A 72,089-nucleotide genomic window follows, 5' to 3' on the forward strand; every position below is an offset into this window, starting at 1 on the left:
TTCCAAAAATGAAAACAAAGATTTTCCTCAAGATTGAAACTATGGTAACCATATAACAAATGATTTTTGTTTAAGAAAATTTGAGAAGTTTTTGAATTGCAAAAAATTAGTAAGGAAGGAAATAAACAAAAGCTTAATTATATAAAAAGAGAGGATTCAAATATGATCATGCCTAATTACAAGAAGATGTAGTCTAACATGCAATTGTAAATCTCAGCTCAAATTCAATACATATAGTGAATCAGATTCAACACCTATTCAACCTTCTTTAAAATATTTTTAAGAGTTTAAATCATTAAACCTATATTTCCATGGCTAATGATTAAACCTATATTTCTATGGCTAATGTAAGCTTAGATAATTGAAATTTCAATCTATTAATTCTAAAGGTTTTCCTGATGTCTAGGGTCTAAAGCAAGGTTTTATGTCTAAATTCCTTTCCTACGTCGTTTTTATGAAATCCAAATCTTATGTAACTCTTTTAGTATTAGATTCGATGTCAATATATTAACTTAGGTGATCAATCCAAACTAATAATAGGAATTTTAATCAATAAAAAAAACCATGTATTAAGATTGAGCCAAGAAACTAAATTTACATATTAAGCTTCTTTAGTTTTATGGCTTGAGCAATGCTCTCACTTCATACCACCTTGACTTATGCATTTCTTTTTTTGAGTTAAAGATAGTATTGTTAATTAGCCCAACCATTTAATTTAGCAATCAAGTGGAGTCTTAATCCTAAGAAAGTTAGGATATAAACGGATATCACAAAGAGATATGGGACTAAAAGTCTAGAAATAAGACAATCACGACGCCTTAAAAATAAGAGACACCATAGGATAAAGAAATTGCACGTGTATTAATCTAAGATCCAATTAACTATAAAAAGATAGGCATTAGCTCCTTAGAATCCTAAAGAAACTTAACAAGACCGAATAGGACAATCACGTCAACTTGGAAGTTTTTTTTTGTCTATGATTCAATCACTGTCCAAGTATGATGCAGTTGCATTTCTAAGGCACACTGCCCAACCAGTTGATACATTGTTGCTCCCCTGTTCTTTTATTATTATTTACTGTTTTTAAGTCGATCTTTTGCCTACACATTATCTACTCACAACTTGGTTACTCTTGGTCATGTTGGGGTTAATACCCTAAATCTCATAGTCTTGTAGTTTGTAAATGTATTTGTACAAACATTTTAGTACAGGTGGATCATGTTTCTATGATAAGGTGAATAGTCTGTAGTAGATGAATAAGGCTGGGTACCTTATCCTAGTGACACTACGGATACGACCCCACTTTATAGTTGTTACAATTGTTGTAAAGTGCTATAAATGATCTGATCTTGGTCACTCATGTGGAGACATGTGAGCGGAGGTATCCTATACAAAGAGTTTGTATAAGACCGAACCATGAAATGTTCAGTCTCTCTATAACACTGTTACTAGAAGAGACTTACATTTCACTAAGATGACCATAGGTAACTTGACTTGAATCCTGAGTGAGTTGTGGACTCCTGCCTATGGAAGTGATCCTTTGATTGGGTGAGAGCGGCCAGATTCACCAACTTAATATGCCTTCCATTTTGGAGATTCGTGTGATTAGGAAGCTGGGAACGTAACTATACAAAAAGAAATTCACTTCTGCCCTTCTGTTAGGGTAAGTAGAGAAATTGCTCCCTTCAGGGCTGATTTTGGGGCTTGAACAATGTGGTGTCGCATCCTCTCGTGGCCCGAGAGAGGTTCGATTATAGTTGGATTATAACTAATTGTTCATTAGAGGGATCGATGGTACTTAAAGAGTTAGATGTAACTACAAGGAAAAAATGATAATTTCGGCCCGACTGTACTTACAAGTATTTTGTGAAAGGTCAATGCATTGTTGATTGGTTATATTTAATGGACACAGAAATATATCTGTAGTGCGAATAGTGCATCTGTCAGTCTTCAGTGGAGTGACAGGTAGTTATGAAAGTTGATTAATTTAATTAAAAAGTTTGATTAATTAATCAGGTATCATTGGAGCTTTAATCTATAAGTCTATAAGGTCCCCTCGTTAGCTCTATTAGAATTATTGAGAATCGAATTAGTTTTGAACTAATTTGAATTGTTCAAATTAATTAAAGGGTATTAATTATATAAAATATAATTAATATAATATATACGATACATTGTAAAATAAAGTTTTAATAAGAGAAATAAATATTTGATCAAATATTAATTATGTGAATGTGATTCATATAAAAACTATAGGTTAAAATTAATATGAATGTGATTCATATTAATTGAGAGATTAATAAACTATAGGTCGTAATATATGTGATATAATATAAACTATTGGTTATATGTTATATATGATATACAATATGGTTGGTTGGTTATTTATATATAATAAAGTTAGTTATTATATATAAATGATTTAAAATTCAAAATTAATTTTATTTATTTAATATTTGAATTTTAAATAAATTTTGAGAGAGCAAGTTAGTTTTATAACTTCCCTTCCCCCCTTGAATCTCTCAACTTCTTATTGTGAAAAATACCACAGAGAAGTTGTTAGTCTTCATCTTGATCATCCCATCACGTTGCTCTATGTGAAACTCTATGTGGAAAAGAAAAATTCTCCCGACAAATACCTGCTCCAAAATTGATCAAAAAACGAGCCCACAACTTCGCTTCAATTCTCAACCTTAAGAATAACGAAGAAGGCCTCGTGATGACGTCCAATACTTGGAGCATTGTGGTGTTTGTGAAATCAAAGGAAGAGTTTGAAGATCTATTCATGTTCGTGCAATAGATCGGAGAGGATTCCTGAAGACGTTTATTCTACAAGGGTAAGTTTTTTAATTCTCTTCATCTTCTCTTTAAGCATGTTGCATTATGAATGTTTATCCTGTAAATTATAAGTTCATTGTTCTTCTGTGTTTTCTATTTTAAAATCAAATTGAAAATTGAATCGTATGGTGTTTTATACGCTTCCGAATGGGATTCAATTTCTTTCATGGTCTTAATAACATTAGAATTGATTCTAGTCTCATGGGATTCAACTCTTGGAATACTCCAAGTTTTATTACTTCATCGATAGTGTATGATTCTGCTTAAACCTTATTTTTATTACTCATTCACGTTTGGCTGATCAACCACAACTAGAAATATATATATATATATAAGCTTGTAAAATGGAGCCTATAGGCCTAACAAAAGCACAAGTTTGGGGGGATTAACCTTATATTTAGGTATAAAGCTTTAGCTGTAAATCATTAAGGATCTCACTAGATTCCATGACTGGTAGCTTGGTTAGTTTGACATGTTTGTTAGATAATTGATGGAAGTTAAGCCAGTTTTCAAATTAAACTCTTGTGAGGACTCTTTGTAAATTGAACAAGTAAGGCACCAAGGTTTGAGACGTCCCCTGAAAGATGTCTACTCTGCATTATTTCTGACTAAACATGTAAATTCACTTCTAGTATCTATTCTATATTTTGTTTGCTTAAGGACAAACAAAGATTCAAGTTTGGGGGTGTGATAGATGTCAAAAAGTATATATTTTCACTATCTAATTTACTACTTTTTTCTAGTAAAAAGACACGAATTAATATGATGTTTTGACCCTAAAATGGCCTAAAAGAGCCAAATGAGTAAATACATATCCTTAATTAGCTTTAAGCAAGTTTAAAGTGATTTTGACCAGTTTTATGAGTATTTACAGTCTATTTTGGTGTTTTTGCAAAAACAATATCTGATGTTGACGTGTTGTCGACTCGATGTGGCCACATCATTTGCCCTAAACCCAGAAAATGGGATTTTCATAGGCAGCTTGTGTTTTGCTAATTTTCACTCCTAAAGCCATTTTTTTTATCCTAAAATCAACTAGAATTTTCATGGAGCATGAATTTCGGACATTACCCAACCATATAGACTTTATTATTAGGCACTCTGAATCGTTAAAAAATAGAAAGAAAAAAAAAGATCCTTGAAGAAAATCCATGAAACTATTCAAAATCTCTTCAAGAACGAAAGTTTCTCTGAAGAGTAGGCTTCTTTAGGCCAACCCTACCCGTGAGAACACGTTGTAGAGTGGGATTCACCTTAAGAAAGGATCCAATCCATCCTAGAGGACACCTTAGCTCATTGCCTTAATTCAAAGGCCTTGTTTATTGTTTTTCAGATTTTATTATTTAAGTTTTTTGTTGTTTTTCTTATTCAATTTTCATCATTATCTTAGTTTGCTACATTGTGGTCATGACATTTTACTTAATGAAGTTTGTTGATATTTTTTTACTTATGAGCTAATTTTTTTAAAGGGTTCGATCATGTGGACACCTTAAGGATAATATGGCTTGAACTAATTTGACAACATCGCTCTCATTCTCTATTTCTCTTGTTGAAACTTATGTTACTCTTTTTAATTAGAACCGGTCACTTAAAGTATCATGTTAGTTGAGTCTTTAATACTGCGAATGTTAAGATATAAATGGATCTCACAAAAGAATATGGGACTAAGAACCTAGTATAGGACGTCACATGACCTTAGACATAAGACACACCATAAAACCAAGAGATTATATGAACTTATCAGATCTAATTAGCTATAGAAACAAGGTTGAATAGAAGTCGTCCTTGATTCATAAAAAATTGGACGATGTTGACACGATGCGATTGCATCGCTTAAGACAGTTTATCCATAGGTTGAAACTCGACTTGAATTCCTTATTTCTTATTACCATTTATCTTTATTATTTGCAAACAACCTTGAACCCCATTCATTTTATTGACTACCAATTGTTTCACATCGAAAAGCTCTTTCTTAGAAAAATTGAATTGCATAAATAGTCTCAAGGGGTTACGATACTTGGAATACTTTCCAAATTATTACTTGTTGAAGTGATACTTGCACTAGACCACACTTATCCACACACACAGTTTTGAGCTTAGGGATTTTCTAAACCTTAACCTTAATATACTGTGATCACACAGTTTTGAACTTAGAAATTGTCTAAACCTTAACCTTAACATATTGTGATTAAAAAGCTTTATCTTTTATGATTAGGGGTTCTGTTCCAACCACCAATTAGGCTTAGTTGAATTGTTATTATTATAGAGTTTTTCTATATTGTATTGAGGAGAGCTTAATCAAAGCTTAGGAAAATCTTGCTTATGAAGGTAAGGAGATCTCACACTTAGGGAGAGTCTAAGTACATTGTATTGAGGGATCTCATACAAAACTTGAAGAAGTGTTATTGTGGAAGTGAAGGAAGCTCAAACTTGGAGGGACCATAAGTTGAAACTAAAGTGCAAACTGTATGTGAGTTACTGAAAAGGGTGTTTATTAGATATGTACTTCTCTGTAATTGCTAAACTCTTTGTATAGTGAAGTTTCTTTCCACCGAACATGCGAACGCCAAAAGGTGATATTACACTAAACTGTATTATCAATCATTGTATCTCACTATCTCTACTTTAATTTTTTGATATTTAGTTATTTTGTTTTACATTACAACATCCTGTGTGTATGTGACATTTGTTTTATGTGTTAGATCCACTAACTGTTGGGGTTTGTGCCCTAAATCTCGTAGTTTGTAATATATAAGCAAAGTTCATTTATTTAATAAAATAAGAAGTTATTTTATTTGACATTTAAACTTGTGTAACTCAATCCAATAAACTAAAATCCAAGATTATTTCATGTATATTGAATAGTATGTGGTTGACATACAGGTGGATCGTGTTCAAGTGATAATCTAAATGGTCTATAATATATGGATAAAGTTGGGTACCTTATCCTAGTAACACTATAGATATGACCCATTTTATATTTGTTACAAACGGTTTGATCCAATTTGTTCATGTTGAGACATGTAAGTGAGGATATCCTATACAAAAAGTTTGTATAAGACTGAATCGCGATATAATTAATCTCTCTTTATAACATCGTTGAATGAAGAGATCAATATTTCATAGGATGACCATATGTAACTCGATCTCAATCTTAAGTGAGTTATAGATCTCTAGTTATGAGGGCTTGTCCTTTGATTTATATAGATGAGAATGGTTAGTGTTGCCAACTCAATAAGTCTACCATTTTAAGGACATAACTGAGTGGGGAGTTGAGAATATAGCTACACAAGAATGAATTCACTCTTTCTTGACTTTTGGGGTAAGTACATGAGTTGGGGAAGGAGATGAGTTATTCTCTTAAGTGTCAACTTCAGGTCTTGAACAATAAGACTCCTCCCTCTCATTGGTTCGAGAGGGATTTATGATAAGACCATAAACAGGTTGTTCATTAGAGGATCAAAGGAAGTTGAGAAAGAAGAGGTAATTATAGAGGTAAAACGGTAATTTGACCCAACTATAATTATGAACGACTCATGAAGGATCGACTTATTGGTAATAGTTACATTCATGGACACAGAAATATTTTATCGTGCGAAGAGTGAACTATGGGTCTTTAGTGGAGTGGCTCATAGTTAATGTATATTGATTAATTTAATAAAGATTTTAATTGATTAATCTCGAATCGCTTCTAATTTATAGGTCCATTAGGTCCCCTACTAGCTCGCTAAGAGTAAAACAAGGACTAATTAGTTTTTAGAAGAATTTGAATTGTTCAAATTATAAAAGAATATATGTTAATTATATGTGATATAATTAATATAATGTATATAAATACATTATATTATAAAGTTAATGAATTAAACAATATAATGTGAGAGAATAATGTATTTGAATCAGATTCAAATATTAAATAATATGAATGATAAGTTAAATTTAATGTGAATGGGTTAAATTTAATGTGAATGATAATATGAATGATAAGTTAAATTTAATGTGAGAGAATAATGTATTTGAATTATAGGTTAATTATATGTGATATAATTAATATAATGTATATAAATACATTATATTATAAAGTTAATGAATTAAACAATATAATGCGAGAGAATAATGTATTTGAATCAGATTCAAATATTAAATAATATGAATGATAAGTTAAATTTAATGTGAATGGGATACACATTAAAATTATAGGTTATGAGAGGAAAATACGATTGAATATGATTCAAATGTATATTAATTAAAGGGACATTTTTAAATATTTAAAAAAATATTTTTAAATATTTTAAAATATTTAAAAAAAAATTAAAAAATTAAAAAATTAAAAAATATTTACATTTCTTTTGAAGCTTTTTGCTATAAAGTGTAAATATTTTTTGAATTTTTCTTTTTATAAGAATTTCTCATTCTTATATATAATATTTAATTAACTAAGATTAATTAATTAGATTAATTATTATTTGATTTAATTTAAAATTAAACTAAATAAAACTCCATTGAAATTACAGGGGAGTTGAAGAGAGTGGGGTGAGGGGGAGTTAACTTCTCTCTCTCATGCTATGCAGAAATTACTCTGCATTTTGAAGAAGTATGAAAAATTCTCTTGATCTTTCTCTCTAAACTCTCTCACTCTTTTAATACTCCTATACAAGGGAGAAAGTGTTTCTATGCAAACATAATTTATTCCCTTAGTCTTCCAGAACTTGTCCTTATCGGAGAATAGCGGGAAAATCCTTGTGGCGATGTCCTATTCGAGATCCAAAAAGAGAATAAGAGATCGTGTTGTTTCGTAGAATTGGAGAAGATTTGAAGAGTTGTATTCAAAGGTAACCTCTTTTCCTTGTTGTTCTCCTCTATAAAAAGCATGTTTAAGTTTTATGTTTATCTTCTCTGTATTTCAAAATTCCCCCCCAAATTCTTATACTTTAAATTGTATAATTTTAGTCTTGTACTTTCCATAAATCTTAAACTTAGTTCTCACTAATTGTTTATTATTGATTTTTTAAAAAAACTTTTTATTATCAATTAGCATTTTTACTATATTTTTATAAACATTTTCTTCACAATTTCATATATTGTATTTCCTTGTAATTGTTATTTTGATAAAAATTAACTTTAAATTTAAGATTTATGTCTTTTTTTCACATGATATGTGGCATGGTGGGATTGACCTCGAGGTTAATAGTAAATTAAGGGGTCGTTCGGCCCATCAACTTTTTAAGTTAATGTAAACAATCAAAATATTGAACTCTACATATTTATGGAGTAACTTCATCTTTCAATATTTTCTACTTTTCACATGTATCTAAAAACTTTATGCAATTCTACATCCAAACACAAATTTACAAATTCTAACATAAATCTACTTCACCCAGTGGGCCAAACAACCCCTCCAACATTTATGTCTAATAACAAAAGGGATTAAGTATAAAAACATGGCCATTTGAAAAAATATTTGCAAAAGAAACGTGTACCAATAGTTTTGAATCTTTGTCCGTGTTCATTTCAGTCTCAAAAAACTTAAAAAAGACTAACTCCACAAACTACTTTTGACATTTTCAAAAGGGAAAGGGAAATTATAAGAAATGTTCACTTAAAATATCCAATGTTGAGATATGCCTAAATTGTCGATAATATTATAAAAATGCCTACCAAATTATTAGAGGGGAGAGTGGAAATTTCTTTTTCCAGTTATACCCTTGTATATCTAGTTATTTGCAGATACACCATAACAACAAAAATACGATTTTTTCTATTAGAAGTAAGATATTTTCACGAAGATTTGTATGATATATATTCTCTTAACCCAAAACCAACTTAATACTACAAATATTTATAAATATATTATTATTTATATTGTCCATATTTAGGGCTGAGGTTTTTCATTTTAAATTTTCTGTTTATAATATGTTCATCTTCTTATTATACCACAAGATTTTTTCATCAACAACAACAAAAACATAAACAAAGGTAGTCGATCAAGGTGAAGGAATGAGAGAGAAAAGTGCGGTATCCATTGGTGAAGTTGCCTTCTCTACTTGTTTTCGATCCTACCAACTGTGCCTTCTAATGGACCAAAGCAAACAAAATTTATGCAGATTTTCAAGCATGGCGTTGTGCACCGTTCATCATCTCTTATGTGCAAATTATTAACAAAATCGAGTAGAAGTTCTACATTTTATTTGCAATCATAGTCATGGAAATAAAATAAAGGGTTAGATGAGTTTCTCTTTTAGGGTTTGAGGTTAGAGAGTAAGGTGGGTTTTGAATTTTAAATGGAGGAGTGCATTCCACGAAGCCATTGAGGTCAATTAATTTTAATTTTGGCGTGCAATCATTACTAAAAATCTCATTTATATATACTATTGTAACCCAATATTGGTCCTATAAGTTGTCCTATATATACTATTGTAATCTTACTTTTATTAAAAATTATTATAAGTTTATATATATACTCTATGTTATTTATAATGTAACTCACTGTATTGATGCATATATACTTCATGGAATTCATCCATAACACATGTTTTTCCAAATATTTATTTACCCCTTAGTCGGTTCTAAGTTGTTTGTGAGAGATTGGGGATAATTAAGGTGTAATGACCCGACCACCTAGGACTTAAGTTAGGTCGTTACTAAATACATGCATGCATGGAACTCAAAACGACATTTTGTTATGGCAAATTAAATGCTAATTAAATAAGGTAAGTTCAAAAGACTTTCATTAAATTCAAATATTAAAACAATAGTAGGGTACCCATAAATCATAAAGGATAATAAATAAGTCTGAAAACGATTCTTAAAAATAAGTTTTAAACATCAAAACTAAAAGTTGAGAGAAACATGAAAAGAACTCTAAATCTCATGAGTGAAAGTGTAAAAACTAGTCCCAGTGACTCGATCACGAATTCCGCTTGTCCACCGTCGGTGTATCTCTACCCTTACCTAAAACAACAACATGAGAAAGAATGAGTATAAAATACTCAATAAGTAACCTCACTACTGGGGTCGGCTGGGCATCTATGTCCTCTAGATACCCACCTCTGGTGAAACATATAAACTGCTCTAGTCATTATGGGATATATATGCACATGAAACAAGAAGGAGACTGAGTCTTATCCTACTGTAATTAAGTATGCCCACTACCTTTGGTGAATCCCGAAGGAGACACAAACTGGTGAATCCCGAAGAAAACACAAACAGGTGAATCTCGAAGGAAACACAAACTGGTGAATCTCGAAGGAAACATAAAATCTAATAGGCATCTAACTAATCAGTAAGGACATTTGCATAGTCTCAACATCATAATCATCACTGTACGAATTTATGACATACATATAACCCTTAACATCATGGCTCTACAACATACACATATACTTCAACATCATGGTTCTACAACATACATGTATACCTCAACATCATCAGATCAAATAAACCATGGAAGCACATACCATCTCATACTAGCATTCAAGTGTCTATGTGGGTAAAATAAATAATTCGGATCTCGTAACAAAACATACTTTAATCATGTTATACTATCAATCTTTCATGTTGTCATTCTGTCATAACCTTCATTTAACATGCTAGCATACATCTAATGTCTGGCCCGTGGACAGTTCCAGTAGTAAGATTATTTACCTTGATATTAGGTCGAACCAAAAAGTAAATTAATAGTTAAGGCCAAAATCCAAACACCCAAATATTACAAAATATTTTCAGATAACCTTACCTAAAGTGTGGTCCAATTCGAATTCACCTTCCAAACCTCTAATTTTAAGCCGAAATAATTAGCAAACCAAACTCTTCTTCATCTTGAATGAAATTCTTGAATCAACCCCCTAATCATAATTTGAAATTAGGCTTACATGATTAAAGCTTGAATCAAATACATACTTTACTACCAATGTCTCAAATAAATTATCCATATGTAGCTTCGTCAAAAAAATCACTTCCAAATGACTTTACCAAAATTTCTCAACAACCAAAATTAATCCACAAGAGAGTCATCAAAACATAAAACTTACCAAAACTCGCTAAAACAATCTCCAACTTCACTGAACAACACCTCAATACCTTCACAAACTTGAATCCAAAGTTGAAACACAATGGGTATCAACCAATTGATGCCAAAAGTAAATGAATATTCAGGAATCAACCAAGAAATCTACTTTGGACTGCAGCTAGGGTCTCAACTGGAGGAAGAAGAAATTGAGGGGGGGGGGGGAGTGCTGGCAGATGCGTGAGGAAGAAAGGGAAATGTGGGTTTGACTTTTTATAAAAAAAATAATAATAATAATAATAAAATAAAAAATGAAATAAATATAATTACATTTAATTCCTTTTCGTTTTATACTATTAAATTCCTTTCCGTTTCAAAAGGAAATAAATTCCTGCCATTAATTTTTAATTTGAATAATTTCATGCCAACAATTAAATTCTCGCACTTTCCAAAATTAAAAAAATTTCCTCCAACTAATAACAATTACTTAAAATCCAAATAATAAAGTTACTGAAATTACATTATTACTAAAAAAAATGTGCAGAGTGTTACATAAGGGGCTGCAATTTTTGACTATTTATTAACCACTCAATAGTTGATTTTTTTTTTTGTTAGTTGTACTTGGATATAGATGTATTTATGTAAATACACATTTTTTATTTTTCATTTTTTTTACGCATATATATAACATGCATGTATATATCTATGAGGTTGAAGACAAGACAGAGGTACCAAATTGAGCATAGCTTAATTGGTATATGATTGTGCTAGAAACTATGAAGTTTATGGTTCAATTTTCCCTATCTCCAACTAACTAACATTTTGTAAAACTACTACAATAACATTTATTTTTACATGTGGATATATCTATAGACTAAAAGGACTATTTACGAGGATTTTAATAAACCCATAAGGGCTAAATTTTAATTATAAATCGTAAAAATTAAATTATAACATTTTTCAAATCATAAGGATTAGAGATGTCCATGAGGCAGGGTGGGGCCAGACCAGGGATGTAATTCCCTATCCCGTCTCTGTTTCTCATTTCATTAGATGGATATAATCTAAATTAGAATATTCAATTTAAACATATTCATTATTTTTTCCAATAAATAATTAAATTTGAAAATTAAAAGTAATATTTATATAATAATAATAATAACAACATAACATTAGATAACTATACTAAATAAATATGTAGAAGCTAATCGGGCGGGGACGAGAAACGGGGCGGGGAATGTATTCCCCGTCTTTGTCTCCGTTTAGCACACGATAAATTTTTCTCTCCACTCCCTCCTCATTCCTCGCCCTGTTTCCATGGAAAAATTGGACATCTCTAATAAGGACCAAATTTGTGACTTAACCTTAAAATATCCATTGACGTGTTGATATATTCATAAATCGAAGAGTTAATTGCAAACTTGTATTTATTAGCCTGTCTCATCAAAACTTAATCCTCAATTAAACAAACATTGACACGTATGTATAATAAATTTTATTAAATCTTAACTATCCAAATTTTAACGATCAAGACTCAATTATTACAAATTATAAAGTAAAAAACTATATGAATACTTATTAAAGTTTATAGACTAAATTGTTACCATTGATAAGTTCATAGCCTAAATCATTACAAATTAAAGTTTGGAGACTACAATATACAAATTTTAGAGACCAAATTTAATTTTTAACTAAAATTTAAATTTATCAAACACCTAATATTCGACACATATTTAGAAAATATTTTTAGAAGTAACCTCAACCATGAACCAAACTTACAATTTAACTGACATGAGATAATAAATGAACTTATTATTAACTTTTCAATTTGTAGATATATCAACGTGTCAATAAATACTCGTAAATAGTCTTTTCAATTTATAGATATATTTATGTAAGAAAATTTTAGTTCTTGTAATTTATAATTAAAATTTACTTCATATAGTTTAATAAAATCCTTGTAAAAGTTAAAATTTATATTTGAAATTTTATCAAACAATAAGAAAATTTTGTGAGGTTTTATGAAATCATAAAGATTAAAATTCTAATTTTTAAAATTTTAAGAACTATTTCTAATAAAATCATTGGACCAAATTTGTAATCAAATCATATCTTAACGATTAGCTACAATCAACTAAACCTAAAGAAAAAGAAAAATAGATGTTGTTTGAAAAATATTAGTCACCCAACTCAATCCACGAAGATCCGTAGAATGGGACCAAATGGTATTTTAACTAATTTTAATTTAGAGTAAAACTCGAGGAAGGCGATGGTGTGACGCCCCAAAGATTTATGCATATTTATGTTTATAAAAAAAATGGGGGTTGATAGTTAAATTAAGGAAGAGAAGGGGAATTAGGGTTATAAATGAGGGTAGAGGACCTCGGGCTGCATGTCAGAAAAAAAAAATCTTTTTTTTTTCTTTTCCTCTTCCTCCTTCCAGACTCGTGAAAACGCTCCCCTTCACCGTGCTCTTCCGCCACCGCCTCCTCGCGCCTCACCTTCATCCGTCGTCCGCCTCCAGCTGCGCCGAGTTTCTTCAATTTTTCTTTTCTCTCTTTCGTTTTCATTCTGTGTCCGTCAGTCACCGACCATTTTGGTTCTGCCAAGAACGTGGTTTTGGTGAGATTTAAGTTTTTTTTTTTTGTTTCTAGTTAATGGGTTTTGAATGGCTACCGATTTTTGGTTTGATTTAAGTTAATTCAGGGTGCGTTGTTGCTCAATTCAGGATTTCAAGACATTTTATTGGTACTGTCCAACAGCATCAAGTTTCGCTTGGGCGCTTTTTGGGTAAGCTATATTAGTTGTTCTGATTTAAATCTCGTTTCCCCATTTGGTTTGGTGAATGTTGGTGTTTATTGAATTTTTTAATTTAGTTTTGAAACATTTCAGCTTGGCTTAGGACTGTTTTGGATTTCGTCCTTGGAGCTCAGTGTAGTTCTGGTTACGTATGCTTTCTTTTAGGTGAGTGGTTTGGAGTTTTTGGTGCAATTTGGGGGAATAGGTTGTGTTTATAAGGTTTAACATTAAATTGGTTTATTCTAGGGCAATTCGAGCGTCTGACTCGAGTCAAAGAGTGATTTGGTTAATAAGTGGAGTGGTTGCTAATTGTTCGACATAATTTCGAGGTAAGTGGTTTACTGCCGGTATTCCCCTAAGATTTTGTAAGTATGAGTTAACTCTGCTGAAGTTTGATGTATGGGTAACTGTGATAAAGTTTGATGCTGATTCATGGCCTTGATTGCATGCCTATGTCTGTCTGAGATTTTTATGACTATTAATTCATTGCCTTGATTGCATGCTTATGTCCATTAAGATTTTAGTGACGGTTAGTGTTGCCATTGGGCTATGCACATCGCATGTTGTGAGCCTCGGGGCCCACACCCTATGCTTATTTTAGTGACGGTTAGTGTTGCCATTGGGCTATGCACATCGCATGTTGTGAGCCTCGGGGCCCACACCCTATGCTTATGTCCTGTGTCCTTTTTGGGATCATCACTTATGTTTATGTCTGTGACCTTAGGTGTCACTACTTATGAAAGTGTGTCTTCGGGTTCGCCCCTTATGCCTATGCCTATGCCTATGATGCGTTATGCAATTTGGCTCAATGGAAAGACTAATCGATCACTGAGTGGGCCCAGTAGTAAGTCGCTTACTCTTTTATACTCACCCTTTTCTTTTCCTATGTTTTAAGGGTAATGATAGACCGATGCATGACAAGAGAGATCCGTGACCTGGTCATTAGGACGACTTTAGGAGTTAGGCGTTTTAAACTCTCATGCAATATTCATTAATTTTATTATTTGATTGTTTAATTTTTTTTTTTTTTAAAGTTGGGTTTAGGGTACTCGAACGATAAATTTTATTTTATTTTTGTTTTAGTTTATTTATTATTATTTATTTATGTTTTCTTATATTTACTCATCTTAGTATTATTAAATAAAATTTGCTCTTTTATTTATTTGTTTAGACAATCATTCTAAGTTCACAATTGCATGCATGAAGTAGGTCCTAGAAATATGGGAAAGTAGTCGTTACGGAGGGAGTCTCCATGGAATGGCCTACTTCAACCTTCTGTTACAGAAATGTTCTTCCTTCTCGCAAATCAAGCAACTCCAAGCGAATCTCATCATCAATGGCGATTTTCAATTCTCTTCCTCTCGTACTAAGCTTCTCGAGCTCTGCGCCATCTCCTCCTTCGGCGACCTTTCTTATGCCATTCATATTTTCCGCTATATCCGGTACCCTTCGACCAACGATTGGAACGCCGTCATTCGCGGCACCGCCCTGAGCTCCGATCCCGCAAATGCCGTTTTCTGTTACAGGGCAATGGCTGCGTCAAATGGGCCTCACAGAATTGACGCTCTCACATGCTCGTTTGCCCTTAAAGCCTGTGCCCGCGCCTTGGCTCGTTCTGAAGCGATGCAATTACATTCGCAGCTTTTACGATTTGGGTTCAATGCTGATGTTCTCCTGCAGACTACATTGCTTGATGCGTATGCGAAAGTTGGGGATCTCGATCTTGCCCAGAAGCTGTTCGACGAAATGCCACAGCCAGATATCGCTTCGTGGAACGCGTTGATTGCTGGGTTTGCTCAGGGGAGTCGGCCAGGCGATGCTATAATGCTGTTTAAGAGAATGAAGGAGAATGGAAATTTGAGACCTAATGAAGTAACCGTTCAAGGTGCTCTGTTGGCGTGTTCACAATTGGGTGCTTTGAAAGAAGGGGAAAATGTTCATAAATATATAGTAGAGGAGAAGCTAGATATGAATGTGCAGGTTTGTAATGTCGTTATTGATATGTATGCTAAATGTGGATCTGTGGATAAAGCTTATTGGGTGTTTGAGAATATGAGGTGTGAGAAAAGTTTGATCACATGGAATACAATGATAATGGCATTTGCAATGCATGGTGATGGATACAAAGCGTCGGATCTTTTTGAAAAGATGGTTCGATCTGGAATGTCCCCCGATGCAGTATCATATCTATCCGTGTTATGCGCCTGCAACCATGCAGGGCTCGTAGAGGATGGGCTTAAGCTGTTCGATTCGATGGTGCAAAGGGGGTTGGCACCAAATATAAAGCATTACGGAGCCATGGTTGATTTGTTAGGTCGAGCGGGGCGTCTCAAAGAAGCTTATGAAATTGTAAATTCAATGCCTTTCCCTAATATGGTACTCTGGCAAACATTGCTTGGTGCTTGCAGGACATATGGAAATGTAGAAATGGCAGAACTGGCATCAAGGAAGCTAGTAGAGATGGGATTTATTAGCTGTGGTGATTTTGTTTTGTTATCGAATGTGTATGCCACCCGTCAGAGATGGGATGATGTTGGGAGAGTAAGGGACGCCATGAGAAGAAGGGATGTGAAGAAGACACCAGGATTTAGTTACATAGAAGTAAAAGGTAAGATGCACAAATTTGTTTATGGTGACCAAAGCCACTTGAGTCACCGTGAGATCTATGCCAAGCTTGATGAGATCAAGTTCAGGATCAAAGCCTATGGATATGCAGCTGAAACAGGCAATGTATTGCATGATATTGGAGATGAGGACAAGGAGAATGCACTGTGTTATCACAGTGAGAAGCTTGCGGTGGCTTTTGGATTGACTTGTACTGAAGAGGGGACCCCAATTCAAGTGATTAAGAATTTAAGGATTTGTGGGGATTGTCATGTTGTTATTAAACTAATATCTCAGATCTATAATCGAGAAATTGTTGTAAGAGACAGAACTCGATTTCATCGATTTAAAGAAGGTTTGTGTTCTTGTAAAGATTATTGGTGATACTTAATGGCTCAATACCTCTAAAATCGAGATGAAGCTGTCTTCGGTGTAGGAATGTATTCTTTCATTGAGTCAAGGGGCAGCTAAAGTTTCGACTTATCAAGTGTTCGATTTAGAGGTTTGAACTCAGAATCATGGATGTATCTCCAAACATCCCAAAACATGAGATTCTCTTGGAGGTTAGAACAACAGCTATCTTTTTAAAAAATGAAATTCCATTTTTGGGAGGAGAGAGTGAGATCTTTTCTGAAATGTCTTTGCCTTCTATGATGCATCTTGCCTCTTGGTTATATGTTCATTAGATTAGCTGGATGTAATACGACCATTTCTGGCTGCAAGATAATTTAGGCATGAAGTGAATGTGCTTCAAAATGGTAGTAGGCACGTCTTATTCTATCTTTAATGTTTCCAGAGCTCCAAATTTCTGGTTCAAAAAGTATATATGTTAACCTTACACTTGCAGGACTTTATTGTTGTTGCTTTACCTCTTTGATGATGATAGCCAAAGTGAAAATTTTGAAGAGGTGGGCAACATTTCCCGAAATGTAACTCCAATGCCAAAGGTAATAATTGTAACATTACTTGAGATTCATCAATCCTTAATGAGAAGAACACTAACTACATTTCTGTTGGAATCTCTGCTCACTTTGTTGTATGGATTGGATTGGATGGATCACTGTAAAAATGCTATGTCATTTGCTGAAGCTTATAGGAGTGAGCCGTGATGCTGTGAAACCTAATTAATGTAAATATTTTGACTTTGCAGAAGGCGCAAGTTGAGACCGAGGAAGAAGGCAGCTGAGAATAATGGAATATCAAATTCGAACTGGGATCAAGCTCTTTCAGTAGACTCTCATACAGAAAAATGGAAATGGACAACTACAATGTGTAGTGAATCTGGTAAGTCCTTATTCATTGCCTGAAGTTAATAGCTTTGGTACATGCTGGGGTTATAATAAGTAAGAACCCTGTTGCGAGAATGATTATATATATATGTTATAACTTTTAAAATTCTTGATGCTTATGATACCGGTAAAAAAAAATTGAAAATCAACTAGGTCATGTTCTTAAGGGCTATAGAACTTCAAGAACTGTCAATCTAAAGATGAAATTGAGGGTTAGTTGATTTTGTAGGACTGTGAACCCTTTAATTTTTAATAGTTAAGCTTACAAAATCCACTTTTATATATGATTAGCTTTCCAGTTCTGATTTTTCTAGCTAATAGACAACAAAGAAAAAGTTTTTGATTTTTTTAAAAGACCTGAAATTTATTTATCATTTACCAAATGACTGTTAGATTAGATTAGGAAGAAAAAAGAAGTATAATTTTTAAAATAAGAAATACTTGTTGGGTTGTTCTTTTCAAATATGGAGGGAAATCTACAAATATGGCTAATTTAAGAGAAAACAAGGTTTTTTTACACATAATCTGGGGATGAAGGTTTAAATTTTAATCCCATATCTTAATCACATGTATGTTGGTTTGAGATGTGTGTGTGTTTTTTTTCTCGTGAAATATTTAGCGTCGAGGGAATCGAACTTCCAACGTTGAAGTCAATAATACAAGCTTTATTTCATTTAATGTATGCTCATTTTGGCACGCAATAAATCTTTTTAATCGAAGTGAGAAAAAGTAGATTTTGTTAATTTAGGTAATAAAAGAATTTTTTATTTTAAGGTTATTTTAAAATATAATAAAATGGGCCAACTTATTTACAAATACAGCAAAGTGTCATTGTGATAAAGTGTAAAATTTTGTCATATTTAGAAATATTTTCAACAATTTTTTTCATTTAAAACGATTATCCTTATTTTTATTATAGAGTAATTGCAATTGGTAGCATTTTTTGATATAATAACATAGTATATAACATCATTTTAAAAAAATTGCAAATAAGTTTATTAGTGATAGACTTATATCGTTATAGACCCTTACCAACAATATGGTCTATCATTGAAAGACTTCCATCAACAATATGGTCTCACTGATAAACTATCTAAATTTTGTCATATTTATAATTTTTTTAACATATATTATATTTACTAATACTCTTTTAATCTGATTGTTTTATTTGTAACGGTCACTTTATTTATTTTATTGGATGTTTAGACATGTTTAGAATGGGGGAATATTTTTGTCAACGGGTTAATATTGATTTTTTGGGTCGGGAAAATTAATGCGCTTTGTGTGGAAATGGACTAGTGAAATTCTACTACTTCATAACAATTTTTTTAGTTTTTTTTTAATTAAACGAATTCAATATTTTAATTTTAATTTTTAAAAATAAATTTATTCAAAACATTTTTGAAACACTAGTCAACTTTCTTTCTTTTTTATAAAAAAAATAAATTTCTGAAATAATTTTATCCTTTTTAGAAATTTTAATATAGGTAACATTACAAAGTAAAAGAAAAATTAATTAAAAGCGGTTTTTTTTAAGTTGAAGATTAAACAATAAAAATATAAGTAATCTGTAAGCGTCAAATTTCCAATTTTCTACTTGATCAAAATTAAAATTACAAAATTTATTGTAAAATTATATCAAAATATTTGTAGGAAAGTATTTATATTATTTCATTTTTTTTAAAGAAATTTTCACAGATAGAAAAAATGTCAAATTATTTACAGAAATAACAAAACAAAAGAACATTGATAGACACGATAAACTTCTATCGATAGACTTAAATTTTACTATTTTGTATAAATAATTTTCTTTATTTTTTTATTTTTTAAAATTTCTCCTTTTTTATTTTAAAAAGAGGAGTGATTCAATGGATTAGCTTTTCAAAAACCATTTCTTCTCTTTTGCCTCTTTTCTCTTTTTTGTGGTCCTAATTTAATACACTATATACTCTAAATTATCGTTTTCGTTAATTTAAGATAACTCTTTTAATAAAAGAAATAGAAATTTTTAAATCAATTGAAGCTTTCAGTTGTTTGAATTTCAAACATCAATACATTTTGTTTTAATGTTTGAATTTTAGAATCAAAGACAAAAAATACAATAATAAAGTTTGATAATAATGATTATAATAGATGTTGATATACAATTTTAGGATCTAACCACATTTTTTTATGAAACTATTAAAATACAAAGCAAATAAATATGAAAGTCAAATACTTCACTTCTTTTTCCTTATTACTTTTTCATTAAGTATAGGCGACTAAACTCAATAAAGAAATAATTAAATGTTAATTTATCTTCTTCCACTTTAATATATGTTTGATCAATTACATATAGACTAAGGTTAAAATTCTAATTTGATCCTTATAATCTAAAATTTATTCAATTTTAGTTTTTAAATATCGAATGTTAGTCTCTATACGTTTAAAAAATCTCACATTTAGTTTCTATTGCTAGTTTGTTATTGATTTTTTTTAAAAAAAAATATATATATTATTTAATAACATTTTCACTATAAATTTTGAAAATATATTCATATATTATAATTTATTGTATTAAAATTATTATTATTATCTAACTAATTTCGATAAAAATTAGAGAAACTAAATTTAAGATCTTTTGAAAGTACAAAAACTAAAATTAGACATTTGAAAAAGGTATACCAAACATGGACAACTACTGAAGTACACTACCCAAAATGATATTTCAACCTTTTATATATTAATACTTCACATAAAATGATATATATACATACACACATATATATATATATAATTTTCACAAATAGAAAAAAATATTGAACTATTTACAGAAATAGCAAAAAAACACGATAGGTTTTTATTGACGTTTATCACATAGTATTAATGATATATTTCTATCCTTCTCTATCAAAAAAAATTAAATTTTGTTGTTTTGTATAAATGGTTTTCCTTATTTTTCTATTTTTGAAAATTTGTTTTGCTTGATTTTAATTTTTTTTTTATTTTATTTTATTTTATTTTTTTTTTTTTGGAAAAGATCTGTTGGTGGTTGTTGATACCGCCGTTGAACGTTCTTATGTTTCACAGTGAGCCTAAATAATCGTGTGCATTAAGAACCACATGAAACCCAATCAGTGTAACTAAACCAATAATATTCTGCCAACTAACAACTATACTATTGATCTATGCCAAATAAGTCCAAGGTGGGCAGTTGACTCAGGTTTACCGGTCTTGGCCGCTCCAAAAGAATAATGATAATAATTTAATATTAAGACCTCATTCATGGTAATCATTTAGATTTAAATTTTTGTTTTTGAAAATTATGTATATTTCATCCATATTTCTTAAGTATAATGATTGAATAATTTAAAAAATAAAAATAATTTTTTGAAAGCTACTTTTTTTTAATTCTCAAATTTTGTTTAGTTTTTTAAACCATTTGTGGAAGGTAGACAATGAATAAAGAAATTTGTAGGTGGAAGTAGTGTTTATAGACTTAATTTTCAAAATTAAAAACAAAAAAACAAAATGATTATCAAACGGAGACCTAAAATATTAAGATAAGATTGTTTTCAAATGAAGAAAAATGAATTAAAATATTTATAAATATAGTAAAATGTTATTATTTATCAGTGATAGACATTAATAAATATATATCACAATGATGGATGATAGTAGTCTATCAGTGTTTATCACTACTAAACTGTAACATTTGCTATATTTAAAAATATTTTTAACAGTTTGATGTTTAAAATAATTTTTTATTAAAATATTTAAATTGTTTTTTAAAATTGAAAAAAGAAATCAAATCTGCTGTGGCCCATCTCATTCTTTTTGGAAAATTACATTTTTAGTACTATAGTTTTTAAGCATTTGGTCTATAAAGTTTTGAAATGCCTCTTTTTTTAGTCTCAAAACTTTTGAGAATAGATTAAAAAGTTTATGAGTAATTGTTTTGTAATTATTTTAGATTTAAAATAATAATTAAAGAAGAAGAGAAATGGAGATGGAGGCCGGAGAAAGAAAAACAATTTTAAAATTCTTATAATTTAATGCTATGTAAACATTTAAATTAATAATAATAAATTATTTTTAAACATTTTAAACCTATTCTTAAAAATTTTTACTATGGTTGAGGTTGACTAATGATTAAGATGAATTTTTTTTGACAAATATTAATTTATACCCCTAAACTTTGGGGGTTGTATCATTTTAAATTCTAAACTAATAATTGTATCAATTTAAACTACCTGCTTTCATAAATGTCTCAATTTTAAACAACTTCCATAAATATATCAACCGAAACCTTGAACTTTCACAAATATATCAATTTAAATCTAAACTTCTATAAATATATCAACTGACACTTTGAACTTTCATAAATGTATACAAATAAAACACAATAGAGGGTTTAAATTAATACAATAATGAAAGTTCAGAGTTTAAATTGATAAAATTATTAATTTATAGTTTAAATTAATACAACTCTCAAATTTTATAATTTAATTGATACAATTATTATTTATTAGCTTAGAGTTTAAATTGATACAACTTCAGGGTATAATTTGATATTTGCCTTTTTTTTTTTAGTTTGTTTCATATGCTTCAAAACATCTATTTTGGTTTATTAATGTTTAATTTAATCTAGTTTAATCATCATACTTCTAAATAAATAAACGATTGTTTGTTATTTTATTTTTAAATATAACTTTAGTATAACATTACACTGGATTTTCTTGATTCCAATATTAGCATGACTCATTTTTTTTAAAAAAATTATTAATGCATAAAATAGTTGGACGTAAAGATTTGAACTTTCAATCTCAAGTAAAAGAGTACATGGCAGTATAATAACAAATGTGAATACAGTTCTAACTAGTTTAGACATTAGGGTGTATTTGAGGCAATGACTATTCTAACGATTCTAATACTATAATAATCACATCTCGCTACAATAAATATTATTTCGTATTTTCCAATCAGCTACTGTCAACACTATTTCAAAATCTCAATTTGCTATCGTATTTACTATTTGCTACATTTTTTACTATTCTACATTCATCATTGTTTTATTCTTTATTACAATGTTTACTATTTCTTTCTCAAACAAATAGTCTACACCTCAAAATGCATACTATTATACTCAAACTAAAATAATCTACATCCAAACACAAACTATTATAACTCAACTATAATAATCAACCTCTTGCCCAAAATGTTTCCTATATTGTTTAGTTATTTGGACAAAGGTTTGAATTCTGTTCTAGTCGTGCTTCAAAAGTACGAAGACGAAACTAATATGAGTATAACTCAACGGCATATAATTACTTTCCATCTTAGGTCGATTCTCCACCTCTACATATTATAATATATATATATATATATATGAAAGACAAAAATGGAAACAAATATTTGATAGTAAAATAAACAAAATTGGAGAATACATTTCAATTACACACACATGCCAAAAAAGATTTAAACCTAATTAAAATAATGAAAATAAATTATTATTTATCCCTATATCTGGTTCCACGAAATTTCGACGTTTTACCGTAATAATAAGAAGTCCGCCACCAGTATCCCTCGCTGCTTCATCCCCATTACTTGTTTTGACCAAACAACAATCACTCCGCCATCTCTCTCCTTCTCTTTCTCTATCTAGGGCGGTCTTTCGACCGTCGCCGGTGATCGGAAACTGCAGTTCCTTCGCAATTTCAATTGGGTTCGTGTAGATTCTTCGAGTTACGGAACGAATTTCTTCACCGTCGTTGTCAACTTTGTCCGAGGATTCCGTGTTTTGATTTCTTCAGTCTGTGATTGAGGTGTTCTTTGATGTCAACCGTGTCGTCTTCGATGGGATTGTGTGATGAGGGGGATTGGCCACCAGGGTTTCGGTTTCACCCGACGGATGAGGAGCTGATTCTGTATTACCTGAAGTTCAAGATCTGTAAACGCAAATTGAAGCTCGATATCATCCGCGAGATCGATGTTTACAAGTGGGAACCCGAGGAATTGCCTGGTAAAGAAATTCTCCTTCCCATGCTTGATCTGATTGATTGATGATGTTCTTCCGGTTTTTCTTTGACCTAGTTTGATTTTGATTGAATTTGTCGTGGATTGATTGTTTATAATGGATTTGGGGATCTTTCTGTACCTACCCGTGTGATTCGATTTGCGGTTGCTTAAGCTTATCTTCAAATTTTAATGGTATCATATAGTTCGATATTATCATTTAACCTCTTGAATTCGTAGTTGAAGCTATTGCTTGTTACCTTTTTCGGCATCATTTTCTATGTGAGTCGTTTTTATCCACTCAATCCTTATTACCGAAAGGAAATCATTTACTAGCCGAAGGCATAATTGATCGTTGATTATACAATTTTCCAGAATTTTAGAGAGTTGGTCTTTCCCTCTCTCTCTCTCTCTCTCTCTCTCTAATGTTAGTTGCTCTATGATTCTCTTATTTTTTTGCATATCAATGAGTATTTATGGTGTTTCTAATCATGAAAAAATAAATGCAGGTCAATCTAAGTTAAAAACTGGTGATAGACAATGGTTCTTTTTCAGTCCTAGGGAACGTAGGTACCCAAATGCATCAAGATTGAGTAGAGCTACAAGGCATGGCTACTGGAAGGCCACGGGAAAAGATCGAATAATACAGTGCAATTCACGTAATGTTGGAGTGAAGAAAACCTTGGTGTTCTATCAAGGTCGTGCGCCTAATGGTGAGCGTACCGACTGGGTTATGCACGAGTATACCTTGGATGAAGATGAGCTTAAGAGGTGTAAGAATGTGAAGGTAACTGTGTGTTTAAACTCTTCTTTTACTTGGTATTTCTTGGATGATCTTGTTTGATTAAGCTGGGAGTCTTTATATTTCAGGATTACTATGCGCTCTACAAACTTTACAAGAAAAGTGGACCTGGGCCGAAAAATGGTGAGCAATATGGAGCACCATTTAGAGAAGAAGATTGGGTTGATGATGCTGATTGTCAGGAGCCACATGTGAAAGTAATTGATGAGGTTGATTCTGTAGTTCGTGAAAAAGAGAATGGTCAAATTCAGCTTTCATCAGATGATATCGAGGAGCTTATGAAACAAATTGTAAATGATCCTTTGCTAGAGTTGCCATCAGTCAGTGGTTATCATCAATTTGACTCTACTGTGCAGGTTGGCTGCCCTGAATGTTGCATTCCGATATTTCTGTTCCCATTCCCATGTTAATTTCCTTTGGTGAATTGATTGGTCATCAATTTGAGATCAAATCATTTCTTATTTTATTGACCATATAGCAGTAGGAACATTGGTAAATATGAGCTGCATATCCAAACTTCTAAGTTGTAATAATTTTCATTGTCAATGACGTTTTGAACCCTTAAAAGTTGCATTCTGGTTAGTGGTTCAGGAAGGAACATCTACTCTAATTAACCTGACATACATGCTGTATTTCATTGGATATTTGGTCTGTCATTCTTTCTTATGTGCTTTATTTGCTCATTTTCATTGGTTAGCTTATGATTTATCTCCATTCTCTGTGCAGGTTGATGATAAAGAAGAAACTGCAAGTACTATGATCGATTCTTACTCTCGGGATCACATACTTCCTGAAGCAGATAAAGTATATCACTTAAGTGACCAGCCACGTGATTTGCATGCAAGCTTTGACTTTACCCAGTCCGATATCTCTCAGTTGCAGTCATTTGAAGGCGAGGTATCGTCAGCTTCTAAATATTGCGAGGAAGAAGAAGATTTTTTGGAGATCAATGATCTTATTGGTCCTGAACCAACTCCTGTGGCAAATGTCAACCCCTTGGGAGATGTACCACCTTCAGAATTGGATGGATTGAGCGAGTTTGACCTGTTCCATGATGCAAATATGTTTCTTCGCGACTTGGGACCCATCGTCCCCGTAACAGTATTAGATCCATATTCGAATGCTGTCGATACTGATGTTGCAAACAATTTGAATGGCAATTTGCAATATGATCCCTATCAACAAAATCAGATGAACAATGGATTCTGGAAGAACAACGAGACAGAAAATGCCTTTAGCTTCCCTGAGTCGCATGGACAGTTTATTACTCAGTCAACTTTAGGTATATAATTCCGTTTAAACTTCATATCTCTGCCCTCTTTTATCAGACATTGAACAGTCTATTTTTACTGAGGTCTTTCTTTCTGTTTGATCTTCACAAAGTTGCTGGCTCGATTAGCTCATCTACACAGAGCTCTTGTTCAGATGAATGGGGTTTGTTTGATAAGCCATACTATACTCCACATGGCAAGAACCCCTCTGTGAAATATTGAGCCAGCTTCAACAGCTACATAGAACGAGTACTTCTCGTGTATTATCGAATTCTCTGATTCAAGAGGAGCAATTCTCCAATTATATTTGTTGACCTCATCATAAAACTGCCATTTGGTGCCAATTCCAGGTGCCATTTTATCAATGTAAGGCAGTAGGCAGTTTCTAATTCTGAAACTCTGATCTTGTTTAGGTGTGGGATATGAATCTGTAAGTTCTGCAGCAGCAGGAACAAGGGAGAACCAAAATGCAAATGATGGAGGCGGTTCTGCAAGTTGGTTCTCTTCCAATTTGTGGGCCTTCGTGGAGTCAATACCGACCACTCCCGCATCAGCTTCAGAGAATGTCAACCGTGCTTTTGAGCGGATGTCTAGCTTTAGCAGATTGAGACTAAATACCCTGAACACTCTTAACACCAATGTCGCTGCTCGTAATCCCGAGACCGGTGCAAGGAGGAGAACGGGTATGAATAAAGGATTCTTTTTATTTTCAATTCTTGGAGTATTGTGTGCCATTCTATGGGTGTTGATAGGAAATGTTAGATTATGGGGTAATTGCATTACTTCATGAACCCATTTCATGAAAGTTCTTCTATCTTCTTTTATACCTTTGTTATATGCATATCTTAAAAGTTCCAATATTCATGGAATCTTCCACTTCATGGAAGCTGATTATTGGATGTAAAGCAATCCCAGTTATCGCTGATTATAGATGAGAGTTCTATAAAATCTAGTTTGATTTCGATTTACAAGTCTATATATCTGCGTTGATTTTACTCTCTCTCTTAAGAAGTTGGGTAAATATCAATTTATACCCCAAACTTTCGGGGATTGTATCAATTTAAATCTTGAATTGCATCGATTTAAATCTTAAACTTTGATGGTTGTATCAATTTAAATCCTGAACTTTGAGGTTTGTATCAATTTGAACCTCAAACTAATAATTACATCAATTTAAACCTTAAACTTTCATAAATGTATCACTTTAAACATTGGACTTTCATAAATATATCGATTTAAACTCTAAACATTCATAAGTCTATTCAAATAAAACATAATGGAGGGTTTAAGTTGATATAAATATGAAAGTTCAGGGTTTAAATTGATATACCTATAAAAATTTAGAGTTTAAATTGATATAATTATTAATTTGAGGTTTAAATTGATACAAACCTCAAAGTTCAGGTTTAAATTGATCAAGATTTAAATTGATACAATACCAAACGTTCCATGAAATTTTTGAGCAAGTAAATATAATACTATGAACGGCTAATTATATAATTTAATGTGGTTTCGATCATTTGTTTAATTTCGTTTCTAATCTCTTTAGTGGTTCGAACTTAATGTATTAGATGGATTAACTTCTCATTTACTTCAAATGCTTTGTTCTTGTGGGTTTTTTTAATTAAAAAAAATGGGGAAAATATCTATTTATAACTCTAAACTTTGAGAATTGTATCAATTAAAACCATAAATTAAATTGTTTCAATTTATACCCTCAATCAGATTTTGTTTAGAAAATATCATCCATGTATGAGTTATTACATGTGTGTAGATTTCTTCAAATGTTTGATTAATTAAATGGACGATTAGAATTGATGCATGGGTGATTCTTAAAGGAATTCCTTACTAAGAATCGAAATCAATTCGTTTATGAAATGTTTAGATATTTAACTGATAATATTATAAGTCGCATAATGTTTGCGGAAACTAGATATACTGAATGGTATAAATTGATACAATTATGAATTGTGAAAATTGTGAAGTCTAATTTATACAACTCTATCGTTTTATGGTGTAAATAGATATTTTTCTTATTTATTATTATTATTGGATTCTTTTCTTTCCCTGAACCAAAGGGGGAAGGGTTCTAATTTTCTAAAAGAAAAATTACTTTGGTACTACTAATGGCATGTGATATTTCTTCTTAATTAATTTATTTTAAGAACTTGATTACAAACAAATTGAGCACAGGGAAATTAATATATGCAGATGTAATTTTTTTTGTTTAAAAAAAAGGGAATGAAATAATAAAAATAAGATGCAAATACTAAGGGTTAAGTATATGAGTGCCAGACCAAGCTAAGGACTTTTAACTAAGGTATTGATAAATTTAAGCATGTAGTTAAGAACAGCTAAATTATTGCTTTGGTCGTTGGATTGGATGTTAATTTTATTTTTAATTATTAATTAATTAATACTAACAAACACTTAGACGAATGAAAAATGTGAAACGTAGTGATTACATCAAAATGTCGACTATTATCCTTGTATAAGAAACACATAAGTTAAATTATAAATGTTTAATTTCATTACTAGTCTACACTAAGATGTTAATTGAATTATAGAGATCATTCCAACAATTGGTGAGGAAATTGACAGCTCAACTCAATAATTGAGGTAAGCAATGAAATAAGTTTGCAATATTTTAGCTAGAGTTACCAAAAAAATAATAATAAAGAAAATTTAAAAAAAAATTAAAGAAAATTAAAAACAAAAAACAAAAATACAAAACAAGTAAAACAAGTTTGTAAGATTTGATATAATCTGTATTTGAGTATTTGTGTATTTTTTACGATAAAAAAATGATCAAATTATCACATGTAGTCAAATTTTATTATTTGGTACGTTAAATCTTGTTGTTCAATATGCTAAATCTTGCTGAAAAATCAAAGTGAATGAAGATAAATTATTTGAGACGTCGCTTATAATCATTTGTGTTGCAATAACCTTTTAAAAAATATGTCGTCAAGACGATCATTAGCATGCAATTCTTTCCTTGAGATTGAAGTTTGATGCTCATCCTTTGTAACTTAAAAATTAAAAAAATAAATAATAAATAATAAAAAAAAAATCTCTTTAGAACATATTAACTTTGATATATCTATGTCTCCCATCTTCGAGTGAAATGTTTTTTTGCATTCTTGAATGCTAATGGGAATTTTTCTTAATATAATAAGTTTTTGGGTAAATATAAATTATATCCTTAAATTCTCACGTAACTAATAATTGAATCAACTTAAACTCTAAACTTGTATAAATGTATTAATTTACACCTTTCTCTAGATTTCGTTTGATCTATATCTAGTCCTATTTTGATTTTCTCAATCAATAATTTAATGTCCAAATGATTAAAAAAAATTCGTATTTTAAATTAAAATTAAGGTGAATTCGTTTTTTTTTTTAAATAATGTTATTCTAATAATTAGTGACAAAAATAGAATGGGTAGAAATTTTTTGACAGAGATAGAGTTGTTAAATCAGGATTTATAATTATAGTCCCAGTAATAATCCAAAGATTTGGTTGTTACAATTTATTGTAGAGTTATTAAACTCAACAACTTTCACTCATTCTCTCTTATAGATTTCTAAAATCTTACCCTCACAAGAAAGCCTTGCTTCCTCCACAACTCCGACGATGACTCCACCACCGACATGGAATCGAAATCTCCTCTCACCCTTTCTTCTCCAGAAGCTTTTGTTTTCTCTCCCTCTCCTCCTCCGCCGCTTCTAGATCTTCCTATTTTGTGATCCTTTCCCTCATTTTTTGGATTGATCCATATGTATATTCTATATTTTTCCTCCGTAATTATGTTAATTATTCCGTTTCCTTCGATTTTAGTCCACATTTCTCTCCCAGAATTTTTCTCTCTCAAAATTTTATTCTTCTTCAAACAAGAAAATAAGCCGGATTGCCTAAAATAAATAAATAAACGAAAAAATATTCTCCCAAAATTTCATTCTTCTTCAAACAAGGAAAATTCTAAATTTTCTTTAAGGAAATAAACCAGGAAAATCATAGATGAAAATATTTTTGGTAAATGGGTCCACAATTTTTAAATCGTGTACCCGTCCACGATTTACCAACTATATTTTTAAATTACACTATTTATAAAATAAATAAATAAATAAATAATAGCACTACCCTAATTTTGTCAATTTTTTTTTTTTTTTATAAAAAAACTACCATATTCTTGAATTTAACTCGGTGAATTTGGTATCACTTATTTATAAATGCAATTTAAGGTCGAACTTGGCATTGCTGGTTAGATCAGATTTGGCATCCAATGTTAATACGTTATACATTTTTAAAATTGTCGATAGAACTTGGCATTGATGCAATACAATACCGACTATGATTGATCCAAGAAGAAAAAAATCCGTCAACACGTCGATTATCTATATTTTGGAACGTTCGATGTCAATATTTAAGATCAATCAATATTTCTGATATATTAATTCGAGTATGAATATAAATATTAATAATAAATTTTAAAGAAAAATATATTTTTGATCCATAAATTTTAGGTAAATATATTTTTTGTCCATAAATTTTAGGTCTAGTTTTTATTTGGTTATTCCATTTTAAAATATTACACTTTCAATTTGAGTTTTGTTTCAATTTTCTTCTTAAGTCTTAAAATCTACATTTCAACTTCATTTTTTCTCTAAATACTTTTTTTTTTTTTTTTTTTGCTTGAGTGATAATGTATATTAGTTAGTTTAAATTAATAATTAATTAAGATACTCCTTTTTCATCACCATTAAAATTTTAAATTTTAAATTTCATTTCATATATATATATATAAAGTTAATTAATAGGCATTAGCACTAGACATGTCAAAAAAAAAAAAAATCCATGGGGTCCCACTCCAAATGGAGCGGGGAGTCCTAGAATATATGGGAATGGGCAGTGAGAGATTTTTTTCCATTTACAATTCGTGGCCGAGGATGGGGAAATATTCCCCAACTCCACCCTTACTTTTGTGTGTGTATGTATGTGTATATATATATATTTTGCAATAATTAAAACATCATGTCTTAAATATTACAACATCTAAATATTTAAAATAATAAAGTCTTATGGTATATATATTCATATCGATATTGTAGACTTTGTAAGATAATTATGGATGTTTTAATTATTTAAGTTTAAGACTTTATTATTTTAATTCTTTAGATGTTATGATATTTAAGATATGATGTTCTAATTGTTGAATTTTATTTTTTTACAAATTATGAGAATTTAGCATTTTAATTATATCGTTTCAAATTGCATGTGTATTATTATTTTTATTAGCAAAATTGATATCATTTCATTTAAATAAAAATTGTATTGAAAATGTTTAAGGAATTGTAAACATAATATATTTAATTGAAAATTTAAAAAATTGTTAGAAAAAAATAAAGGTGGAAAATTTTTCCCTGTGGGAAACTTGATTTATGCAAATTTTATGAAACAAATAATACAAGGTGATCTGGAACAATATTCCAATGATGTTGAGAAACTAATTTAAGGAAATTAGAAAGTTTTTCACTGGATTTCATGTTCTATCAAATAGATCTAGAAATCTTTAAACTTTCTATACTTTGATCCAATCGGATTTTATTTTACCTAATAAGTTTTGTACACTCTAAACGTTTCAAGTGTTTTAAACTTATCACTTAGGTTAAATAACTATTTGCCTTAATTGATTTCTAGCAATTTTAAATAGCTGAATATTTGCAAATGGCTTTAACCAGGTTGATTCTTAACAGAAGTTGCTATGCAATAGAACAAACATAATTTTCGAAAATGAACATTTCATTTACAACAAAAATATATACAGTTTGTTCTTTATATGATAACAAAAGCAGGTAAAATTATCATCAGACAGCAACATCTCCCACTGGTCATGTTGAGGACAACAAGCAATCTTCAGGAACTAGTTTGCCTATTTTGCTTTCTCTACCCTCTTCTCAGCAAGGTACTGAGGGTAGCTCCTCTTCCAGTGCCCTTCCTCGTTGAGTACAAACACTTTTCTTTGTCTGCAACATTATTCTTGCCTTTCTTCCCAACGGGTTTTTTCTTCTCTTTCCCTTTGCTCTTCTCGACAAGAATACTGAACTCTGTGAAGATGAGCAACATTAGGCTTTTTGAAGGACGTTCAACTCTTTATAGCGTTAGCAACGTGTACTTCCGGTTCTAGACCTTTAGCTCTCATCATTGTCTAGTAAGCCTATAGCTCATTCAGCAAAGTAGTCAATCTATATTCAATTTTATTCATGAGAGCATTCGTGCAGAACTGCAGAAAACTCTTCAGAAGAGATTCTAGAATAAAACCAACTTGATTTCTCTTATCAACGACAGTGCCCATTTACTTCCGCCACATTAAAGTGGACCATCATGTCTAATACATGTTCACGAACAAAGGCCCCCTCTTTCATGCGACAGTTGTAAATGTATTTTATAGCATCATGCCTTAGGGTGAAAGATGGTTGCCCGAACATCCCTCTAGAGATTCCATAATCTCTTTGACAGTACCTATATCCTCATGTTTCTTCGCCAAGACATCAGATATGTTGACGAGGATATAAGCACGGGTTTTATTATTTGCCGTGATCCATATATCGTACGCATCTCAAATAGTTCAGTTTGCGTTAAAGCTTGGAATGGGAGGACAATCCTTTGTTAAGACAAACCGTAAATCGTCTATCACCAATATAGTATTCAAAATTGATTTCCAGGTTGCATAATTATCCCCTATCAGTTTATCAGATGCCAACAATTGTACTGGTGAACTTTTCATTATGAAAAATATAAACAAATTTTATAAGTGAATTGCTTTTAAACCCAATCAAGTTTTAGCAAAACAATAATATACCCAAGATTATTTTTGCAATGATACTACAACAAGACATTCTTGACTAAACACTATCTCCAGAATAACTCATATTCCAATAGTCATTTAGCTACCGTATTTGATAAGAAATTACTAACCCTTTAGTAATCTTGTAAGTGTAACATTTTGTTTTTAGACCTCAGAAGTCTGATCCAAACGATGCTCCTGAAGTTGGAAAGTCAAAGCTGAAACTGACTTTAGAAATCCTATCAATTTCTAGAGTTTGAGTTATTCTGAATCCTATGTTAAAACCCTCCGAGGGGATAGCCATCGTTAAACGACTAGCGGGCCCGACTTATAGACGACAAGCAGGCGCAACATAGGATTCTCACGGTTCAAACTAATAGAAGAGACTGTAGGATATGTTCATACATATCCTTCACCCACTTACTATGAACGACTTCCCCCATTCACTTTGGTCTTGATCTATGACGAACACTTTCCGAATGGAGGTTACTCCCAGGGTGACTCGAAGTGCTGTACGAATCTCATGGTGGGAATTATGTAGGAACGTGAAAATTGAAATCAATATATCACATATTTGATTTTCATTGAACACCTTCCCCTCATTCACCATAATTAATTCACGCAAACACTTTCTGAATGGAGGTCACTCCCAGGGTGCCACGAAGTGCCGCATGAACCTTTTGGTGTGAATATCTTGAGAACGTGAAAATTTTTAAATCGAAACATCATATTTGATTTTAAAGTGAACAACTTCCCCTATTCACCAAAATCTCGATCTATGTAAACACTTTCCGAATGGAGGTCATTCCCAGGGTGACATGAAGTGCCACATGAATTTTTTATTGTGAACTTTTAGGGATGTGAGAGCTGGAAATAATCATATCATATATATTTATTAATCTCCCACTAAAGCATTCTAATATATCATATACGTTATTTTATTTTCACTGAAGTGTTCTAATAGCATATCATATATGTTATTAAACTCCCACTGAAGTGTTCAAACGATTAAACGGGGTATACGTTTCTTACGCTTGTTTCGTCTAATTAAACAACCTAAGTCTAGGTGTTTATCCAAGTATAATATTTATAATTGGATTCAACTTACGATGTCTAGGTGATAAACTAGTTTTAAAACCTCAAATCGCTCACGTATATCTCATAAACCGACTAACAACACTCAATAATTCGGCTATAATCCCAAGGTAGGAGGTGTTTCGTAGACCTCAACTAAAATACCTCTAGCCTTCGACAGGATTATATACCGACTGAGTTTATAACCTGAGTTTTATAAGTTTAACTACCTATTTTAACTATTAAAATGAGTGGTTAACGTACGTGAGCATGCAACTGTTCTTTGTTATGGATTTTAAACGTCAGCCCAATTTTATAATGGTTTACAAAATTTTAGACATACTAAACATCCACAATAGACATCAAAGGCATTCAATATTTAATATAACAATTATATTAAATAAAAGAAACCCTAACATGCATACTATATATTATAACAATTTATAACATACTTTCAATGCATGTAACATGCTTCCTATGGTGGGTTTTAAATCTACATGGTATACTGTATGCACATACAAAATTTATTTAATTATAACATACATCACATGCATAAATAATTAAACACATACTAGTTTTAGTTTTAGTTTTGGCATAAACAAACAAACAAAGGCCTAAGAATTACAAAAACAACAAGAAAACAACTTCAAATCGCTTTTGGACCGCTTGAACTGCTTCAAACTGAACCCAAACAGCTTGAACGGATGTGAACCACCTGAACCGAACCAACCAAAACTCTTTTGAAGCTGAACCGGATCAAGTTTGAAGAAAAACCGATCAAACTGGTCAATCTTCTATGGTCTTTACTCAGTCAACGGGTCAAACTCGTCAAAATCGGTTCATTAATCTCGCTCACACTTGATCTCTCGCTCCTAGCTCGAAATCTCGCTTGAACTTGATTCAAAATCTCTCTCAACTCGATCTCTCACTCGAGCTAGAAATCTCACTCAAACTTCATTCAAATCTCGCTAAAAAATTCTATTAGAATCTCGCTTGAAACTTGATCAAATCTCGCTGCTTGTACACGATCTTGCTGGAATTGTGAGTAGCATTGCAACGCTCAAGGTGTTGGGGTTGATGCCCTAAAGTCTTGTGTTCTGTAGTTTGTAAACAGTTTGTACAAATGCTTGTGTTGTATAATATATGATATTTACTTCATATCTTCATTTTGCTCAGTTGTATGTTTTATTTGCTTTACCACAAACCAGTAAACATAAAATCCCTAGTTATTTGTATGTAACTTAAGCATGTATGTGGTGACATACAAGTGGATCATGTCTTGAATGATAACCAAAATGGTCTGTAGTATATAGATATAAAAGGGAAACCTTATCCTGGTAACGCTACGGATGTGGCCCGCTTTGTGAAATGGTCATAAGTGTTGTGACTTGTCACAGATGATTTGCTTCTGATCATTCGTGTAGGAGACATGCGAGCGGGGGCGTCTTATACAAAGAGTTTATATAAAACCTGACCATGAAGTGTTAACGTCTCGTTATATAACATCGTTCATGACAGAGACTTCACTTCACTAAAATGACCATAGGTAACATGACCTCAATCCTAAGTGAGTTGGGAACTTCTGCCATTGAGGGCAGTCCTTTGATTTGTATGGATGCGAGTGGCCAGGTCGCCGATTTAAACCTACCATTTTGCGGATTCGTCTGATTTGGGAGCTAGGAACTCAGCTACATAAGATGGAATTCACTTCTTCCCCGAAGCAGGGGTAAGTAGATAGATAGCTCCCTTAAAGGTTGATTCCAGGGCTTGAACCATGTGGCGCCACACACCTTCTCTTGGCCTGAGAGGTGTTCACACATAGCTGGACTATGTTGTATTGTTTATTAGAGGAATCAGTGGTACTTAAGAAGTGAGATGTAACTACAGGTGCAAAACGGTAAATTGGTCCAATTGTACTTACGAGCATCTATAAAAGGTCATCGTACTCATGATTGGTTATATCTGATGGACACAAAAATATATCTATGGTAAGAAGAGTTCAACTGTTGGTCTTTAGTGGAATGCCTGATAGTTAACGGATGGTAGATCTCATGGCTAAAGAGTTTAGTCAACTATTCACGGACCATTGGAGCTTCAAGCCACAAGTCCATTAGGTCCCTTGGGTAGCTTGGATAAAGTCGATAATCAGTGTTTGGGTCAATTTGAAATGTTCAAATTGACAAGAGTAAGTTCAATTATATATGATATAATTGAATTGGTTAATTATATATGATATAATTGAATTGGTTAATTATATATGATATAATTGACTAAATATATGAGATACATTATTTTGGAGGAAATTAGATATAAATATGATTTATATCAAGTGGAGAATAAATTACTATAGTAGATATGTGATATCAAACTATAGGGTAAGAATATAATATGATTATATTCATTAATTATTAACTTGGTTAATTATATGATAATTGGCCGAAAACCTTTCCTCAGACGTGCGTTAGTGGGAGAATTTGAATTCGGTTATTGTAATCGAAGAATAAAATGAAAAATTATTTCATTTTGCAAAAAAGTTTGAAAATTCGCAATCGGTGTGAAAACATAACGATCACCTAGTTTAAGAGCCTATACAATAGTTGCTTATCATCTAAACGATCGCACACCAGCGCCTAAACGATTGCATGCCCGTTCCTAAACGATCTCTTAGCTTTCCTAAATGATCACATCGCGTGCCGCATTTTCTAAACGATCGTCTACCATTTATTAAACGATCGTCTACCATTTATTAAACGATCGCTTAGTAAAACCTACACGATCGTGTAGCTTCTTCTAAACGATAAGCACACAGCTATACGATAGCTCTTTTTCTCCCACTTGCTTATCGTCTACACGATTTGTCTTTTCTCCGACCTCTACCAAATTCACCAAAAGCCACACTTTGGATTCTCACTCTGAGAATACCAAGGGCTCCAATTGGTGGTGTCGTCCCCGCTGCTTTCTTGTTCGTGACTGTTTGTGTTGTTGTCGTTCGTATAGACGATCATGCTGCTGCAGCCGCCTGGTTTTGCTAGGCGATAGGGTTTGCATAGAGGTTCTTCCGCTGCTTCTGAGTTCAACGTTTGAAGAGGGTCTTCAATTGGTATGAGAACTCTTTCCCTTTTGTTTTTATTATTCGAAGCATGTTGTTAATTAGTGTAACTTACATAACTGTTTGTTAGAATGTATGTGTTGTATTTCGGTCACAATGAAATCGGAAAGATCCGAACGCGCTCATGGATGCTCTTCGTAAAGAGTTCCTTCACAAGGGCAGCGTCGCAACGCTACCTAATGTAAATCTTGTTGTCGTTGGTTTTGATCAAATATCTAGCTTGACCTTCAAACGAACATCTCACTCTGACTGAAATTTTTTGAGCAGCGTCACAACGCTCAAGGGCAGCATTGCAATGCTAGCTGCGCAGAAGCTGACGATCTTTAAAACAGCAGATCGACCTTCTTCACTTGTTTCTTCAATTACAACTTAATTTCAACTCTAATGACTCCAAATAAATTACAGACTCTTGAGCACACATAGAAGCTCATCAAACAAGAGCCAATTACAAATTTAATCAAGGAATGAAAAAGAAATCAAATGTCAAAACTCAGAAAACCATATCAGTTCACCATTTTCATATAACTCATGAAAAAACACCCACCAAACCATATCTTTCATAGATTATTATTAAGGGTTCGGTTATCTCTATCTAATGCAACGTAAGTCTGAAGCCCTTGACAAGTTCAAGAAGTATAAAGCTGAAGTTGAAAACTTATTAGGTAAGAAGATAAAAATACTAAGATCTGATCGTGGTGGAGAGTATATGGACCTCCAATTCCAGAACTATATGATAGAACATGGGATTGTATCCCAACTCTCAGCCTCTGGAACTCTCAGCAAAATGGTGTATCTGAAAGAAGAAACAGAACCTTATTGAATATGGTTCGGTCTATGATAAGTTATGCTCATCTTCCATACTCGTTTTGGGGTTTTGTAGTGGAGACTGCATGCTATATCCTGAACAACGTTCCCTCGAAAATTGTTTCTGAAACACCTTTTGAGTTATGGAGAGGCCGTAAAGGTAGTTTATGCTACTTCAGGATTTGGGGTTGTCTGACACATGTGCTAGTGACTAACCCAAAGAAGTTAGAACCGCGTTCAAAGGTTTGCCTCTTTGTAGGCTACCTCAAGGAAAAAAGAGGTGGATACTTCTATGATCCGAGTGAGAATAAAGTGTTTGTTTCTACAAATGCTATCTTCTTAGAAGAAGACCACATGAGGCATCATACGCCACTGAGTAAGCTTGTTTTGCGTGAGATCTCTAGTGAGACTGAAACTGCTGAGGGTTCAACAAGAGGTGTTAAACAGGCTGACAGATCAACAAGAGTTGTTGAGGTCGGAACATTTAGTCAACCAGCTCAAGAGTTAAGGCTGCTTCGACGTAGTGGGAGGGTTATGAACCCACCAGATCGCTACATGAGTTTGACTAAAGCCCAAAATGCCATTATGAATGATGGGGTCGAGGATCCGTTGTCTTTTAAGAAAGCAATGGATGATGTTGACAAAGATGAATGGGTTAAAGCCATGAACTAGAAAATGGAGTCTATGTACTTCAATAACATCTGAGAGCTTGTTGATCCACCCGATGGGGTAAGACCTATTGGGTGTAAGTGGATCTATAATCGAAAGAGAAATGTAGATGGAAAGGTGCAAACCTTTAAGGCTAGACTCGTGGCAAAGAGTTATACCCAAGTCGAGGGAGTTGACTATGAGGAAACTTTATCACCTGTTTTCATGCTCAAGTCTATCCGAATTCTTCTGTCCATAGCCACATTTTATGATTATGAAATATGGCAAATGGACGTCAATACTATCTTTCTTAATGATAATCTTGAGGAGACCATCTATATGACTCAACTAGAGGGGTTCATTGTTCCGGATCAAGAGCAAAGAGTTTGCAAGCTTAATAGGTCCATTTATGGGCTAAAACAAGCATCTAGATCTTGAAACATCAAATTTGGCTTTGTTGTCAAGTCGTTTGGCTTTAATCAGAACGTTGATGAGCCTTGTGTTTACAAGAAGATCATCAACAGCTCAGTAGCTTTCCTGGTATTGTATGTGGATGATATCCTACTCATTGGGAATGATGTAGGGTATCTGACTGACATTAAGAAATGGCTAGCTGCTCAATTCCAAATGAAAGATTTTGGGTGAGGCACAATATGTTCTCAGGATCCAGATTATTTGGGATCGTAAGAACAAACGATTGCCCTGTCTCGGGCATCATTGATCAAATGTTGATCAGGTATAAAATGCAGGATTCCAAGAGGGGTTTGTTACCCTTCAGGCATGGAATCATTCTATTTAAGGATCAATGTCCTAAGACACCTCAAGAAGTTGAGGAGATGAGATAAATTCCCTATGCTTCTACTGTCGGAAGCTTAATGTATGCAATATTGTGTACTCGACCCAACATTTGCTATGCAGTAGGGATTGTCAGTCAATATCAGTCCAATCCAAGATTTGATCACTGGACAACAGTCAAGACGATCCTCAAGTATCTTCGAAGAACGAGGGACTACATGCTCGTGTATGGAGATAAGGATCTGATCCTTACAGGATACATGGACTCTATCTTTCATACCGATAGAGATTCTCGTAAATCGACATCGGGGTCAGTTTTCACTTTGAATGGAGAGGCTGTAGTCTAGCGAAGCATCAAGCAAGGATGCATCACGGACTCCATTATGGAAGCCGAATACGTAGCCACTTGTGAAATAGCTAAGGAGGCTTTTTGGCTGAGGAATTTCCTTTCAGATTTGGAAGTTGTTCCAAATATGGATTTGCCTATCACACTTTATTGTGATAACAGTGGGGCTGTGGCAAATTTGAAGGGGCCTCAGTGTCATCGTCGAGGTAAGCACATCGAACGAAAATATCACCTGATCAAGGAGATTGTGCATCGCGATGATGTGATAGTCACGAAGATCGCATCAGAGCACAATGTTGATGATCCCTTTACAAAAGCCCTCACGGCTAAAGTGTTCGAGGATCACCTGGAGAGTCTGGGTCTGCGGGACATGCGACATCTTATCTAGGGCAAGTGGGAGATGATACTGGGATATGCCCTAGTTTATTGTATATTGTACATTTTTATATTGTATTGTACATTAGTCTCCTGAGTCATTAGAACAAGTGGGAGATTGTTGGGATTGGTGTCCTAATTCTACTGGAGTCTCATTGTTTGTAATGATAAACATTGTTTGATGAATAAAATAAGTGTTATTTCATTCTGGCATTTACTCATATCCAATAAACAAAGCTCCTTGGCTATCTTATGTGAACTTAAGCATGTATATGTGTTATACGAGTGGATCATGACTTAAGTGATGACCTAAATAGGTCTGTAGTATAAGGATTAAGGTGGGATACCTGATCCTTGTGATACTACGGATACGACCTGCTTTGTAAAGGTTTACAAGTGTTGTAAACTACTGCAGATGGTAGATCCTGACCATTCATGTGGAGACGTGCGAGTGGGGGTGTCCTATACAAAGAGTTTATATAAGACCTAGACCACGAGATGACTAGACTCTATATATAACGCTATTGTTACTAGAGACTTACATCTCATCTAAACGACTATAGGTGACACGACCTCCATCCTGAGTGCTTTGGGAACTTCAGAGCGGTCATTTGATTAGTATGGGTGAGAGTGGCCAGATTGCCAACTTAACATGCCTACCTTTTTGGGGACTTGTCTGATCTGGGAGCTGGGAACTCAATACAGAATATGGAATTCACTCCTTTACCGAAGCCAGGATAAGTAGAAAGATTGCTTCTTTAAGGGCTGATTCCGAAGCTTGAACATGGTGGCCACAACTAATCTTTGGAAGAGAGAACTCAGTCATAGTAGGACTATGACTTATGTTCATTAGAGGGATCATGGTACTTAAGGAGTTAAATGTAACTATAAGAGCATGACGGTTATTGGCCCAGCTGTACTTATGAGCGATCTATGAAGGGTTGTCACACTTCTGATTGGTTAAGATGGACACATAATATATATGTGGTAAGGAGAGTTTAGTTGTCAGTCTTTAATGAAGTGTCTGACAGTTAACCGATGTTGGATCCCGTGACTAAAGAGTTTAGTCAGTTATTTACGTACCGTTGGAGCTTTAAGCTACAGAACCATAAGGCCTCCTTGGTAGCTCAATGGATTCAGTTGAGGATCGGTTCTTGGTGTTGATTTGAAATATTCAAATTGATAAGAGGTAATTCGATTATATATGATATGATTGGTATGATGTATGAGATACATCTAATGGAGGATTAATGTAAATGAGATTTACATTAAGTACCATGGCATAGAAAAAGAACTATGGTTTATATGTTTCATGAGATGAAATATTAAAATTATAGGTTATAAATATAGTACGATAAGTTGGTTATCAACTATATTTATAATAATATTAATTATTGGATAATTAAATATTTTTCTCTAATAACCAATTGAGTGAGAGGTTATTGGTGGTTCATGGTAACTATGAGATAAAAGGAAAATTGTTTTCCTAATTTTAGTAAGTTTTTTGTCAAAAATTTTTTTGGAGATTTTTCTCAATCAGAATCTCACAAAACGAAAGTTGTCAAGTAAATACGATTTACTAAACGACAGCTTGAGCGAGCTAGACGATCGTGTAGTGTTTAGTAAGCGATAGACACGGAACTAAGCGATGAGCTAAACGATCGCTTATCTTTTGCTAAACGATTGGGTATCGACCTATACGATAGGTTTAACCTTCTCCCACTTGCCCAATCGTGTATAAGATTGTTGTTTTCTTCATTCTTCTGCCTCAATCCAAGTTCACAAAGAGCCCACTATTTGGATTCTCACACTGAGAATACCAAGGTAGCCTTCTTGGTGGTGTCATACTCAACTTGACGTCGTCGAGGTTTTGTGGAGGTCGTTCGTGCTGTTAGGGTGTTCATGACCGAGGCGATCGCTGAGTTCGAGTGCGCGATATTCGTGCTGTGGAACGGTCGTGTTGTTTGAGTATTCAAGGTTGCTGTGTTCAAGCGTTCGTGATCAAGAAGTGTTGAGACGATTCTACAAATGTTCGTAGAATTTCTCTTCTTGATCATTTGTAGTTTCATGTTGTAATTTCTATATTGAATGCATAACCATTTGTTTCTATGTATGACTGTAATTGTAATGTTCATACATGATTGTAATTTGGAATGATCTATTCCACTGCTCATGGAAATCCTCGTGTTTGATTTCCTTCAACCCCCCACCTATGCGAATCTAAGGATAATCTCGAATAAACATGAGTTCATAGTTAGCTCAAAATTAAAGTCAAGTTACCTAAGTCATTGCTTTGAAATAGTCAGTCTTAAACAGTAAACAACGTTATAAAGTAAGAGTGACTGATTTCGTGGTCCGATCTTGTACAAATCCATTTGCACAAGACACCCCCACTCCTCATGCCATAAGATGTACGAATTAGGATCACATCGTCTGTAGCACTTTATAACTCTTTGTAATAACTATAGAGTGGGTCGCATACAATAGTGTTACCAAAATAAGGTACCCAACCTCATTCATATACTATAGATCATTTTGACTATTTACTTGAACATGATCCACTTTTATGTCTCTAAATAAAGTTCAAGTACTCATGTAATAGTCACAAGTCTTTTAGTTTATTTGATTTCTAGACTAAAATAAGTAATACATATATTCAATAACAACTTATTGAAGTTTCATAATAAGTTTTATTGTTTACAAACTACAAGTTTTAGGACATAAAACCCAACAAGACATTGGTAGACTTCTATCAGCCTCTACGAAAGAAGATTAAATTTTGCTATTTTGTGTAAATGGTTTTTCTTATCTTTCCATTTTTGAAAATCTTAAAAAAAAAAAGTCAATTACCATTGAACTATGATTATTATTAATATTAAAATGTTTACTTCTTGCCAACAAGAGCGTAGCTCAACTGGCATAGCGTTCATACTATCAACCTTAAAGTTTGAGGTTCGATTTTTATACTTATCAAATTATCTTTCAACCAATTCAATAACACGTTCAAGTTTGATCGAGGTGATAACTTTGCTATCCCCTTGACAAACAATTTTAGCACTTGAACTTTACAATATAAACACAAATTTATTTCGTGGAACTTGAACTTTGTATTCGTATTAATTTTGTGGAAAATGCATACAATCTCTAATACATAATATTTTGATACTTTCAAAATAAACTATAGTCTTTAAGTTGGTTGATCGACCTCTGGGTTTGTTGATCTTCTTGGATGATTCGTCTTTGACCTTGTTGATCTTCTTAGATGATCGGCTTTTGGACTTGTTGATCTTTTTGGGATCGACCTTTGGGCTTGATGATCTTTTTGGATGATCAGCCTTTGGGCTTGATGATCTTCTTGGACGATCGACCTTTGGGCTTGTTGATATTCTTGGATGATCGACCTTGGGCTTGTTGATCTTCCTGGATGATCGACCTTTGGGCTTGATGATCTTCCTGGATGATCAACCTTTGGGCTTGTTGATGTTCTTGGATGATATCCTTTACGCTTGTTGATCTTCTTGGATGATTAGCCTTCAGCCTTGATGATCTTCTTGGACGATCGACCTTTGTGCTTGTTGATCTTCTTGGATGATCGGCCTTTGGGCTTGATGAACTTCTTGGATGATTAGTGATCGCACGAGGCTTCCGGAGAAACTTATTTCGTGGAGTTGAACTTAAGTTGGTGTTGATGTTGATATTGATTTGATGCGATGTGGTTTGATCTGTAATACTTGATCCTCTGATTCTTTCTCAGTCGAATGCATACACTTGATTTGCGAAAGCTGATGTTCTTGAAGTTGAAGTCTTGGATGAATGCTTGTATCTTTGATGGACTTCAGTCTTCAGGTGTGGTCAACTTTAAGAGTCTTTGGGTGTGGTCAACTTTAAGAGTCTTTGGGTGTGGTCAGCTTCAAGAGTTAGGGAGTCTTTTGGTTATTGGGAGAATTCTCTCTAGGTGTAGAATTTTTTACCCTTCCAAATGAGGAGAGCTTCTCTATTTATAAAGTTCACATGTGGACTTTGGGCTTGGCCCTTGGGTTTGAGGAGATTGAATTTTCAGCTTGTAGGGAATTTCTGATAGCAGACTTCTAAGCCAACCTACTTCTTCACTAGCTGTTGCTAGTGCTATCATTTTTGGCTCCATCGTAGATTGGGCTAAAATAGTCTGTTTCTTGGACTTCCAAGAGACAACTCCGCCAGCTATATTAAAGATATAGCCACTTGTAACCTTTGAATCATCCGAAAGAGAGTTCCAATCAGCATCGTTGAATCCTTCCAGGAAAACGAGAAACTTTTGATAATGTAATCCTAGGTTTTGGGTTTTCTTTAAGTATCTCATGACTCTTTCTATAGCATTCCAATGCTCTTTACTAGGTTTGCTTGTAAACCTGCAAAGTAGTCCTACAGCATATGCTATGTCAAGCCTAGTGCAATCGGCAGCGTATCTAAGATTGCCTATGATGCTCGCATACTCAGATTGATTAATACTGTCACTAGTGTTCTTGAACAACTTGACACTAGGGTCATAAGGAGTACAGGCTGGATTGCATTCAAAGTAATTATATTTCTTTAGAATCTTTTCTATATAGTGATCTAAAGAAATTCCCTTTTCAGACCTATTTACTTTTATGCCTAAGATTACACTAGCTTCTTAAGTCTTTCATGTCGAAGTTCACACTCAATATTGATTTTACATCATTTATGACATTCAAGTTCGACCCAAAGATCAATAAATCATCTACATATAGACACAAGATAGTGCAAAGTTTATTATCAAACTTATGGTAGATGCATTTATCACTTTCATTGACCTTGAAACCTTTAGATAGGATAAGGTTGTCAAATTTTTCATGCCATTGCTTAGGAGCTTGTTTTAGTCCATAGAGAGATTTGTCTAATTACACACTTTATTTTCTTGACCGTAGACAACAAAACCCTCAGGTTGTTCCATGTAAATCTCTTCTTCAAGTTCACCATTTAGGAAAGCAGTTTTTACATCCATCTGATGTATTACGAGGTTATAAAGAGCAGCGAGAGAGAACAAGGCATAGATAGAGGTAATTCTAGTGACATGGGAGAAAGTGTCAAAGAAATCTACGTTTTCTCTCTGTCTAAAGCCCTTCGCTACTAACCTGGCTTTAAATTTATCGATAGTCCCATCAGGTCTAAGTTTCCTCCTTAAGATCCATTTGCACCCTATTGCCTTATATCTTGGGGGTAGATATACTAAGTGCCAAGTCCTATTTGACTCAAGTGAGTCAATCTCATCATTTATGGATTCTTGCCATAGGTTGGCATCTACTGAGGACAAGGCAGTTCTTAAATCTTTAAGGCCTTATTCTACATTGTAGGTTGGGAAGTCATTTCCGAAATCTTTGGCGGTTCTAGCTTTTTTGCTTCTTCTAGGTTCTAGGTCAGTTTCCTCTCTAGGGTTAGGATTTCTACCTAGGGTTATACCACTTGAACCACTATTCCTTGATTTAAAGGGAAACCTATCTTCAAATAAGTCGGCATTATTTGACTCAATAATCACTTGGTTCATTAGATCATAGAACTTGTAGGCTTTACTATTTAAGGTATAACCTATAAAGACACACTCGTAAGCTCTACTAGCCAACTTTCTCCTTTTTGGCTCAGGAATCCTTACAAAGGCTAGACAACCCCATGTTCTAAAATAGGACAAGTTTGGTTTCTTATTTTTGAGATTTTCGTAAGGTGAAGTTTTATTTTTAGATTTCGGGATTCTTTTAGGACATAACACATGGTAAGGATGATTTCACCCCACCAATAGGACGCGGCTCCTGAACTAAGTAAAATAGCAACTACTAGCTCAGCTAAAGTTCTATTTTTCCTTTCGGCTTTTTCGTTCATTTCAGGAGAATAAGGTGCGGTATTTTCGTGTATTATTCCATGTGAGTTAAAGAATTCATTAAAAGTGTCTGAGTCGTACTCGGTTCCCCTATCACTACGAAGTCTTTTAACTTTTCTATTAAACTAATACTCTATTTCAGAAACAAAAAGTTTGAAGGCATTAAAAGCATCACTTTTGTTTTTCAGCAGGTATACAAAAGTAAAATCAGAGTAGTCGTCAATAAAAGTAATGAAATATCTTTTACTGTTCCTAGTTAATATGCCATCAAATTCACAGACATCAGAATGAATCAAATCTAGAGGCTCAGAATTCTTAAGTACAGATTTATGTGGAGTTTTAGTAATTTTAGCATGACTACAATACTCGCATTTATCAAAATCATTCGTGGATAATTTAGGTATTATTTCCAGCCTAATCATGCTACTAATTAAATTTCTATTTACATGACAGAGTCTAGCATGCCAAATATTTATAGAACACAACATATGCACAGAAGATTTCATTTTATTAAGGTCTAGATTTAATTTGAACATTCCCTTAGTTGCATACCCTTTCCCTACAAATACATTATTTTTGGTAAGGGTATATAGGTCTACCCCTATAGTTTGAGTAAACTCGGCTTTGTTGAGGAGATAACCTGAAACCAAATTCTTTCTTATCTCTGGAGTGTGCAGAACGTTCTTCAACATGAGGGTCTTCCTAGAGGTAAACTTTAGTTCCACCAGCAACTTTCTAGAGTGGTGATCTCCTAACAGAATATTCTTATCCTTAGTTTCAATATAAGTTTTAAATAGACTAAGGTCGTGACAGACATGACGCGTCTCACCAGTGTCTATCCACCACCCTTCACAACCACCGATCACATTTACTTCTATGATCATGGCGACTAACGGTTCTTCTGTCAGGTTCGCCTAACCAGTAGGACGACAGTTGTTCCTACAGTTCCTAGCCATGTGCCCAGATTTATTACAATTAAAGCAGAGGAACTTTAGCATTACTCCTGAAGGGGGCTTCTGTTTTTTCTGTTGGTTCTGGTTGCTGGAGCCACGATTCTGACCTTTCCTCTTTGTCCCCTTAGGTTTTTGGTCAGATTTTACCACGACAGAGGCGGGTTTCCTAGATACTGCGTTCACTTCCTCCCTCTGATCCTGCTTCCAGGCTTCCTCCTCGATCCTTAGTCGGGTTATAAGACTCTCTAAGGAGAACTCCTTGGTCTTATGCCTCAAAGTGTTCTTAAAGTCCTTCCACAAGGGGGGCAATTTATCAATAATAACAACAACTTGGAATTGTTCGTCTAGAGGCATGCCTTCAGTAATTATCTCGTGGGCTATCTTTTGGAGTTCATGGGATTGGGCCTCCACGGATTTGTAATCCATCATCTGGAACTTGAGATAATAGCTAACCGCATATTTCTTCGACCCGACCTCCTCGGTGTCATACTTCTTTTGCAGGGCATCACAGACCTCTTTTGTCGTCTTTATTGTACTGTAGTAGTCATAAAGATCATCAGTCAAACCATTTAAAATGAAATTCTTACATAGAAAGTCTTTCTCCTCCCAGTCAGCAACTTCTTTTATCTGTTGTTCAATTGGTTCTTTTAAAGGGACGATTGGCTTAGCACTGGTACAAGCTTCGACAACTTTCTTGACGGTAAGGAAGAATAACATCTTTTGCTCCACCGCTCGAAGTTCGCTCCTTCGAACCGGAATGGACGGTTGAGGTCAGATATCTCATTGTTGCTACTGAGGGCCATTGAAGATGTGGAAACGTCTTAAAATTGTTGGAAATAGTAGGACCCTCAGAATGACAAACTGTAAAACCGTCAAGGCATGACGGTCAAGCGAAGAGCAAAACCTATAAAACAGAAACTCGTTATAGGCTGAGTCGCGGAGCTCGCTCTCTTTAAGACGTTTCGCGGCTCTGTTCAAGTGTGCAAGCAGGTCTGAAAATTGCCACGTCGTCCCCAGGATAAAACAATGGACCGTTTTAAAAATAATCAACGGACCGTTTTAAAAATAATCAACGGACCGTTTTAAAAATAATCAATGGACCGTTTCCCTTTTTTTGTTAAAATAATAATAATAATAATAACATAAAATAGTATTTTTTTATTAAAAATAATCATCACACACGCTCGCGAGGTCTGACCCACATTGGTCTATCTCCTCACTCCATCTAAAACATAGGTACCCATTGGGGCCCAAACCCAAAACACAAGGTTACAAAGGAGACTTCCAATACCAAATTTTTCAATGTGGGATTCTTCAACCAAAAAGTTGGTTCCCTCTAGTTTTGAAAGATAAATTTGCACCCAACACTTACAAAAAGAGGGGCGACCTCTGAAATTAAATCTGGTTGGAACAGGATCTTCTCGGAATGTTTCATTCTTCTTCTTCGCCATCGTCGTTGTTTTGTTCGGAATCTGAAAATTCTCATTCGATTTTTTCCAAAATCTTTGTTCTTGAAGACGAACCGTTGTTCAGTTACGAACTCCATTGATCTGCGTTCCTTTTGCGAAGCTTCTGTGCAGTTCTGAGCTGCAGTGCATCACTGGGAGGCAGATGTGTCACGTGGCAAATTATTTTATTTTATTTTTATTAAATATTTTTAATTATTTTTTGTTATGTGATTGAAGTGAAATGGAGAACCATCGACGAATTCATATATGCATTATTATTCTCGTATATTTTAAAACAACATTTATTAAGGAAAATTATTTGAAATGATAGAACTACTGAAATAAATAACAAAATATTACACTATGCTTTTGATAGATTACTATATGTGTCTCTATCATTACACTAGTCTATCGTGGATTGTCAATAGTAAAATTTTATTGTATTTATATATATTTTGATTTATTTTATAATATTTGAAAACAACCTAAAATCGCAGACCATTTTCATCTCTAATAAGAAAGATAGAATATAAAGCCCCAACATTTATTATTTCTTTTAAAAAGAAAAAAAAAAGAAAAAACGAAAAAACGAAACAATATTAACACTTACAAAAAGATGGGCGACCTCTAAAATTAAATTTGGTTGGAACAGGATCTTCTCGGAACATTTCATTCTTCTTTTTCGCTATCGTCGTTGTTTTGTCCGAAATCTTCAAATTCTCATTCGATTTTCTCCAAATTCTCTGTTATTGAAGATGAACCATTGTTCAGTTACGAACTCCATTGATCACCGTTCCTTTTGCGGAGCTTCTATGCAATTTTGAGCTGAATGCATCACTGGGAGCCGAATATGTCACGTCAAATTATTTTATTTTTTTATAAATATTTTTAAATTCTTTTTGTTATGTGATTGGAGTGAAATGGAGAACCATCGATGAATTTAATATGTATTATTCTCGTATATTTGAAAACAACATTTATAAAGAAAATTATTTTAAATGATAGAACTATTGAAATAAATAACAAAATATTACACTATGCTTTTGATAGATTACTATATGTGTTTCTATCATTACATTAGTGAATCGTGGACTATCAACATTAAAATTTTACTGTATTTATATATATTTTGGTTTATTTTATAATATTTGAAAACAACCTAAAATTGTAGACCATTTTTGTCTCTAATAAGAAAGAGAGGATATAAAGTCCCAAAATTTATTATTTGTTTTAAAAAGAAAAAAATAAGAAAAAACGAAACAATATTAACACTTACAAAAAGAGGGGCGACCTCTGAAATTAAATCTGGTTGGAACAGGATCTTCTCGAAACGTTTCATTCTTCTTCTTCGCCGTCGCTGTTGTTTTGTTCGGAATCTTCAAATTCTCATTCGATTTTTTCCAAAATCTTTGTTCTTGAAGACGAACCATTGTTCAGTTACGAACTCCATTGATCTGCGTTCCTTTTGCGGAGCTTCTGTGCAGTTTTGAGCTGCAGTGCATCACTGGGAGGCAGATGTGTCATGTGGCAAATTGTTTTATTTTATTTTTTATAAATATTTTTAATTTTTTTTGGTTGTGTGATTAGAGTGAAATGGAGAACCATCGACGAATTCATATATGCATTATTATTCTCGTATATTTGAAAACAACATTTATTAAGGAAAATTATTTTAAATGATAGAACTATGAAATAAATAACAAAATATTACACTATGCTTTTGATAGATTACTATATGTGTCTCTATCATTACACTAATCTATCGTGGATTGTCAACAATAAAATTTTATTGTATTTATATATATTTTGATATATTTTATAATATTTGAAAACAACCTAAAATCGCAGACCATTTTCATCTCTAATAAGAAAGAGAGAATATAAAGCCCCAACATTTATTATTTATTTTTTTTTTAAAAAAAGAAAAAACGAAAAAACGAAACAATATTAACACTTACAAAAAGATGGGCGACCTCTAAAATTAAATTTGTTTGGAACAGGATCTTCTCGGAACATTTCATTCTTCTTCTTCGTTGTCGCCGTTGTTTTGTTTGGAATCTTCAAATTCTCATTCAATTTTTTCCAAATTCTTTGTTCTTGAAGATGAACCATTGTTCAGTTACGAACTCCATTGATCAGCATTCCTTTTGCGGAGCTTCTATGCAGTTTTGAGCTGCAATACATCATTGGGAGGCGAATGTGTCACGTCAAATTATTTTATTTTTATAAATATTTTTAAATTCTTTTTGTTATGTGATTGGAGTGAAATGGAGAACCATCGATGAATTTAATATGCATCATTCTCGTATATTTGAAAACAACGTTTATAAAAAAAATTATTTTAAATGATAGAACTATTGAAATAAATAACAAAATATTACACTATGCTTTTGATAGATTACCATATGTGTTTCTATCATTACATTAGTTTATCGTGGACTATCAACATTAAAATTTTACTGTATTTATATATATTTTGGTTTATTTTATAATATTTGAAAACAACCTAAAATCGTAGACTATTTTCGTCTCTAATAAGAAAGAGAGAATATAAAGCCCCAAAATTTATTATTTGTTTTAAAAAGAAAAAAATAAGAAAAAACGAAAAAACGAAACAAAACACTTACAAAAAGAGAGGCGACCTCTGAAATTAAATCTGGTTGGAACAGGATCTTCTCGGAACGTTTCATTCTTCTTCTTCGCCGTCGCTGTTGTTTTGTTCGGAATCTTCAAATTCTCATTCGATTTTTTCCAAAATCTTTGTTCTTGAAGACGAACCGTTGTTCAGTTACGAACTCCATTGATCTGCGTTCCTTTTGCGGAGCTTCTGTGCAGTTTTGAGCTGCAGTGCATCACTGGGAGGCGGATTACTTTAAAAACTATGCTGAGGAGGAAGAAGATGAAGCAGAGCTTCACCTTCTTCTTCTTCTTCTTCTGTTGATTCATGGCCTCCTCTCAGCATCGTTGTGTTTTCGGTGTGTTCTGTATTCTTCTTCTTCTTTTTTTCTTTTCATTGTTAATTTTGTTTCTCTGTTTTTGCGTTTTGATTTGATGGGGAGCTGTTCGTGTATGTTGAGAATGACGGATTTGAGTTGTATATCTTGCTGATTCTTTAGTGTTGTTTCTTATTTCGTTTTGTTTTGCTCTAAATTGTTCTTCGCTTTTATTAATCTGGACCGCGATTGAATTTTTCTTTTTGGTGATTTGGTTTCTGGTGGTTTTCTTTGCGTTTTATTGTGTTGTTAAATTTTGATTTCAGTTGGGAATATACCTTATGATGCTACTGAAGAGCAGCTTATAGAAATCTGCCAAGAAGTTGGGCCTGTAGTGTCGTTCAGGTCTGTGTTCTCTGCTCTTTTTTTTTTTTTTTTTTTTTACGGGAAATGAATCTAAAATGTATATTGAATTGAAATTTAGGATCTAAAATGAGATTGAAGCCGTAAAGTTGGATTTTTTTTTTTTTTTTTTAAAAAAAAATTATTATTTCTAAAATCTCCTTGAACTTTCTGTAGTTTCCTTGCTTTTTACTTTCTAGCCTTCATCGTTTTCTCCTCTGTGCGTGGATTTTGTACCTCTGTTTCTCTTATTCCTCTTCTATGTTTTGTTTCGGGGCTTTACTTCTGCCATTGTCTATCTCGTGCAGATTAAGTGGCTATGCCATTCTAGAATAGGATCCTTCGTTTTTCTAGGTTTTGTCTACTGTCTGCCCACTGCCAAGGTAGCCAAGGGCTGAGCCTTCGGTTCTTAATTGTTTTCTTTAGGTCAGTTGCCAAAGATGGTTGGTTTTTATCGACTGTGATGTATATTCTCTAGTTAAATCTATGGCATGACTGATAATTTGCCTATGTCTGGTCTGATTGATTGAGGGGGTGTAGTGGAATGCCAGTGTATACTTGGATTAAAATTGTAGTGTACTGTTATATCTCTTTATAGATAGACAATCCTTTTATGTTCTGTCATGGTATAGTGTGCATGATAAGAAGTCTTTCTCTATTCTGTAAAAAATGAATTAATGTAACACTTTTGGAATTTGAGCACAATGGAAGCTGTAACTTTTAATTAACTCCAGTACGCCATTCTTGAAAATCTTTATCTTCTAAGTTTCCTATCCCAAAAAAAAAAAAAAAAAAGGAAAAAGAAAATAAACCAAGTGCAGGACATCAATCATGAGAACCATTGTTTTCTAACGTCAAGTCTCTTATCCAAAAGGAATTTGAATAACATATTAATTTATCATTTCAGGTATTGTTTCCCAATCTATTTTAAAGTTAAATTTAATGGTTCCTTCCTTTTTTAGATTAGTTATCGATAGGGAAACTGGAAAACCAAAGGGCTATGGGTTTTGTGAGTACAAGGATGAAGAAACAGCATTGAGTGCTCGTCGTAATCTTCAAGGTTATGAAATTAATGGCCGGCAGTTACGAGTTGATTTTGCTGAGAATGACAAGGGGGCAGACAGAAATAGAGAACAGGTGAAACCTCTTGCAATTTGACTCATTGACTATTCTTGTCCATCCAGCTAGTTACATCGGGGGGTTTTGGATTACAACGCTACCAATATTTTCAAGGAATGTGCTGTAAATATTAAATTGATTTAATTTTTAAAACCTCGGAGGTTCCTTTCATTACTCTGCTTAGAGTAATTTTCAACCAGTAGTTGAAAAAACAGATTCCAAGGAGGCTGTTTTGCAGTCTTTACTCTGATATTTTTGTTTTTCATGTTCAAAATGGATTCAAATATATGTTGGATTGCTTTAGTAACCTTCTTGGATGCCTGGATTAGATTTCTGAATTTGATTATACCAATCTATCTATCTATCTATCTATATAGAAGATTGTGATATTTTCCTGACTTCTGACATGTATTTACTAGAATAAAAATATTTGAGAGGATTAATAGGTTTTCTAGGGAGGTGGAGAGATTGAGTGAGGATAGATGGGAGGGGGCTAGGTTTAACGACTCGTTACTAGCCTCGATTAATATACTCTTTTGTAATTATTATCTTGCCATCTTGTTGCTAGATTGGAGCTTCTTTCTGTTGTTACTGTTGGGCTCCCTCTTGCCCTTCATATTTGTTGGCCTTCTTGTTTTTGTTGGACTCCTTTGTGTGCTCTTGTATTCCTTTCATTCTTTCATAATGAAAGTTTGGTTTCTTACAAATATATCTATCTATCTATATATATATTGGTACTTGTGAATTTTTCGACGATAGGATTTTTTTTTTCCAAATGTTGCCAATGTCCTTCCAGAAGTATTTTTTCTTTGAAACTGAAAGTTCTACATAGAACTAATGTTTTTATTTGAAAAGGTCAAAAGACAAATTTAGTTGGTAATTTTCTTTTATTGGAAAAGTTCTTTTGTTAAGTATACCTCCGAGTTAAAAACTGAAGTTATAAAAGCCATCTAGAATTCATAAATCCAAAGGAAATATTCCAAAAATCAAATACTCAACTGAGTCTTCAGCTGCATCTACTTTTTCTTCAGTTATTATTAGGCTCCCTTCCAATCAAATGACTTGTCAAATTGCTGAAACTATGCATTTGAAATCAGAATATTTTGAAAAATAAAAAATTTCCTTTTATGTGCCCTTCCACCAATATATCTTGACTACGTGTAGCATGTTAATTATGATTTGATTTGAACAATTTTCATGCCTTCTGTCAGGGTCGTGGTGGACCTGGATTGGTTGCAAATGCTGGTTAGTTTTCTCCATCTTAAATGTTTTCTTGCCTTATGGGTTATGCAATATTATCGACCGTTTTCTTTAAGTTTTGTGTTAACATTAAAGATGCTAAAAACAATTAGGTGGCCCAACACCCCAAGGGGAATCCAGTCAACATCAACCAATTGGTCTTCATATAGCTATAACTGCTGCAGCCGTCATGGCCGGATCCCTTGGGGGTGCACAAGCGGCGTCTAGTCAGAATACTTTGCAGAGTGCAACAATGCCCAATGATCCTTTAACTTTACATCTGGCTAAACTTTCTAGGAGTCAGCTTACTGAAGTTATGTCAGGGCTAAAGGTAACCTTTTGAGTATGTTCCCTCCTCTCTCCTTGTTTTTCCGAAGGGCTCCTGTTGATTGGTACGTTGTTTGGACTTAGGCAATGGCTACACAAAACAAGGATTTGGCTCGTCAGCTATTGCTGGCAAGACCACAATTATCTAAAGCTCTTTTCCAGGTACTTATTTACCTTTCCTCCTTTGTAGTTTCTTCAAGCGTGGATATCCTCCATAATATCTTGTTTTCTTCTTCTTTTTTTTTCCCCGACTTTTTTCCCCTTTCCTTTTCTGTAGAATATTATTTTCCTAATTCCTACTAATTATTTCTCAGTTCAGTGTCCAATTCCAATATCTCTGCATGAAAGACATGTTGATGAATTTATGCTCGCTTACTCTTATGACCTTATTATCTATATGTGTCAACTTCTATATGCAATCCTTTTTTTTCTTTTTGATATCTGTGAGTATCTGGGCTAGTTTCCGCGCACCTTGACTAATCTCACAGGACAATCCGTCTCACCTACAACATTTAGGTCTCGAGGAAACTCATAGGAAATTAATTCTTAGGTAGGTGGCCACCATGGATTGAACCAACATCATATATGGCCACCATGTTTATGCTAGTTTCTACTTTAATAGTTATTTGGTTAACAATAAGCTGGAGAAAAGAAAAGAAAAATCTATTCGGAGTTCTTTATGACATGAATAAAATATGAGATTGAAGGAAGCTGGTTGAATCCAATTGGTTTTGTAGATGTCAAGGGAACCAACGTAGATCATAACCATACATGATCGTCATTCATCCTCATAAATGATGTTGAGAATGTGTATGCACATATATAAAGCACTCACTCCTATTTTTTCGCATGCATTTAAGTTTTATAGGTTGATGTGCACATCAGTGTGAATTACAAATTTTTAAGAAACCAAGCTTTCATTGAGAAAAATTAAAACGACCGGAATCCCCTAGATTGGGAATTATATCGTTGAGATAAGAAACATCGTTTTATTTTTGGCATTTTTTATGGAAGATGACATCTCCAGAAGTGTCAGCTCTTAATTCTTTGATCGAGACAGACCAATCAAAGCACTTGTTAAGTGTGGAAGAAAAGAAGGCTTTGAGGGGAATTGAAAGTGTTCTTGCCTCTCATTTGCTTGGGTGGTCGCCGTTTTTGGTTAATCACCTTTCAATGGCTCCCTTAATTATGTGCAAGGAATTTCCCTCATTGCTAGTGTGCGTCATATGTTAATAGAATAAAAGATCTAATTGCAAAAGAAACACTCCTTTATAGAACATTTCGGTCACACACGCTTCTTTTAGCAGATGGCTCTTTAACTAGAGGACCCTCTCTTTCCGCTTTGAAGAAAATTTTGCAAGGACATAATTGGATGAACTTGTCTTATGTGAAGCTTCTAGAATACTATTATGCGAAGTGCACACCTGGAACCTTCTCATCAGATTTAAGTTGAGCTGCTCTTTGCTGTTAGTGTTTTTTTTTTAATATATATATATGTATTTTTAACTTTTATGCCTTAAAGCTTCTTTATGTCCTAATCTCAGAACCAATTTTTGTTTTAAATTTTGGTTGCAAACCAATGTTGTAAGAATCAAAATAGTTCTTTGTTTAGAGAGAGAAAGGGAGCGAGAAGACTTCAAATAAATATTTGGGAAAGACGAGTCCTGCAATATGTTTATATTTTCAGTTGTACCTTATTAGTTATTTCTTTGACAACTTTCTTCTTCCTCCCAATTTCATGGACTACAACTCTTCTTGTATGCAACGTCAGCTAAACATCTTTCTTTTCCCTTTTTTCTGTAAATTTGTTTGCAGTCACAGATAATGCTTGGAATGGTCACTCCACAAGTGGTATTTCTCTTCACCGCCCATATTGTTATTATTACTACTACTACTATTATCATTTGTGTGTGTGCTTTATAACTGTTAAGATTTTCTCACGCACCATTCCCCTTCTTTGATTGTTGCAGTTGCAGAAGCCTAATTTATGGCAACCTTCGACTCATACTCGGCTTCCTTTGCATGAAATTCAGCAGGGTCAGCCATCATCTCTTCAAATTCAACCAGGGCTACCCCCTCTTGCACCTAACAGGATGCAAACTGGTTTTGTACCCAAAAAAGAAACTCAATTGTCTCTCACGCCCCAAAATCCTTTGGCTCCCCATCAGTTTTCTGCATCCCGGCCTCCACTTCAATCTCAAATTCAGCCATCACACGCTTTACAAGGCTCTTTGACCGGAATACCTGGAGGCTCGTCGCTTCCTTCCATAAGTTTGCAGGGAAATATATCTGTTAGGCAACAGGTTCAGGTGCCCACCTCCTCTTCTTTAAAGCAGCATATGCGTCCTCCTCAACAATATTCGGGGCATGGTGGGGCTTTAATTCCTGGGCATAACGCTCATATTGCTAACCCAGAAGCTAAACCTTCTCTTTTGCCTCATCCTTCCTTATCAGATGCAGACTTTCAGGTTCTACTATATGGCCACCCCCCCGCCACACCCCCCCCCCCCACCCCCCCCCCACACACACACACACACACAAAAAAAAAAAAAAACCTTTCATTTTGTAGTTTAATATATAATTTTCTTAGAACTAGAGCATAGGTGTCAATGTTTTTATAGGATTTTTTCTTTTTCTTTTTCATTTTATAGTTTACTTGGAGAGCAGGTAAGGCCAGTATAATAGCAAAAGTTGCTTCCCAACCGTGAAGTTTTCCTTTGATAGAATGACAAGTTAATTTTAAGCTTTAACTCAATGCAAATGTGGAGGAGAAACAATAATGCAACTAACTTTTACGTTGATGTTTTATTTCTCTCTATGTGTATGTGTCCACTTAATGAGAAACTCCTTATGATCAATAAATGAGGCTTTGCTTAACAATGTTTGTAGTCTTCTATTATCTGTTTATATGCTTACTTATCATTTCTTCCTTTTTTCTTTGTCTTTTTGAGAATAAACAAAATTTTCATTCATATATGAAAAAAAGAGAACAAACGTGGAAGAACAAACCAGCAAACCATTAAAGTAAAAACCCCATAAGTTACAAAAAGTCACAACACAAATTTTAAGACCAAAGCATCCGGGGAAGAATCAGCCAATATCTCAGAAAAAAACTGCATGACCAAAAAACCAATAAAGATAAAAATCTGACCATCTGAAGGCATAACCGGCACAGCTGCCCAAATGACAACTCTGGAAAAGAGATCCAAAACAACTCCAGTTAGATAATAAAGAAGTTTCTTCAACTCCTTCAAAGCTACTAACCACCATCAAACCACTATCAAGAGTTTTATTTTCATTTTTATTTCTTTTTAGTTTTTAATAATAACAAGAAACGTAACTTTTCATTGAAGAGAAGCAATGAAAAAGAGACTAATGCTCAAAAGAATGCTCAAAAGAGTCAAAGGTCGGGGAGGGTAATTGAAATCAAAACCGTACACAAACAAGGAACCTGCTGCTAGCTCGAAAAATTTAATAAGATCCTCTGTAGTATCTAAAAAAGACTTGGAGCTTGCTCCCCTTGGTTCAGAAGTCATTTTTTAATTTTTTTTTTAATATTTAAATTTTAAATCTTTTCGTTTTTCTGTTCCCCCCTTCTCTTTAAAGGTATTGTCTTCTTGTTTCTGACTTGCTTTTCATAACAGCCTGGACCCTCCACCGCATATGGTGCATCTCCGATTGTGGGCAGTGATGTTGATAAGTCTTCTCAAGTTCCTCTTGGTGTGGATGGTAAAAGAAATGTACTTCACGGCTTTTCAGGAACAACTAATCGGCCTGTAAAGCAAATAAAATTAGAGGATGGAAAAGGCAGCCCTTTCTCAGCAGGAGGTCTAAGTGCATCACTAGGTACCAATGGATCTGGACAACTTGGAATTTCCTCAGATCCCAATCTGGCGGGAACGCAACACTCTGAGAAACCAACTTCATTGGTACTGATTTATTAATTGAAAATATTTACTTACTTTCTTATTCATAATAATTTGGTTGCATTGATAGCATTAGCTGCAATTTCCATTCTTCTATCTGATTTTGTTCTTTATAGTTCTCTGTTTGATTCTGAATTGGCTTTTTCTAGTTCGCAATGCTCGTCATGTAGAAGAGCTGTGTATGTGTATACTTTATCTTTTGAGAAATTAGACTCACTAAGCATTATAAAGGATTAGAGTAGTATTTTCAAGTGTATTTTGACGTATTTAGAATGAGCTTGAGTTTGAGATCTCTAGAAAGGGTAGTGATTTTAAATGACATGCTACTTATCTAAACATTCTTAGAATTTTCAAAATCACTTTTCAATGAATACACTAGAAGTACTTTTAATTAGCTAAAAAGTCACATTGAACTCACGCTACAAGAAAATGATCAATGCAAGGTTTATATATATATATTTTTCCAATTGCCCTTCCAAACTGTATGATCTTTATCCTATCTTTTACTAAATTCAATGGTTAATCCTGAAAGCATAAAACTATCTCAGTGAGATGAAGTATGAACCACAACTACTTTCATTCATAAGAGCAACAGTACAGATAAAATTTTAATTGCTCAAATCAAGGAAAATTAGTAAACTCTTGCTGAGATAATTGATAAGCGAATTAAGAAACATCTGGTTCATATTACTATAGGTGAATTCTCACTGGAGTATCTTGTTTTAGTTCCAAGTCTAACCCAAATTGCTCATGGCATAATAGCATCATGGATGTGGGTTGAGAATTTTGTATGGCCATTAGTATTAGTTCAATAACATCAATTAGTATTAGTTCAATAACATCAACATTTTCCTTCTATGTAATTGGATTCATAGCCAAATCATCATGCTTCAAATTCTTGTTCCTATAGATTATGAATTTTCTACTTAGATATGTTAATCTCTTGGAGTAAGTTCCATTCATCACTATGGCAAGATCTTTGCTTTCTGGTGAAGTTGATTGATTGATCTTCTGAATCACAACCTGAAATAAACTAGCACTTATGTTTTTTGGTCTTCCACCAGCTTCCCCACAATGTCGAGTCTGTACTACTGCAACAAGTTTTGAATCTAACTCCCGAACAGCTTAACTTGTTGCCGCTCGAACAGAGGCTGCAAGTTGTTGAGCTCCAGCACGCACTTCGCAGAGACCAAATGCGGCCATCCTAGCAAGAAAAATGTCGCTGATCATCAACCCTACACTCTCGGAAGCTCCGCTCCAAGCGAGGTAGCAGAAAGATTCAGCTAAGTAGATTGTAAAATATTTGGCTCCAGAAAGATTCAGCAAGTGACAGTAAAAAATACGTGTAAAATTATTGGTTGTCGAAGGGGTCCAAAGCGACGGGTCCTGCCCACAAGGTATGAGTTTTCCATAAACAACATTCATGTAAGGCTTACAAGCTTGTGATTATAGTGATTCCTTAATAATAACAAATCAAGATAGGGGAAAAAAATCCAACTGTGGAAGAATTTTGATATATTTTTTGGCCGTTAGATTTGCTATTATATTTTTGCCACTTTTGGACCTCTTTCCTTTGCTTCTGCTGCGTGCTGTTCGTTCCTTGCATGTAAGATTTCATCGAGGCTTTTTGTTCGTTCCTTGCATGTAAAAGAGAAAATTGCTAAATTTGGATTCTTTAACTGTCAAAGAAGCGTTCTTGATTTTTTTTCTTATCAATTTAGATCCTGATTTATAATTATTTTCACTTTATTTCATAATTTAAAATAGCCCAAAATCACCTAAAATAGATTTAAATCTAGGGATTGCAAAATTTTATTTATTTTTTTATAGAGGTCAATAGAAGTCTATTATAGAAAAGTCTATCACGGATAGATGCTGATAGAAGTCTATTAGTATTTTTTTTTGTTATTTTTGTAAATAATTTGACATTAGTGTAAAATTTCCTTTAATTTAATTTAATCTAATCCCAAAAATCTATAGGAAGAAAATTTTTACAAATATTTTTCTTAAATAAGTGGAGATAGGTGGAGAAGAGAACTACTCATATTTCCGAAAAAGTACTAGTACCCATTTGATTCTAGTATATATATATTTTTAATAATATCATATGAATCCCTACATTTAAAAATTTAATATTGTTAGTATTACTACTCTAAAATTTAGTGGTACTTTCTCAAATCTAAGTATCTATGAATTATGCTTGTTTTTTCATATGTTTTTTATTTTTGAAATTTGACATAGTTTTTAATAGGACTTTTAAGATGTAGAGTCTTGTTTATAAATTTATCTCAAACTCAACCAAATGAGTATGAAACAAAGTCCTGATTAATGAATATATTTGATTTTCATCTGATTTCTATCCTTAAATTTTAGTATATTTCTACTTTCTACCATATTTACATTTTAGCTAAAACTTTTACGCAACTTAAATCTCATTCAGAACATATGCCAATATCACTCTATCATTTAGGGGGTGTTCAAATGATTCAACAACTGTGATTATTCAATCCAAACCATAAGGATTTGGTTGGGTTGAGTTGGGTTTGTTAAAAGTTAGGTTGGGTTGAATTTTTAAAATTTTCTTGGATTGGATTGGATCTAGGGTTGAATAAAGGATTGACAAGAGATACAATAAATTTTAAATTTTCATTTGAATAAATGGCAAAAAGGTTTCAAAATTATAAAAATAGTAAAACGAATTTATATAATAGAAAATACTAATTAGTAAATGATAAAACTACCCTAAAATAACAAAATTAAGTACAAATGAAAATGCAAAGATTTACAGCTCCAAAAAACAACATGAATACTATATCGACATTCTAGAACCAAGATACATAGTATCTAAACATTTCACACCCAATATGGTCTTTAATGCTTCCAGTGGGAGATGACGACCCGTCGATCGTGACCATTGGAAGTATGATAATAAGGAGTTTCATCATGTCACCATTTTGCTCATATGATCTTGAAAACCAACCTTGAACACTATAAATTCCAAAACGTCATTGTTGAAAATGATTTCAAAGTATAAACAAAAGCGGAAAACTTGTTTGCGAGCGAAAAAAGGTCGGCAACCTTGTGAGAGTGGTCGTTAAAAGCTAGTCAAGACGATAGAATTCAAGAAAGAGTTGTTGAACCAATGATCGAAAAATGAGATTGCAAAGGAGAAAATGAGATTTTGGGGCGACTAAGTGAAGAAGATGAAGAAGATAAGATTTAGGATTTTTTGTTATAATAATAATGATGATGATGATAATAATAATGATGATGATAATAATAATAATAAGGATAGTAATAATAAGAATTCATTTTTATGTGTTTGTATATGAAAAATTGAAAACATAAAGAATATAAAGAAAAAAAAGGGACCAAATTAATTTGATAACAATATATATAAAATAATTAAAAAATATTTAAATACAATTGAATTTGTAACAAACATATAAACAAATCAAAAGTTAGTTGGATAAAATCAAATTTTGATAATAAAAAATAAATTCAAATATAAATTGGAGAGAAAAAACAGTAAGTTTTTGTTGGGGACAAAAATGAGTTCGTTTATTTACAATTACATTGTATTCATAATTTTGTTTTCATAAGGTTCAACAATTTCATTGTATTTATAACTTCATCAGCCACAAAACCTAGAAAAGAAGCTTAACTCGTTGTAGAGGCCTAATAAAAATAGCAAAATTGCAAAAGTGAATCCTTATTTGTTCATCAAAAAGACAAATTAATGATATAATAATATAATAAGATGATAATGAATAAAAGGTAATTAAAAAATACAAAAAATGATCAAATTTAAATGAAATGTACCGTTTGTTAGATGATCATATATATAAAATATTACATAAAATCCTAATTAGAATAAAAAAAATTAATCTGAATTTAAAATAATAAAAATGAATAAAATAATATAAAATCTAAAGATGTATTATAAACTAAAATTCAAATGGTGATAAAAAATTAAATATTGATTAATTTTGAATATTTTTGAAAAGTGGTTAAATCAAATAAAAACAAATAGCTAATTTGAATCAATTAGGGAGAAAAATGAGGAAGAGATCGATTTATTTTAAATCAATTCATGAAGTAGTTATCAAAATTTAATTTTAATATTAAAAATAAATTTAAATTCCAAAAGAGGGCAAAAATTACTGAATGACGGTCATTTTTTAGTTTTGAAATTGAATCTGTTAGATTATAATATAATTAATTTGATTATTAATCAAGTTTTCAAATTACATTGTATTTATATACCAGTTAAGTTCTCCATTTACACTGTATTTATATTTTGATTATTGATAAAACTCTACACTTACATTATATTTAATATTTCGGACATACAAACTAACTAAAGGCAAGTCAAGTACTATCAAAATAACAGCTAACATAGTGACTAAATATTAAATAATATGTACACTTATCATGAATCGATTAGAGGAAAAGTAGAGAACTAAGATATCAACAATTACCCTGTATATAAAACCTCATCATTGTTTATGATTCTACACTTACAAGGGTAAAACAGGTATTTTTTAAGATTTACCGGTTTTCCCATTTTTCAAAATGAAACCCTAAAATTAGTCACACGCTCCAATTTCCCTTGAATAAAAAGAATTGAAATGACCCAACTCAATTCGAATTACATATAATATATTAATAAAATATTTCTTTTAGAATGGATGAATTTGTGAATTCTCTATGTTTTTCTTCTAAGAATGTTTGTTTTTGTATAAAATTCATAATAGATATTATAGATATTTGGTAGGTAAGAATTTAGTTTTATGAGATTTTAGTTATTAGATATGTGTTGTAGATAAATTTAAGTATTTTAAATTAAAAAAAAAAATAATAACCTGACAACCCAACATAACTCAATTTGAATTTTGCGGGTTGAATTGGATCGGATTCAAGACCATGTTTGGATCATTTGGATTGGCAACTTAACCAATCAGAATTTTCGAGTTGGTCCAAAAATGCTACAACCAAATCCAACCTATGTATATCCTTACTATCACCCTAAATATAAACAACCAACTTATTTAAAACTTGAAAAGAAGAAAAAAAAGCTATTATTTTTAACCATATAATAAGAACACAATACATTATAGGATCTAATTTATTCAATTTTTCAATTTTAGTTCATATATTTTAGTTAAATGTCTATTTTAATTTATATACTTAAAATTTTGAATTTATTAACTCAGAAATCGCTAGAAAATTTGAAAACACAATAAAATACTGTATTTTCTTGCATTCATGAGGACTATTATTTAACTAATTTTAATAATTAACTCAAATGCCTTAATTTAAGATTTATTAAAATTAGATATGAACTAAAATTAAACAAATAAACACTCAAAGTAAGGATATTAAAATATTTTTTTAACTAATGTATATATATTAAAAAAAAGATTGCAACATCATCTTCCCTTTATGTATTCTTCCTTATTAGAAAATTTCACAAAATGACCCAAAAATAAACTTTTCTACCAATAACCTCTTCCTAAAAACTCTTCTACACTAATCTTTTGTCCAGGAAAAATTTCAAAATTAACCCCAATTTTAAAAAGCCTTCAGACAAAAGCCTTCCATCTTCTTCCTTCAACCATTTCTCATGCATTCAATATGTATTCAATACAACACCAACATTTCATCAAAGCATTTATTTCCAACTAATATTCTACCAACAGAATTTATTCCAAACTAATATTCTACTAATGGAAGGTCACTCTTAGTATTCACTTTCTGTCGAACTCCCCACGAAATTCTTCCATTGTTCTCTTGGAGTGTTATCTTAGAGTTTCAATCCAACATCCTCGTCGATCGCTTTCATCGTCAGATTTAGAAACGGAAAGAATGTAAGTGATATTCAATATTTCTTGTCCCATATCGCTTTCATAATAAGTGTCGATTAACATTAAATGAACGATTGTAAAGTAATATATACATAATCATTCATTACAATATAAACGATCATTAATGAATTACTAGATGATCGTGTAGTAAGTTATAGACGATCGTGTAATAATTTATAAACGACAATGAAATACTGTATAAGTGTCTTAACGATCGTTTAGATATTTATATGATGGCATATTGTATACTAAGCGATGCAACCCCTACTACATCTGCCTTTACGATATTTACTATACTTATAAATAGTTGGGTGATCACGTATCAATTATGGGCGATTTCTTAAACTTTTATGGGACATTGCTTAAGATTTTCTTATCCCATTGCAGATCAATGATGGTACTTCGCATCTTTGTACGATATGGTGGGGATTGGGATGAGTTCGGAAGAAATAATATTGGAGGTCATATGAAAGCTTTGAAAGTCAGAAATGATGTAACAATTAGTGAATTAGTGAGTATTATGCACCAATGACTGAATATCGATCCGGATATGTTTAATATACACAGCAAATGTTGTTACAATTTATTGGTTCCAACTCCTCCGATTGACATAATCAATGATGAATATCTTAGCTTTTTTTAGAAGGAAGTGATGCATCCTGGATGTCATTATTTGTATCGCTAACCGATCAACCCATTTCAACCAGTCAAAACTTTGGGTTTGTAACTATCCCAACACGTAATATTCACACCATGTCTTCATTGGATGATCATACTGAGCCATGTAACTTGAGGGATAACCAAAGTAAAGCTTGATTTGGTCACATCAGTAAACCTAGATGTACTTCACAATTTGATATTAAACATGGATATGGACAATCTTCAGGAACACAAACTTCTTCAATATTTTTAGGTGAAAATCACAAATAAACGAGAATAAATCAATCCATTAACAAAATCACATAAAATCTACAAAACAATGATTTTCTCACATTCCTAACCACGTGGCACAAGATGTTGAAAACATTTTGTAGAGTTATCTAAGTTTCAAAGTAGTTCATTTGACGTATATACTTCCTAAATTTTCACGATTAACTTATTTACAATAATTGCAATGTAGAACCCAACGTTGGTAAAAAATTAATGTAAAATAAATATAAACAATTGGTACCTTTGTTTGTTTGTACCAATAGATTCAAAATAACCAAATATAATTTTAGAAGGAATTGCAACTGTGGATCAATATCAAACAACGAAAAATCACTATTGCTTTTAGATGTTGTGGACAAAGGCGATTTCCTTTGTAATTAGTGAAAACAAAGTAGAATATACATTTCAAATTATTAAAACTTTCAAAGGTCCTCAAAGAAAAGTATGGCTAAAATAAAACAATTCGACAAATCCTTTATAACATTGAAATCAAACAGGAGACCATAAATATAGTCAATGAGAAGAAAAACTTTTACAATATCGTACATAATTAAAAAAACAATAGTATGACTCATCACTCGAAATATGGATGTTAAACAGAAAGTACTGACAAATACTATAATAACAAAAATACTAACAACAAGAAAACAAGTAAGCACACAAAAATTGGTAACCCAATTTACCGACAAACTACCTACATCTTTAGTGTAGTGTGCCCAAGAAAGATAATTCATTAATATTAAAGAGTCAAGTAGTTACAATGTAGTACTTATTTGTAATTTAACCACTACTACAATAACTCACGTAGAGCCAACTCACTAGTCACCTAGACTCTCCATAGATGTGAGACTCCCTCTCAATTGTACTTAGACTCCCCCAAATTGTAATAATATTAGTGTCGAACACTTTGACTTCTGACAGTGTGTGAAACTCCTCTCCATTTGATTATTTTCCTTGTAACTAAGTGAACTCCCTTCACATGAGAACTTAGGTCCCCCTAAGTCTTCAAAACTCCCTTCTCGATAAATAACACCTTAGATTCCCCCTAAGACTTGAGAAATTCTTCTCAATGAATAAAGTCTTAGGCTCCTCTAAGACCGATAATCCAAACTGTGCCTTAGGCTCCCCCTAGGACAGAATAATCTTCACGTCATTGAACAATTCACACAATGACGTTGCACATTAGAAAATAGTAAGCAAAGATAAAAAAATACTTTGTTGAACAAAACAACCATAAGAACAAATACATTCCTCACAATAAACAAATGCGACAACCCTAAATGAGGGCCAAAATTTTTCTTTTAAAACTATGGCCAAATAAGGAAAAAATTTCCAGAAAAATAGTTTCCTTTTTGTCAAAATAAGATCCATCATAAATAAGGAAAATATTGATCAAAATACTTATTTTGAGATTTCTCAGATTAGGAAATAACAATATTCTACATATAAATTTCAGATTAGGAAAGAAAAATATTCTGCAGGAAATAGTAATGTTCGAGGCAGATGCTAAGACTTCATTCGTGACAACTACAAAACCATCATAAGTTGCTTAGAAAAATACAAAGACAATAAACAAATCTCTAACAATCTTCCCTTGGCTAATATTTTTTTGAGGCAAAATCATATTAATAGAGAGTCATTAAAGGAAGGTAGTCTAATCAAAATAAAGTATCAACCGATTAGCAAAAACATCAACACAAAGCAAAATAAAATCCTGTCACCAACAGCCCACAACCACAAGTAGCAAAATAATAGTTTTTCTAGCAGCAAAAAAATGGTTTATTAACTAGTTAGTTTGTCAAATTTTCTCCCCCTTTCGGTGTGAAAAAAGAATTAGTTCTGTCATTGAGAAGAAGACACTGAACCAAACTTAGCCAATGTCACAATCATTGTTTGTAACATCTCATCAATAGTTGCTTTGCGCTCTTGAAGTCTCTAAAGCTGAACATCAATATCTTTGGATTCGTTTAATAGGAGATGCAAAACACGGCTGCCAAATAGAGATTCAATCAAAGCCTGACTGAGGCCATCAACATTGGATGTAGAAGAAGAAGCAACAAGGACATGGACATGATAATTTTGCAATAGTTTGAGACTGATTGATGTAAGAGCAGGAGCAGGACCAACAGGTTCTTCAGTTGTAATCAAGTATGGTTTCCGAGCAACCAAAATTCCACAAATTAATCGAGAATAGCAGATAGGCAATTTCAATGCTTGAGATCCACTGTGGCTCTAAATTTGATTAAATATAAAATTGCCTTAATTGAATTGAACTCCAGTCCGAATCTAATATAATAAGGTGACGAGTGAAACAGAAAGACCTTATTTATGAGAGGAAGGACATCAGTTGAAGATCAAAATCTTATGTAAGACAATGTATTTGGTACTAAGTATGGCATTTGACAACTGCCCTTTCCTCAGCTAAGAAGACCTCACCCCATTTGTCAATTCAAATGCTAACTCCCTCATCAATGGACGGTGTTCAGATACATTAATAGGAAGCAATCGATTGAGGTATTTTATTAATGAGATCAGTAGAGAAGATAAATGGATGCCTTTGAATATTAACTTTCTGAAAGTCAGGATTATTGGGATTGTCAAACTCTGGAGACAGGTTGACAATGAATTCTCTCACAATTTGAGGGTAGAATGGTCCCAAGTTTAGTACATTCTTATCAAGTTGAGCTTTGAGAATAAGATTCACAAGATCAAAGCAATCTCGAGTTCTATTAGATAATTTCTTTTCATCAAGAATTTTTCCTTTAACCACAAATTTCCACATACTAACCCTTACCTCAATATGAAAAGAGATGCCGTCTAATAAAACATATGACACATTTGATGTAGTAGGTTTTGAAGAAATGAGTTTCTTCCCTTTGAACTTAAATGAAGCTTGAATGAACCAAACTGGAACAGAGTTACCATCATCGGAAGAACTTTTCAAATCCCACTCTTCTGGAGAAGCAGAGTTTCTTCAGAGTCAGACTGATCAAACTTAGACTCTGATGTTTCAGAAGATGTATCGTCAACACTTGTAACATTCACAGTTTTCTTGAAAGCCATTTCAAACAAAGAAATATCATCATTAGAATCAGACTCTTCCTCTACATCATGATCACACACACAATCCTTACTTACAGTAGCATACTTTCCTTCATCAATAGAGACATGATCCCTAAGATTAACAACCTCAATATGTTCTGTTTCAGGGGGAATAGATGTTTTAGGCACAACATCAACATTTTCAAATACACTTTCAAGAATACTAATTTCAGTAGAATTATTCACTAGTACCAAAAAAGACACAGGAATATTAACAGAAACATTCACATTGTTCCCAATTTCAGATGGCTGGCTTTTAGAAACAATATTTTTAGTAATTATTTTATTAACCTTATCTAAGCCTTCCTTATCACAATGTTTTTCAGACCCAGAAAAACATTAGACTAAATAGTATTTTCAATAGCAGTATACTTAGGAATAACCACACTGGCCATATTTTTAGAAATCCTAACCAAAGTGGGATGCCCCATACTCAGAATAATTTCCCTCAGAGATCGATTAAAAACAAAAAAAAAATCTTGCATGGATTCTAATGAACCGCTAGATGTGGTTTGGGCATTTTCTGGATGAATTTCTGCTTTGATCAACATGATCACTGATGGTCAAATTAGAAGAACTAACCTTTTTTTTTTTTTTACTCTTTTTTAGCAGGTGTTGTACCAGTGCCTAAACGTCTTTTCCTTGTAGTGGAAGGAGGAACCCCAATGCCTTTATTTGGTTTAGGAACACCACACACTCTATACATCATACTCACTTGTTGAAGAAGGTGGAACATCCTTCTTGACAAGTGGCTTTCGTTGAGCTTTTTCCTTATATCAAACCATTTTGCCTTCAGATGTGAGTACTTGATGAGTACTCACCATTATAGTGGGCTTCAAGTAGTAAGTAAGGATGAAGATGAACCTTTTTTTGAGAGAACATATCCACGATTGAACTTGAAAGCCTAAAATGAAATAACTGACACCATAATAAATTCAAATTGGAATTTGAAATTGAACACAACTTACACACACTCCATAATTAATTAAGTAATTAAGCACAATAATCGAATGGGCTTAACACTTTGGCCCACAGGATTCTAAGAAAGGCCCAATAGACTAATTGCTATGATTGCACAACACACAAGCCCAAAGTAACTTTCAGGGCCTCAAAACGAGCAACCTCTAATGTCTTTGTAAAAATGTCAGCAATTTGTTTTTTTTTTTTTTTGTTGATATGTTTCAAAATAATTTTTTTGTTCTCCACGAGGTCAAAAATAAAGTGATGTCTTATGTCAATGTGTTTAGTGCAACTGTGTTGAACAAGATTTTTAGATATATTAATCGTACTCATGTTGTCACAATAAAGAGTCATGACATCTTGTGGAACATCATACTCTTGTAGCACCTGTTTCATCCATATCAGTTGAGTGTAGCTACTCTCTGCAACAATGTATTCAACTTCTATTGTTGACAAAGAAACACAGTTTTGTTTCTTGCTAAACTACAAAATCAAGTTATTGCCTAGAAAGAAACAACCTCTAGATGTACTTTTCCTGTCTTTAGAGCTTCCAACCCAATCTGCATCACAGTAGCCAACTAGGGAGCTACTTGTATCAAAAGTGTATAATAAACCATAATCACTCATGTCATTGATATATTTGATTATTTTTTTAGCACTAAGAAAGTGTCTGGTCTTGGGACAAGACTGATATATAGCACAAACTATTGGGGTTGATGCCCTAGTTTGTAATTGTAATGTACAAATAATTTATTTATCTAATAAAATAAGAGATATTTTATTTGATATTTAGTAGCATTAACCCACAAAACTAATAAACTAAGAGCCAAGGTTATCTTGTGTAACTTATACATGTATATGGAGACATACAGGTGGATCATGTTTAAGCGATTACTTAAATGATCTGTAGTAGATGAATAAGGTTGGGTACCTTAATCTGGTAACACTATGAACATGACCTGCTTTATAGTTATTACAATTGTTGTAAAATACTACAAATGATCTGATCTTGATTATTCATGTGGAGACATGTGAGCGAGGGTGTTCTATACAAAAATTTTATATAAGGTCGGACCACGAAATGATTAGTCTCGCTATATAATATCGTTGATAGAAGAGACTTACATTTCACCAGGATGACCATAGATGATTTGACCTAAATCCCAAGTGAGTTGTGAACTCTTGCTTGTCCTTTGATTTGTATAGGTGAGAGTGACCTGTATCGTCTATTCAATATGCCTTCCATTTTGGGGATTTGTCTGATTGGGGAGCTGGGAACGCGACTTCATAAGAAGGAATTCACTCATTTTCTATAGTTAGAGTAAGTAAAGAAATTGCTCCCTTAAAGGTTGATTCCGAGACTTGAACAATGTGGTGCCACACCCTCTCCTGGTCTAAGAGAGGTTTGGTCATAGTTGGACTATGACTTATTGTTCATTAGAGGGATTAGTGGCATTTAAGAAGTTAGATTTAACTATAGGGGCAAAATGATAATTTTGGCCCAGCTGTACTTACGAACAATTTGTGAAGGGTCAACACACTGTTGATTGGTTTTATCTAATGGACACATAAATATATTTGTAGTGCGAAGAGTGCAACTGTCAATCTTTAGTGGAGTGACCGATAGTTAATGAAAGTTAATTAATTTAATTAAAGAGTTTAATTAATTAACCAAGTACCATTGGAGCTTCAATCTATAGGTCCATAAAGCCCCCTCAGTAGCTCAACTGGGATTATTGAGAATCAAATTAATTTTGGATCAATTTGAATTGTTCAAATTAATTGAGGAAATTAATTATGTATGATATAGTTAATATAATATTTGATATATTATAATATGAAGTTTTATTTGAGAGAAAATAAATATTTGAATATGATTCAAATATTAATTATATGAGTATGATTCATATAAATATTATAAGTTAATTGAGAGAATATTAAATCATAGATTATATTATATATGATATAATATAAATAGGTTAATATAACATATAGTTTAATATGTATTATATATAGTAAATTAGTTATTATATAAATACATATTAAATTAAATTAAAAAATTAGTTTTTAAATTTTAAATTTTTGAATTTAATTAAGGGAGGGAGTTATAAATCCCTCCCCTTATTTCTCTCCATGTTAATCGTGGGTGTGGGAGTTAATTTAGGGATCCTCTTCTTCTTTGTTGTTTTACACAGAATAATCTCTCCACTCCTAATATGATAATTTTCTGCAAAATTCCTCTTAAAAAAGAATCTTCTCTCTCCTAAAATTATCACAAAGCCCACAACTACTGTGGATTCTCACCCTAAAGAGAATACCAAGGTAATCCGGTGGTCGTGTCCAACCTTGGTTTTCGGCATTGCTGGTTTTGACATGTTCAAAGGGAATCCATAGTGTTGGTGATCAAGAAGAGGAATTCGAGAAAAATTTGTGATTTCAAATGTATGTTTCTTCTAACCTTAATTTCCTCTTTTTTGTTATTTTAGCATGCTGTGAATTAAATATAGACGTTTCTCTGTCCTTTGAATTTCATTTTTTCTGAAAAAAAAATTAGAATTTGGACACAATTCGCTTCTGCACGGGTGTTCATGCATCCTTCACAAACACCAACAACAAATACAATGTCAGGTTTACTGACTGTTAAATAGAGCAAACTTCCAAAGATACTTCTATACAGATTTTCATCAACTTGAGTTCCATCTGGATCTTTTGACATTTTAGCATGAGTGAGCAGGGGTTCTTTTGACATTAGCCTTCCCAAAGCTGAATTTCTTCACAATGTTCTTGGAATGTTTACTTTGAAAGATAAAAATTCCTTCATTCAGTTGTTTAATCTGAAACCTCAAAAAATAGGACGTTCTCCTACCCTACTCATTTCAAATTTCTTTTGCATGTTTCCCAAAGAGTTCTACCATTTTTTTTGTGATATCCCTCTAAACATAATAGCGTCAACATAAATTTGGACAATCACAAACTTCTCTTGAAATTTTTTTAGAAACAAGATCTTATCAATGCCTCCTCTATTGTAACCATTGTTCACAAGGAATTGAGTCAAATATTCATACCAGGCTTTAGGTGTCTGTTTGAGTCCATAAAGAGCCTTGTTGAGTTTGTACACATAATCAGAATGTGAAGGATCTACAAATCCTTTGAGCTGCTCAACATACACATTCTCATTTAGATATCCATTCATGAAAGCACTTTTTACATCCATTTGGTACAATTTAAAATTTTGAAGACATGATATTCCATGCAAAATTCTGATAGCATCAAGTCTAGCAACTGGAGTGAAGGTTTCATCAAAATTCACACCTTCTATTTGGGTATATCCTTAAGCCACTGATCTGGCTTTATTTCTAATGAAATTTTCATTCTCATAAGACTTGTTCTTGAATATTCACTTTGTGTCGATCACA

General features: G+C 32.8%; 4 protein-coding genes across 29 annotated transcripts; 3 read left to right on the plus strand and 1 right to left on the minus strand.

Annotated features, from left to right (window-relative positions):
- The first annotated feature begins 13,159 nt into the window (after nt 1–13,159).
- LOC120075568 (Tetratricopeptide repeat (TPR)-like superfamily protein) lies at nt 13,160–17,816 on the plus strand. Of its 25 annotated transcripts, none has more exons than XR_016528941.1 (10): nt 13,160–13,462; nt 13,569–13,630; nt 13,717–13,804; nt 13,886–13,968; nt 14,364–14,483; nt 14,849–16,598; nt 16,680–16,806; nt 16,930–17,001; nt 17,091–17,190; nt 17,394–17,816. XR_016528941.1 is itself a non-coding variant. In XM_090312592.1 (6 exons), the coding sequence occupies exon 6, from the start codon at nt 14,897–14,899 to the stop codon at nt 16,625–16,627; it is 1,731 nt and encodes a 576-aa protein (XP_090168718.1). In that variant the 5' UTR covers nt 13,160–13,462; nt 13,569–13,630; nt 13,717–13,804; nt 13,886–13,968; nt 14,364–14,483; nt 14,849–14,896; the 3' UTR covers nt 16,628–16,879. The 25 variants fall into 25 exon arrangements, 7 of the variants coding, with proteins under 7 accessions (XP_090168718.1, XP_090168717.1, XP_090168715.1 ...); XR_016528938.1 differs by having other exon boundaries at nt 13,733–13,804; nt 16,930–17,008; XR_016528937.1 differs by having other exon boundaries at nt 13,733–13,804.
- Nucleotides 17,817–20,421: 2,605 nt separating this feature from the next.
- LOC120075569 (NAC domain-containing protein 17-like) lies at nt 20,422–26,575 on the plus strand. 2 transcript variants are annotated; one of them, XM_039029090.2, is made up of 5 exons: nt 20,422–23,533; nt 24,036–24,313; nt 24,397–24,684; nt 25,055–25,610; nt 26,013–26,575. In XM_039029090.2, the coding sequence occupies exons 1-5, from the start codon at nt 23,347–23,349 to the stop codon at nt 26,387–26,389; spliced, it is 1,686 nt and encodes a 561-aa protein (XP_038885018.1). In that variant the 5' UTR covers nt 20,422–23,346; the 3' UTR covers nt 26,390–26,575. The 2 variants fall into 2 exon arrangements, with proteins under 2 accessions (XP_038885018.1, XP_038885019.1); XM_039029091.2 differs by having other exon boundaries at nt 23,056–23,533; nt 25,712–26,575.
- A 19,806-nt stretch (nt 26,576–46,381) lies between these two features.
- Nucleotides 46,382–47,137, minus strand: LOC150036701 (uncharacterized). The gene has a single exon (XM_090313215.1). It carries the CDS (start codon nt 47,135–47,137, stop codon nt 46,382–46,384), a length of 756 nt encoding a protein of 251 aa, XP_090169341.1.
- A 3,310-nt stretch (nt 47,138–50,447) lies between these two features.
- Nucleotides 50,448–59,330, plus strand: CSTF64 (cleavage stimulating factor 64). The gene is made up of 10 exons (XM_039029319.2): nt 50,448–50,843; nt 51,128–51,206; nt 52,166–52,340; nt 53,534–53,567; nt 53,675–53,892; nt 53,973–54,050; nt 55,704–55,739; nt 55,859–56,356; nt 57,533–57,817; nt 58,879–59,330. The coding sequence occupies exons 1-10, from the start codon at nt 50,813–50,815 to the stop codon at nt 59,020–59,022; spliced, it is 1,578 nt and encodes a 525-aa protein (XP_038885247.2). The 5' UTR covers nt 50,448–50,812; the 3' UTR covers nt 59,023–59,330.
- The last annotated feature ends 12,759 nt before the right edge of the window (nt 59,331–72,089 follow it).

This window comes from Benincasa hispida, chromosome 4, assembly GCF_027475165.1.
Source record: "Benincasa hispida cultivar pf3 chromosome 4, pf3_genome.v1.1, whole genome shotgun sequence".
Classification (NCBI taxonomy): domain Eukaryota; kingdom Viridiplantae; phylum Streptophyta; class Magnoliopsida; order Cucurbitales; family Cucurbitaceae; genus Benincasa; species Benincasa hispida.

What these genes read in the sequence shown, in the direction of transcription:
- LOC120075569 (XM_039029090.2), top strand. Translation starts at nt 23,347, where the DNA reads ATGTCAACCGTGTCGTCTTCGATGGGATTGTGTGATGAGGGGGATTGG. An exon ending in AATTTGACTCTACTGTGCAG is followed by an intron (nt 24,685 to 25,054) that starts GTTGGCTGCCCT and finishes TTCTCTGTGCAG; the next exon opens with GTTGATGATAAAGAAGAAAC. An exon ending in TATTACTCAGTCAACTTTAG is followed by an intron (nt 25,611 to 26,012) that starts GTATATAATTCC and finishes GATCTTGTTTAG; the next exon opens with GTGTGGGATATGAATCTGTA.
- LOC150036701 (XM_090313215.1), bottom strand. Translation starts at nt 47,137, where the DNA reads ATGTTATTCTTCCTTACCGTCAAGAAAGTTGTCGAAGCTTGTACCAGT.
- LOC120075568 (XM_090312592.1), top strand. Translation starts at nt 14,897, where the DNA reads ATGGCCTACTTCAACCTTCTGTTACAGAAATGTTCTTCCTTCTCGCAA.
- CSTF64 (XM_039029319.2), top strand. Translation starts at nt 50,813, where the DNA reads ATGGCCTCCTCTCAGCATCGTTGTGTTTTCG. An exon ending in AAGTTATGTCAGGGCTAAAG is followed by an intron (nt 53,893 to 53,972) that starts GTAACCTTTTGA and finishes GTTTGGACTTAG; the next exon opens with GCAATGGCTACACAAAACAA. An exon ending in TATCAGATGCAGACTTTCAG is followed by an intron (nt 56,357 to 57,532) that starts GTTCTACTATAT and finishes TTTTCATAACAG; the next exon opens with CCTGGACCCTCCACCGCATA.